The sequence below is a fragment of the Oncorhynchus gorbuscha genome, linkage group LG03 (genome assembly GCF_021184085.1).
Source record: "Oncorhynchus gorbuscha isolate QuinsamMale2020 ecotype Even-year linkage group LG03, OgorEven_v1.0, whole genome shotgun sequence".
NCBI classification, from domain to species: Eukaryota; Metazoa; Chordata; class Actinopteri; order Salmoniformes; family Salmonidae; genus Oncorhynchus; species Oncorhynchus gorbuscha.
Window position 1 is genome coordinate 13,724,484 of NC_060175.1, and position 71,443 is coordinate 13,795,926.

General features: G+C 43.0%; 4 protein-coding genes and 1 long non-coding RNA gene across 6 annotated transcripts in view; 4 read left to right on the forward strand and 1 right to left on the reverse strand.

Moving 5' to 3' along the window:
- Positions 1-1,880, reverse strand: part of LOC124018575 (E3 ubiquitin-protein ligase RNF182) — a 15,707-nt gene extending 13,827 nt beyond the window's left edge. For both annotated transcript variants that reach the window (XM_046333919.1, XM_046333912.1), the window contains exon 1: positions 1,340-1,880. The gene's annotated coding sequence lies outside the window, so the exon portion shown is untranslated. The remainder of the gene's footprint in view (positions 1-1,339) is intronic.
- Positions 1,881-10,284: 8,404 nt separating this feature from the next.
- On the forward strand, positions 10,285-13,912 carry snrpb (small nuclear ribonucleoprotein polypeptides B and B1). Its single transcript, XM_046333931.1, has 7 exons — positions 10,285-10,443; positions 11,224-11,375; positions 11,600-11,711; positions 12,015-12,167; positions 12,747-12,876; positions 13,122-13,247; positions 13,619-13,912. Exons 1-7 carry the CDS (start codon positions 10,441-10,443, stop codon positions 13,654-13,656), a joined length of 714 nt encoding a protein of 237 aa, XP_046189887.1. The 5' UTR covers positions 10,285-10,440; the 3' UTR covers positions 13,657-13,912.
- Positions 13,913-18,409: 4,497 nt separating this feature from the next.
- Positions 18,410-34,719, forward strand: ddx27 (DEAD (Asp-Glu-Ala-Asp) box polypeptide 27). Its single transcript, XM_046339338.1, has 21 exons — positions 18,410-18,629; positions 18,902-19,051; positions 19,289-19,348; positions 19,479-19,668; positions 19,746-19,789; positions 20,119-20,205; positions 20,452-20,557; positions 20,924-21,097; positions 21,466-21,616; positions 22,764-22,863; positions 23,141-23,282; positions 24,312-24,465; positions 24,911-24,992; positions 25,430-25,607; positions 27,870-27,976; positions 29,131-29,227; positions 29,925-30,016; positions 30,684-30,804; positions 33,145-33,241; positions 33,331-33,408; positions 34,341-34,719. The coding sequence occupies exons 1-21, from the start codon at positions 18,543-18,545 to the stop codon at positions 34,354-34,356; spliced, it is 2,313 nt and encodes a 770-aa protein (XP_046195294.1). The 5' UTR covers positions 18,410-18,542; the 3' UTR covers positions 34,357-34,719.
- A 6,699-nt stretch (positions 34,720-41,418) lies between these two features.
- Positions 41,419-42,889, forward strand: LOC124018596. The gene is made up of 3 exons (XR_006835644.1): positions 41,419-41,639; positions 42,608-42,686; positions 42,781-42,889. It is a non-coding gene; the product is annotated as an uncharacterized LOC124018596 (long non-coding RNA).
- Positions 42,890-43,102: 213 nt separating this feature from the next.
- znfx1 (zinc finger, NFX1-type containing 1) lies at positions 43,103-56,770 on the forward strand. Its single transcript, XM_046331950.1, has 14 exons — positions 43,103-44,128; positions 44,244-44,530; positions 44,883-45,115; positions 47,593-47,761; positions 48,565-48,584; positions 48,662-48,741; positions 48,948-49,091; positions 49,359-49,476; positions 50,629-50,858; positions 51,098-51,237; positions 51,814-52,114; positions 53,387-53,497; positions 53,609-53,704; positions 53,905-56,770. The coding sequence occupies exons 1-14, from the start codon at positions 43,223-43,225 to the stop codon at positions 56,356-56,358; spliced, it is 5,289 nt and encodes a 1,762-aa protein (XP_046187906.1). The 5' UTR covers positions 43,103-43,222; the 3' UTR covers positions 56,359-56,770.
- Positions 56,771-71,443: the final 14,673 nt, after the last annotated feature.

Sequence of the window (71,443 nt, forward strand, 5' to 3'; positions counted from 1 at the left end):
TAAGAACACTTGGCAGAGAAACAATCCATACTTTATGAGACAGACACTATTGTCTTGTCTTCTTCTTTCTGGTTTGAGACACAGCAAATAGTCAACTCTGTTCTGATTTGATGTGATCAGACAGGTTGATAGGAAATGCAACTGGGAATAGTGGTGGTCAACCACACGTTTCCACTCATTGCATTCCCGGTCTGACTGACTGATGTCACAAATTATTTTTAAAAGCTGTACAATTAGGTTTCTTTTCTTGTCTTACAGCAAATGCATGGTTGCTTTTAAAGTATGAGACATGCAGTAAAACAACATTGTTTTAGATGCATGTTGTTGCCAGGCATTTTGAGACCTGTACTGAAGGACCTGTATTCATTTTGGAACATTAATCAAATCCCATTTTTAAATAGTTATATATAGAGTATCTACAATAAAAAAAATCTATAATTCAGTAAATTCTTCTTCTCCGACTATCATTTCATTTTTTTTCTTTTCATTTTTGGGGTAAAAATGGCCAAGTCAAATAATGACACTTACATTTTTTAAAAGATTATACTAGTTCTTGGGGATTCATTTTTTCAACCCTGTTTTAAGTCATTTTTTAAAGTATAAATATATTTTGATGTTTCTCAAAGTCAAGACATTGAGCTGTTTATATTTACCATGTTAACACTATTTTGGCACTAATGAAATTACTACTTTGTGAGTAAAAACACATATGTCCAATTGAAGGTTTATGAGTATTTAAAACAATAGCTTATTCTAATAAAGTGGGGGTTTCTCTGTCAAACACCCATGCCGTTTTGATCAGCAGCAAGCCTCTGGAACTACTGTTGCAAATGTTTTATCACTACAGGCGATTTCAAAAACGCCTTTTAAAATGGACTCCATATTTAGTTTAGGCAATTAAACTGCACAATATCATTCTAGCCTATAACCTATTGTGATAGGCTAGATATTTATTTCAGCAAAAACATGTTTACAGCTGTTGTTGTTTCTATTAGCCTGTTGTGCTGCATTAATGTGTGCATTATAATTCCCAACAAGAACAAATGTCAGCCCTGTTGCTTTGGAGTAGTATTTAGAACCAACTCATTAGAATTCAACATCCCGAAGATGTAATACATTATGCAACCTCTTCTCCTGTATACTATCTTATAGACTAATAATATTGTACGAATATATTTATATAATTGTATGTATTTGCCAAAACCATATAGGTGTGAGTCGTGTGACAATTGTATAATTCATAGCCTCATTGCGATTGAATATAGCCCAGTCGCAACAAGCCCAATTTAGATTCAGACTAATCCAGCAATCACATTTCGCCGCAGTTAGGTGCACTCACCCTTGATCCGCAAGTGTAGGACAACCTGGCACACCGTGTGACAATGTCTTCCCGTCAAGGTCCAAGGTACCCGAGGCTTATCGCCATCACATTTCTCCCTCCCTCGTTATCTAGTGTCGCGCGTTGTCGGTGAGTCACTGTCGATATTGAGGTCCCATCTGCCCGTGTCCGACTGCTACATCCCCCTCAATGCGGTAGCGCGAGCTCCGTAGCATCAGGACCTGCACGGATTTCTCTTCAGTGGTTGCTGTGGCAACAACACCAAGCTCATGCTGCATGCGACTGAGCTGCGCGAGTCTCGGCGGTCAAGCTTTGCTGTGGCCTGTGATGGCTGGAGACAGCAGAACCTGTGGCAGAACTGTGTGGAACCATTACATTTCAATGCCAATCACTGGAAGGTTGTATAAATGGAATGATTAATTTTCAAGAAATTCTACATAACCATTCCATGTTAAACAAATTACAAGTAAACACACAGACAAAATCAAACAAAAGCATGGGACATGAGCTGAGAAACGGAAAGAATATACTACAGACAGGAGTAAAAATACAAATTGTGTCTTTGTCGCAAGCCTTTGCTGCAGCCCGAGCCGTTTCCAAGGAAACTACCACTTTATCCCTCAATGGAAAGGCGAGTCCGGAACAAAACACGCCTTTTTCGTGGCAAATTAGAATTTACACAGCAGGTTAGGAGAATAAATGTAGCATGTTAGGATAATTAGGTTAAGGTTAGGAAATTGGTTATCGTTACCGAAAATCAGAGGTGGGACACGTCACTATTATTATACTATTAACAAGTCTCAAATCACAAGTTCGAAGTCAGTCATAAGTAGAACCGGTCGAGTTTAGAGTAAAGTCTTGTAGACCTATGCTCTCAATTGTTGCAAAATTTGTTCATATTCTTGAGCAATACTCTCTCCCTACAATTTATTTGCCGTTGGGCTGCACCCGATCCTCTAGCTGTACAGCAAATCCCCAATCTGTTCGGTAGTTTTCAAACCTTTTGACCCACAAGCCCCAAAAAGGAGTGGTTCAAAGCTTGCAACCACCGCACATGCACTCGCGCACAATGGCTGCGCAAATGTAGCCTGTAATTACAGCCATAAACGGTGATGCATTTTCAAAACGCAAGATACAGAAACAAACGGCGTTTTACACCTGCATTTTGAGCTGAAAGTCATTCATGATAGCAGTCAATATCGTCTCGGGATATGTCACATTCCCACGTCTCTGGAATCCAGAGCAAGAAGGATCATATGGCCTACCTGTGTGCAGCGGATGATGCAGAATCGGATGGAAAGCATCAGTGGCAATTTTAACATGTACATTTTGGTGGGGCAAACTCAGATTATTTTAGATGCATGCCAGCAAAGCCACTACAGAACACTAAAGAATACATTAATTGCACTATAACGGTGACAAACGGTGCCAACAAACTGTTAGGACCTACATAAAGCTGCCCCAACAGCAGAGCTTTCTTTTCAGCACCATGGAGTGAATCCTTACCACAGCTACACCTGGCTATCAGCGGAGCCTTGTCTGGCAGCGAAACAGTTCATTCAGCCTCATTTACTGCCTTAAAAAAACAGCTGATATGGCTAACTTGCTTAAACAACTGTGGTTTCTACAGACAATTGAGCTGTACAAACTATGGCATGAGGGAATGATGAGCGGATAAGAGGTCATCTGTAATTTAAATTAAGACAATGAGTGAGTTAAGACTGATGTAGTCAATATAACTATTTGTTCAGCACTTTTGAAATGTACAGCGACATAATTCAGAACATGGGCCATTCCTACAGTATTCTCCCTGTACACCAAGTCAGAACCATAGGATAACTAAAGGAGGCATTTAATCAGACAAAACTCTTACGACATTCGATGATGACATTTCTCTAAAACAGGCTATAGGCTACATGTGCAACACCAAGTCAGAACAGTAGGCTAAGTTATGAGGGGGAAAGGGACCAAATGATTAGGGTGAGGCACATGGGCTACTAACAGCTTACTACACTACATACACTTAGTATTACTTTCTTAACTACAGTATACATATCTCCCTGTCATATTTCATAATTTATGCAGCAGCATACAATACATTGTAGGACTCACCTCGTTGTGCTGTGCTCACTTGAACAGGAAGGTGGCACGGCGGTCCTTGCACTTTGTCATCAAAGTGGCATTCTCTAGATTGATGGTGCTTTCAAGACAACTGGGAACTTGGAAAGAAACAAGGTTGAATCATGACGTCAGTGATCTTCAGGTCGGAGCTCTAGAAAGAGGCCCGAGTTCCCAACTTGGAATTTTGAGTTGGATGACTGTTCAAAAGGTATTTTCCCAGTTGTAGCAATTTTTTTCAGAGTTCCCAGTTGTCTTGAACTCACTGAAATTGGAGAATTCCCAGTTCTGAGTTTCCAGTTGTTTTGAACATGGCAGAAGTTATGCTGGATTGACAGCATGGCCCTATGTATTCAACCTTTTCTGGCACATGGTGTTGCATGTGAATGTTTATCCATTCAAGCTTGGTAAAGAGACCCTTAACCCCAGAATTGGACCACACACCCTTGCCACTGAATAGCAGGCTAGTGATTGCTTTGCAACTCTTGCAGTTAGCCACTGATTCCTACCAAACTACTCATTGTTGAATTTGCGATTTCTAATTTGGTGTGTAAATTTTATGTCCAATGGCCGATGAGCACTAAGGGGCTTGAATTTTAAAGCTCTCCCGTAGATTTTGCTGTGACGTAGTGTCCACGTGAGTGACAGAACTCTAAGCCAATCACAGCATAACTAGAGAAAATGACCAACCCCTACGCTCTGTATTTTCCGATGGCTGCCCCACCACAACAGAAAGCACTGAGCTAGGCTGAAACATCTGTATTTTGGAGCTGCCTTACTCAAGAAAGCAAAAAAGAGACCATGTTTGTATGCTGCTTTATTACCTTATATATATATATATATATATACATTTTGACATTGTTTGCAAAGTGATATTAATCATAAAATAACATGCAAAACAGGCAACACATATTTTGTATTATTTGGCCCAACCTGCCCTGAATGACAGGTCACCACTGGAAAACATGATCTGTCTGTTACAGTCTGTAGCCTTTTTCTTCCTCAAAAATATTGTAATTCATTCACCAGAATATGTTACATCTTCATCCCATAAGTATTGAAGGTAGTGCGATGTTACAGCTATCTTTAGATATAGCTAGTACCATCATTGAGGTGTATATTTACAAAATATATATAAACACAGCATGTAAAGTGTTGGTCCCATGTTTCATGAGCTGAAATAAAAGATCCCAGAAATGTTCCATACGCACAAAAAGCTTATTTCTCTACAATTATGTCAACACATTTATTTACATGCCCGTTAGTAAACATTTCTCCTTTGCCAATATAATACATCCACCTGACAGGAGTGGCATATCAAGAAGGGAAGTGTGCTCTTCACGGATGAGTCCCGGTTTCAACTGTACCGGGCAGATGGCATATGGTGTCGTGTGACATATGGTGTCATGTGAGTGAGCGGTTTGCTGAAGTCAAAGTTATGAACAGTGCCCCATGGTGGCGGTGGGGTTATGGTATGGGGAAGCATAAGCTACGGACAGTGAACACAATTGCATTTTATCAATGGCAATTTGAATGCACAGAGATATTGTGACGAGATCCTGAGGCCCATTTTCGTGTCATTTACCCACCGCCATCACCTCATGTTTCAGCATGGTAATGCAAGGCCCATGTCGCAATTATCTGTACACAATTCCTGGAAACTGAACATTTCCCAGCAGGCCCGGCAGCAGGATTAACTCAGCAAGAGGGCATTAGAAATGACTAAGGGGGCACAACTATTTTCGCTTGTGTTAACACAGGATGGAAAATAATCGATAGTACAATTACACACAATGTATTTGCAGCCACACACGGCTGTCTTGCCACAAGAATACAGGCTACTGCACCACTTTACAAACATGGACAATTCATAACCAACTGGAGCAATTGCAAGTTATGACAACGCTACATGCATAATACTCATCAATGCAATGCAAAACAGTTGCTAATTACTGTAATAACCAATGCCAATACAATGCATTTCCAATAGCGGAAAGCAAACAATAATGTACAATACACTACCAGCATTTATCAGTACAATTCAGCTTGGACGCAGCTACCAAGCTGTCTTCCCACGAGAGTGCAGTACTACGCTGCATATGATAGCAACTCCAATAAAGAAAATCACTTCTACGCCTATTTCTGACATTTGCCACGCATTTCCAAAAGCTAGCAAATAACTAAATAATACAAGCCCAGCCAGGCTGCCTGTTCGTACCCAGATTCAAAAGAGTTGCAGCCGCCTTGCTGCTGTGTTGAACCTCCTCAGCAGTCTCTCGTTCCCACTCCCCACAGAATTTGCTTATAAAATCCCTCTCAAATGCCAGTTGAATCAGTTGCGCTTTCCTCCTGTACAACATGCTTCGTCTGTGCTCACTGAATACGTTTTTCAATGTTGAAAGAGTTCTCACAAATTGCCGTGGATGCTTCAAATATTCATCCCAGTTTCAATGCCAGTCATCACAGTAAGCATTGCTGTTAGATGCCCCAGATCTTCTCCAGATCAGGTGATTTCAGTCTGTAGAAACTGGCGTGTGACAGTAAACTCAGTTTCCACAAAGTCTAATGAGATTAAGTCCATTTGTGGTTTCACCTTTTTCACATCCATAAAGGTTTCATTTTCTGGGTGCAAGGCACACAGGGCCTCGACAAGTTGACTGTTTTGTTCGTTTAATGTTGCTGACATTTCTCCCAGTACAGCATCCAGAGTGCTGAAAAACAATCTTTTGGACTCCCTCTCATTTATTTCTTCTTGCTGGACCATTATTGTTTTCGACCACATATTCTTCCAGATTACTACTCACTACTCTTCGCCGTTTGCTTGGAGCGGAGGTGTCCATGTTTTTCTTCCATAACTCATCAAACTCACTGTCACGTCGCAGTTTTTCCACGCACTGCGGACGACACGGATGCCAGTGTACAGATCAGTCAATCAGCCTGAAGTAGCTTGTTGGGGGAAGGGGGGGGGGTCGAGCAGGCTGAGTACCTTGTGATCCATGAAGGCAATGAATCTGAAGCACGGTTCGTAAACAGCGTCCAATAGGCCCACAGCCTCAAGTCGCACCTCTGTACCGTAGGTGCGGGTACTCTTGATTTCTCTGAGCAGGTGGATGATGCTGTCCAGAGATTTTATAATGACACTCACTGTGGCCAGTTTCTCTCCTGAATATTGCGCAGACACAGTTGGTTTCCTGAGAAACTTGTAAAGGGAAATACACACGTTCAAAAAGTCATCCAATGCAACCTCAAGAGGACATAGCGTGCACTTTGACTAAATGCTGCTGGTGATTAAAGCAATGCACATACGGCACTTCCCGATTCAGTTTGCCCTGCACCACCTTTCATAACATTGACTAAGAATCTTTTCGGTGCTAAGGTCAACATTTGTTAGTCCTGACAGGAACCAAGTTAGTCAGCGATAAAGCATCACATTCTTTATTCGTTGCCATTGACACTAGCCGCTCATAAACACGGTTGTTTTCGCCCACATAACGAGTACAATTGAAATGTTCTCGCACCCGGTTGGGTCTTCAGTCCCATCCACTTTAACTGTGTACCATGAATCACCTACTTCCTTTTCCTCTGTGACTACATCACCCATGAGCCCAATTATTTTGTTCTGGATGTCATGAGATGTGTATGTGGCATTGCAGGGAATTGTGCTTCAGGCAAGTTCCTCGTCTTTCCTGAGCGTATAATCTAACATCACCAGGAATAGTCCACCACCCCCTTCCCCTCTTGCGTCCATCGTATCCGAAGTTAACCTGAGAGGAAGCTCGTTGACAGCAGGAAATTCCACAATCGATGATAAATACATACAATATCTTGCAAGCTGTGCAGAATTCACAAGTTTTGAAATCTCTGCTTCCCGTGCATTCCTTGCTTTTTCTGTCCAAAGAACCATGCATTTCAAATGTTATTTGCTTGATGCGTGCCTCGATGACCTTCGCCTTGGTGATTAGCATCGGCTCAGTGGCCTTGGGGTTCTCCCCCTCCCCGCCACTTTGATCCGATGCTGCAGTTGTGCCCTGGCGAAGCCACTTTCTAATATCCATCATGCTATCAGCTACCTACCTAACTGTTAAACTTAGCGAGATTACATCCAGCTGCACTGTGAAACTTTTTTTTCTTCGTAGTATATAACTTTGAAAGTAAACCTAAACGGTCAAATTCACCCCGCCCTTCTACTGTGAAGGCCAATCAAACTGGTAAAATGTGTATGACGTACGTACGTATTTTTATTTTTTTACCTTTATTTAACCAGGCAAGTCAGTTAAGAACAAATTCTTATTTTCAATGACGGCCTGGGAACAGTGGGTTGACTGCCTGTTCAGGGGCAGAACGACAGATTGTCAGCTTGGGGGTTTGAACTTGCAACCTTCCGGTTCCTAGTCCAACGCTCTAAACACTAGGCTACCCTGCCGCCCCGTATGATGCATGCAAGGGAGTTGCATGAATGAAGCATACACAACAAATCAGTTGGACATGACGGAGGGGGCAGATTGTGGTACAGAATAAGATTACAAAACTGAGGGGGCACAATATTCCAACTAAGGGGACATTGCACCCTTATGCCCCCTCATGGTGCCGGGCCTGCTCACCAGACATGTCACCCATTGAGCATGTTTGGGATTTTCTGGATCGAAGTGTACGACAGCCTTTTCTTTGTGCACCAAATGATGTTGACAGATCATTGATCAACATTCAAGACACGCAACTTGTTGCGTTTAGATGTTGCGTTTAGTTTAGATGTTTTTGAAACAAGAATTTGGAGCAATGGTATAGGCCTATGTTAGTGACTAGATCAAATAAGCAATGGTATAAATATAAAATGCAAATGTTATGTAGCCAAATAGAATATGTATGAAAAAAATACTTTTCCCATTCAGTGGGAACCCACCCACCAAACCTTCTTCTTTTATAAGGTTTAACAGCGGTTGGCACCCAATTTGTTGCATTACAGCCACCTACTAGACACCCTTATACTCTACTTGAAAAATAAAAATGTACTAAATAAATACCCTACCATCTAACACTATACTCACTCATTTCAAAATTATATAAAATTAACACCCCCCTACTCCACTAATTAAATGTATTTATTCCTACCTCATGCCATCACTCTGAAAGGATGGGAAATCACCACTTAACACATCCTGTAACTCTTCTGCTGTCAAGTCTCGCACACCCAAATTACCTCTCTGCAGCTGCCACCCCAACCTCAATTTTCTTAGACTTCCATTCCATCCCAGTAGCATAATTGATAACCATTGCTATAAATGCTAAAAATCCAATCTTACTCTAACTTATTTAATATATTTTTTTGCCTATCCCTCTGTACTGGTATATCTCTACTACTCTCACCACTTACTACTCTCACTTACTTTCTTCACTGCCTCAGCATATGACAACTTCTGCTCTAACCCTGGAAACCTCCACCTGCCTCTCTCACATGGGACATTTCTAATCCCCAGTTCCATGGGCACCTCTACAATTAACACATTCCTTTGTCTCATGCCCTTCTGCATTTCTCATACCTTGTACCCTCCCTTCCTACACACTGCTGCCACATGCCCATTAACTTGACACCTGGAATTTCTTAATGTATTCGGCACATACGCTACTACATGATAACTTATATATCCCAACTTTACTTTGTCAGGCAAAGACTCAACTTCAAAACTCAAAAGAACAGAGAGACAATGACTCTTCTGTTTCCCCACCATGTCTGCGTCGCATCAAACGACGAGCATCACATACACTGGTCAACGTTTATATTTACTACTACCCCAGTTATCACTCCTTTCATTGGTTCCCTTTTCTTGAGAACGAAACAATTCACTTTTCTTGGCCCCATTCGTTTTACTTCGAGCGCATTCTTCCTCTGCCCAACAGAAACACAAACAATTATCATTAGACCACTTCTAGTTACCCTCACCGATTCCACATGACCCAACTAACACGCCAAACTTTTCTCACTGAGCTAGCTCACTCCGGCCTGTGGAGATTGACAGTTTGCTGGTCTAATCAGAGGGCTGAGTGTGCGTCTCCCTAGCCAATCATTTTTTAATTTTCCTTTTCGCAAGGGCACTACTGTCCCTGGCTGTGTGGAATATAATCCGCTGAGACTATGTGCCACAAAATGAGTGACAAAACCTGGGCAGGCAATTACAAGTAATCAGTATCAAGTCGCGTCCTGAGTGTTGTGGCTCCAAGTCAAATCAAGTTATTTTACTTTCTATCAAATGAAGTCTCAAGTCATAAAATGTGTCAAAGCCATGTGACTCGCGACTCTTGCGCAAAATAATAATAATTGTGTTTCACTTTCTATGTTCCCGTAAGAACCCATTCAGAGCGTACATTATATTATTATCATACATGTGTACCAGTATCTGTTTTAAATGTGTATAATTGAGTTATGAAACCAAAATATAAATTAGATGTTATTTTGAGTTTTGTGCTATCCGGGATCCTTGGGATGCTACTCTTACCCTCGTACCCTAGCCCATAATCTTAACTAAAGGTTTACCTAACCTGTACACTATCCTTCACCCTTGCCTTAACCATTTTAAATCCACGATAGCAAGGTCCGTTTGAGTGACTGAATGAATGACACACGGTGGTTTTAACGGGGACACACTTTTCGATAGCAACTACGAACGGAAGTGAATTTCGTAGCAGGTTAGGAGAGCATTTTCGCAAACCGTAAACCTTTTCCTGAATGTAACTTAATTATCATAACCTGTTATGGAAATTCTCCTAACATATGCTATTAAGAAGTTACTTCCGGACATAGTTTATCTCGAAGTGGCGTGGAAAGAGCGCTTCTCGCTTTTAACGGGTTCACACGAGTGCGTCGTCACTTCCTGTAACTCGCGGATAAAGACGGACCTGGCAGCACCTAGTTTGGGAGCTTCGCGGGTCAATTTTTTGAGTTTGTTTGGCGTGATCCGATTTACATCGGAGCCATCAGAACTGCAATCATGGTAAGGCTTTATTCTGGACTCAATTGAAGTGTGATCTACGTGTTTTATGATATATTTTAGTTTTTTTATTCGGTGGAAACTTTCTGTTCTCTGGCCCGGTGATGATCGTCAGTGCAACGTAGGCGTGTAGGCCTTTGTTTCACTCTTAGCTTATAAGACTACAATGGCTAACTAGCTACATTCGCCACTTGAAATAAATTGCATACGGTATGTTCCTGTTGTACTGTGCTTTTGCATACAGTACAGTTCTGACCAGCACGTCCATGCAAAACTAAACCCTGGTCGTAGTTGACCATGACCAGAACTTGTTTAGGTAACATAGCTAGCTAACGCTAGTTGGTTGGCTGCATGCTCATACATGGCTTCATTCATGTTAGGCTCCAAGCCCGCCAATGTTAGCAACATACAATCATGATATCGAAATTTCCACCTGACAATTTACTTCTTATCGTGGCGAAAGTGCCGCTTGTCTGTCTGCTAGTCCCTTTTTGGGGGGGGGTAGCTAGCGGCATTTGGCTAATATATTCAATCAGAACCTACCTAGTTTTGTAGTTGCTACAATCAAGGCTCATTTTTGTTCTTCAGGTCAGAACATGATCTAAGTTAAGAATTTAGCAATGATTGCTAATCAGTGGTTAACCTGGATCAATTTGTTTCTGTCAGTGATGCTCATTTGAGCTGGATCTGATGCTGGAACTAATTGAAGCAGGATTACTCTGTTTGTCAATTCTTATAGTATTGCAAATATCGCATGAATTGATGTATGCCTAATTTTTTCAGACTGTTGGAAAGAGTAGTAAGATGCTGCAACACATCGACTTCAGGATGCGGTGCATCCTGCAGGACGGTCGTATCTTCATCGGGACTTTCAAAGCCTTTGACAAACACATGAACCTCATCTTGTGTGACTGTGATGAGTTCAGAAAGATCAAGTAAGGAATGTTTTTTGTTAAGAACAATCAGTAATTGCTTTTGGATCTCTATCATTACATCTGCCGCTTTCAAACAGGACAGGCTTAGAACGGCAGAAGTACTTTTGTGTGTACTATTGGATGAACAGTGACTTAAAATGAGTTTTGTTAAATCTGTGTATTCCTTTCCAGACTTAAAGGTAAAAAAATATATTTTGATTGAATCCATACTTTCCCCTTGACAGGCCCAAGAATTCTAAACAGCCTGAGCGTGAAGAGAAGAGGGTACTGGGCCTGGTGCTGCTCAGAGGAGAGAATCTGGTCTCCATGACAGTGGAAGGACCCCCTCCCAAAGATGTAAGCCATTCCGCACCACCTGTAGGTTTTCTGTAGTGTAAATGCTCCGTGTCTGTCATAACGAAGGCATTTTTATCAGCCATTGGGATTTCCTACTCGATGGGTGGCTTACTTGGATTATTGTGAGTTTTACAAGTTACTTTGTTCTGTGGCAGTGATGATCATTTTAGCTGAACCTGATGCTGAAACCAATTGAAGCAGGATTACTCTGAGCCCAGAGCCGTTTAATCATCTGCGATTTAACTGTACTTAGAAATTCATAGGTGTGTTATCTGACTTAGTGTTGCCCCCACTCCCTTTCAGACTGGCATTGCCCGTGTGCCCCTGGCTGGTGTGGCAGGAGGCCCAGGAGTTGGCAGGGCAGCTGGCAGAGGCGTCCCTGCCGGAGCACCCATGCCCCAGGCACCTGCAGGCCTCGCTGGGCCGGTCAGAGGAGTGGGAGGCCCCTCGCAACAGGTAAGGCCATGTTCTCGGGTCACAAGTTTCCTCTTATTCCATCTGCATCTCAGTGAAAACTAAAGATGGATAATGGCTATATGGTGGATGATTACTGGGGATTAGCTTGTAGCTTTTCAGTTTTTGAAGTTCTAAAAGGTTGAGACTTTGGTTATTTTTCAGGGGAGGCATTTCATTTGATTTGAAGATCATTGAAACAGGATTTCTGAATATTTTTCTGTAATTAAAAATCTTGGAATGGGTACTATGTTTTTGCTTATGTCCAAACTTATAAAAATGTTGTTCTCGGGATAGAACACTGCTTGGCAAACTGAAAATTCCAAAACTAATATATTTAGCAGTATCGGTTTTGTTTGCTGAAAGTCATGGTAAAGTGCATAGAAATTATCACGTGCTTTAAAACAGCATAATCTTCTCTCTGCTGCATCTGAGTGGAGATCATAATGTAGAGTTCTGTATAATTGCATGAGTTTGATTACACAAGTTCAGTATTAATCGGTCTCCAGAGTTTATCTGAGTTGGGGCCTTGGAACTATGCAATTTGGTTTGTTAAATATGGTGCCTTGACCCCCTCCCAAGGTAATGACCCCACAGGGCAGGGGAACGGTCGCTGCAGCAGCAGCTGGTGCCACCCTCGCTGGTGCCCCCACACAGTACCCACCAGGCAGAGGAGGACCCCCTCCCATGGGCCGCGGTGCACCCCCTCCAGGTAAGGACTCTATCACAACGGCTGCCTAGCTTCATTTGCAGTGGAAAGTAGACTTTTGTTCTGTTGCAGTGATGATTGATCATTTGAGCTGAACTTGATGCTGAAACATTACATCAGCAGGATTACTCTGAGCCCAGAACATTCACTTAACTTCGCATGATCAACATTTGTATTCAGGAAGTGGGTATTTATGCTTACATTAATTTAATGACTAAGATTAACATAATCTATGCTTTGCCCACTAGGTATGATGGGCCCTCCCCCAGGCATGAGGCCTCCCATGGGTCCTCCAATGGGAATGCTCCCTGGCCGTGGAGGTCCAATGGGCATGCCCCCTCCCGGCATGAGGCCACCACACCCAGGCATGAGAGGTGAGGGTGACTTTCGTTCAGGAGTCTGAGTAAAGTTGATGTTGGTCTGCATTTAGTCAGCTGATTTTTATTTATTTAAAATATTATTGGCAAAATGTCTGTTTGGTTAAAAGACCAATTAGTGGCAAAAGATCGGAATTAAGCTGTCTGTGTAAACGCAGCCTTTGAGACATTGGTTCTGTTGCTGTGATGATTTTCATTAGAGCTGAACCTGATGCTGATGAAGCTCATTGAAGCAGGATTACTCTGAGCCCAGAACCATGAACTCAGACTGAGTTTTCTCTCTTTGGAGACTTGATGTTAAAATGAGTTAATCCTTCATTATTCATGCCATGGCACTGTTTAACTAATCCTGAATATTCTCTTTCCAGGCCCACTACCCCCAGGAATGCGTCCTTCCAGACCTTGAGTCTCCCCACTGGACTGTTGTCTTAAGTGTAATCCCTACAAAATCCTTCTCTTTAGGCTCCTGTATAGTTTGAATTTTGTAACTTTGTTTTGATTTTTTAAATAAAGTGTCATGGACGATTTGTTTTAAAATGTTGGCCTCTGATTTGCTATGCAGATTAAAGTGAATATTGATGCCGTGTTTGGCTGAAGCGCATACGCGTTGCTGGTGATTTGTTGAACAGACAATATGGTCTTATTAAATTATCTTAAGAAAGCTTGTCCTTGCATTTATCAATCCACCATGCTCTCAATGATTGAGATGGCCAGGTCTCTAATTTCTTTGTGTTGATGGATCAGACTATTGGGCCAGTTTCCTGAATCTGATCCACCAAGTGGCATGATGGACTGCTGTTCACAGCTAAGGAGGGGTAATGGCAGTATTGTGTCATTTTAATTGAAGATTGTCTGACAGATCTTTCCACAATTACTTGGGTGGAAAATGGCAGTTGACTATTGTTCTTAAAGTAGCATGTTTTTGAAAACTGAACCATAAATGCTTCACCTGTTGTGACGGCCCTGAATTTTTCTGAACCGTCTCAGTGCAGCTCCTTCCAATAGGGCGCTTTCCCTTTAATTCCCAATTAAATAGCCAGCATCAGCTGCACGAAAGTGGGGTTGTGATGGAGACGTGCATGAGGATGTGTTCAACCCTCAGTTCCGAAGCTTCTCTATTCCGTTTGTTTTGTTGCCGTTAAACGTGTGTTTTGTAGCCTAAGAGTTTACCCAGGATCGGATCCACTCTTTGCGTCCCTGGACTACACCTCTCCGTTCTTCGTGGCCTTTCTCCGCTGGAGATCTATTGGCGGATTGGATTGTCTGACTGACCGACTGACTACCACCTTTTTGTATACGGTATTTCATTTGTTTGGATGTGATGTATACTGTGATTTGTGTAGTTAGTGGTAGTTGAGGACTTAATTAAGAGTTGATCCGCTTTAAGGTTCTGTGGTAAAGTAATTGTTATATTTATTGTATGTTTAATACTGGGTTTACGCTACACGGAACGAACGGACAAACATCGCGTGACAAAAGTCACTTGAGTTCACGCAACTCCTTTACCGGGCAGGACTCTTTTTAGGCCCGAGGTACAGGACATTTCTGGAGGAACCAGAACTCATTGTGATATTATATATGTGTGTAATCATTGTTGTTGCTAATACAACCCACGCAACAGAATATAATTGTTTTTGAAGTTCTTTTCAATGTTTTAAGGGTTTATGAAAAGTTTATTTCCATCCTGACTTTTACATACGTCCTTTGTATTGGTGTAGACTTGACGGACCAGATGGGACTCATTCCCACCCAAACTAAAAGGAGAAACTAATGTTTTCTCTGGTAGGCACAACCTACCTGGCACCCCTATAAATAATAACCTCAAGTCAAAACCGTTACACTGTGGTGGGGAACCATGAAGTGGTTCCCTACCACCAACTGGAAGGTTCATCTGCCCCGTCTTAAGTACCCACCTGTGGATAGGCCTAGTACCCCCTGGTTGGGAATCATTGGAATTTAGAGAATTGTCTCCATTTATTTTAGATGCAATGCATACTTATGTTGAGCTAAGTATACAAATACTTTAAACTGCCCTTAAAGTGTATAGTTATGACGTGCTAATGTCCCCAAAAAATACTGCATGTCATTTTATCCATAACAGTTTAATTGAATTACTGTAGATTTCTTAGAGGACTGGCCCTACTGGGGTGTGCCAATATTACTGACCAGTGGCTTTGAAGCCTCAATGACCAGTAGATGGCATAAACAAAAGGTCTCAAGTATTCAGACCCCTTGACTTTCTCCACATTCTTTATAAAATGTATCAATTTGCACACCCCATTATGACAACAGGTTTAGACATTTCTGCAACCATATTAAAAAGAAATACTGTATCTGTCAAGTTTGGTTAACTACTCAAGGGTTTTCAAATATTGTTACTATTTTCTGCATTCTAATAGTGAAGACAAACTACGGAATCATGTAGGAACCAAAAAGTGTTACATCAAAATATATTTATATTGTAGATTCTTCAATGTAGACACCCTTTGCATTGATGACCGCTTCACACATTCTTGGCATTCTCTTAACCATCTTCACCTGGAATGCTTTTCCAACAGCCTTGAAGGAGTTACCACATGCTGAGCTCTTGTTAGCTGCTTTTCACTCTGCGGTCAAACTCCTCTCAATTGGGTTGAGATCGGGGGCTTGTGGAGGCCAGGTCATTTAATGCAGCACTCAATCACTCTCCTTGGTCAAATAGCCCTTACTCAGCCTGGAGGTGTGTTGGGTCATTGTCCTGTTGAAAAACATATTCTAAGTAAGTCAGACACCAGCAAAGCAACATCACACCTCTGCCAGGCTTGTACGTGGGAACCACACATGTAGAGATCTGTTCAGTTACTGTGCATCTCACTAAGACAGCAGCTGGAACCAAAAATCTCAAATTTGGACTCATCAGACCAATGGGCAGATTTCCACTGGTCTAATGTCCATTGCTCATGTTTCTTTGCCCAAGCGAGTCGCATCTTCTTATTGATGTCCTTTAGTAGTGGTTTCTTTGCAGAAATTCGACCATGAAGACCTGATTCACAGAGTCTCCTTTGAGCAGTTTTGATGTTGAGATGTGTTTGTTACTTGAACTCTGTGAAGCATTTATTTGGGTTGCAATTTCTGAGGCTGGTAATTCTAATTAATTTGTCCTCTGCAGCAGAGGTAACTCTGAGGTAACTCTGGGTCTTCCTTTCTTGTGGTGGTCCTCATGACAGCCAGTTTCATCATTGGCGCTTGATGGTTTTTGCAACTGCACTTAAAGTTTCAAAGTTCTTGACATTTTCCAGATTGACTGACCTTCCTGGACTATCAGTTCTCTTTGCTTATTTGAGCTGTTCTTGCCATAATATGGACTTGGTCTTTTGTATACCAACCCGACCTCGTCGCAACAAACGCATTAAGAAGGAAAGAAAGTGAACTTTTAACAAGGCACAACTGTTAATTGAAATGGAAAGCTGTCATCAAGGTAAAGGGTGGCTACTTTGAAAAATATAAAATATTTTTAACACTAACACTTTTTTTTGGTTACTACAGGATTCCATATGTGGTATTTTATGGTTTTGATGTCTTCCCCATTATTCTACAATGTAGAAAATTTCAAAAAATTCTGAAAAACATGGAATGAGTATGTATCCAAACATTTACTCAGTACTTTGTTGAAGCAACTTGTTAGCGATTACAGCCTTGAGTCTTCTTGGGTATGACACTACAAGCTTGGCACACATGTCTTTGGGTAGTTTCTCCCATTCTTTTCTCCAGATCCTCTCAAGCTCCGTCAGGTTGGATGGGGAGCTTTGCTGCACAGCTATTTTCAGGTCTCTCCAGAGATATTCAATCGGGTTCAAGTCCAGGCTCTGGCTGCGCCACTCAAGGACATTGAGACTTGTCCTGAAGCCACTCCTGCGATGTCTTGACTGTGTATTTTTGGTTGTTGTCCTGTTAGAAGGTACATCTTTGCCCTAGTCCCAGTCCCTGCCGCTGAAAAACACCCCCACAGCATGCCACTGCCACCACTATGCTTCACCGTGAGGATGGTGCCAGGTTTGCTCCAGATGTGACAATTGACTTTCAAGCCAAAGAGTTCAATCTTGGTACCATCAAACCAGAGAATCTTGTTCCTCATGGTCTGAGAGTCCTTTAAGTACCTTTTGGCAAACTCCAAGCAGGCTGTCATGTACCTTTTACTGAGGTGTGGCTTCTGTCTGGCCACTACCATAAAGGCCTGATTGGTGGAGTGCTGCTGAAATGGTTGTCTTTCTGGAAGGTTCTCCCATCTCCACAGAGGAACTCTAGAGCTCTGTTAGAGTGACCATCGGGCTCTTGGTCACCACACTAGCCAAGGCCCTTGTACCCCAATTGCTCAGTTTGGCCGGGTGGCCACCTCTAGGAAGAGTCTTGGTGGTTACCTGTTACCCTTCCCCAGAACTGTGCCTCGACACAATCCTGTCTCTGAGCTCTACGGACAATTCCTTCCACCTCATTGCTTGTTTTTTTTGCTTTGACATTCACTGCCAACTGTGTGAACTTATAAAGACAGGTGTGTGCCTTTCCAAATCATGTCAAGTCAATTGAGTTTACTACAGATGGACTCCAATCAAGTAGTGGTCCTTCTGTAGCTCAGTTGGTAGAGCATGGCGCTTGTAACGCCAGGGTAGTGGGTTCGATTCCCGGGACCACCCATACGTAGAATGTATGCACACATGACTGTAAGTCGCTTTGGATAAAAGCGTCTGCTAAATGGCATATATATATATATAATACATCTCAAGGATGATCAATGGAAACACAGGATGCGCTTGAGCTCAATTTTGAGTTTCATAGCAAAGGGTCTGAATACTCACGTAAATAAGGTATTTCTGTTTTTTATGTTAACACATTTGCAAAAATGTCTAAAAAACAGTTTTCGCTTTGTCATAATGGGGTATTGTGTGTAGATTTATTAGGAAAATAATTAATTTAATCCAGTTTAGAATAATGCTGTAACGTAACAACATGTGGGAAAAGTAACAGGGTCTGAATACTTTACTAATGCCCGGAATATCATTGGTTTATATATTTCTTTGCATAACACCCGTAACTATCATTACCGCAGATGCAGTGTTCGCCCCGATACCGTAGAGGGCGCTAAACATGTCACGCCCGATAAGGTAACCGGATGTAGATAACTGTACACTTCCTATTTTGGGTCGTACACGTGTTGGAACGGGCATTGATTCAACTGGTTCAACACCGGCTATCTAGCATTGGGTAGCCGAATCACTGTTTTCTTTGGAAATAAAGCTAGTTAACACGAACGGAACCATGCTATCAGATTTGGACCTGGTCGGGACAATTCAGGACCATGACGATGTGCCCGAGGAGCCTGATTCAGAGTCTGACGACGAAGATGTAAGTTTGGAAACAAGCGTGCCAGACAGTCAGTTATACTGATCAAAGTGGCTAGCTAGCTGGGTATCTCACGTTAGTAAACACCTGAGTGGTAGTTTTGCTATTGCATTTAGGCAATCATTCACTAGCTAGTTAATTTCTTCCAGGACAGAAGTGTCACTGTATAAGAAAAATAAATTAGACCCTGATTAACTTTCTGGTGTGTTTCTCTTGAAAGTTAGTGTGTTACAATACCAGACATTGTGTTTCATCCCTCCACTCTGTGCTAAAAGGAACAGCCAATAGTACTCAACAAGAAGAAGAAAGCGTTGAAGGGCCATGGCGCTGGGGACTTCAGCGCTGACTTTGAGTTTGGAGAGAGGGATGGACTCTACAGCGAGGACTGGGCTATGGCAGATGTGATGGCACAGCTGAAGAAGAGGGTAGGTTGCAAGTCTAAGAGTATGCAATTTGGCAAAGCCTGGTTATCAGTCTTGTGCTTCAGCCAGCTCCTTTGTTACTTTTTTTTGTAGCAAACAGAACTGTCAAATTAGTTGGCCTAAGCGGAGACAGGCTGACATCCAGGCGACTTGCTGATTCAACTCAAAAAGACTGAACTACTGTTACTGAGTCTGCGCCAAATCATACAACACTGAACTAAATGTGTTCTTGTGCTGCAGAAAGCCCCCACCACCTTGGATGAAAAGATTGAGAAAGTACGCAAGAAGCGCAAAACAGAGGTAAGATGTCCTGTAGTTTGAAAAGTTGTTGTACTATGGAACCTGCAGACAAGACACATTACATTTCCTATGATGACTGCTTCAGTGTTTGTCAATAAGGGCACGTTCCCTTTCCTTCAATGTCTATATAGAGAAGGCAAAGACGACAGAAAAACCAGAGATTCCCTCAGAGGAAGATGACGATGATGAGGAGGAGGAAGAAGAAGATGAGAAACCTGATATAGCTGAAGATGGGGCTGAGGTATCCAATGACGAAGACCAGAGTGGTGATGATGGGGAGGAGTTTACATCAGGGGATGAAGAGGTTCTCACCAAAGCAGGTGGGTAGAGCTTGAAGCATTGTTTTACTTTCGGTATTGACACTCAGTAACTTTTAAACTTGGTTTTACTCTTACAGATACGGTGAGGGACAAAGGCAGAAAGAAGACAAAGGCAGAAGAGGTGAGCGTTGAACAGATAGCTTGTAAGAAATACTTTTGAGTTTCCCACATTTATACTGTAGAGGGATTAACCGTGGGACTATTTCTGATGCTTGGACCCTGATTAACCGTGGGACTATTTCTATTGCTTGGACCCTGATTAACCGTGGGACTATTTCTATTGCTTGGACCCTGATTAACCGTGGGACTATTTCTATTGCTTGGACCCTGATTAACCGTGGGACTATTTCTATTGCTTGGACCCTGATTAACCATGGGACTATTTCTATTGCTAGAACCCTGCTATATTTGCTATAATAGCCGTATGTTTTACTCATTCTCTACCGACAGCCTCAAGAGGCCTTCTTTGAAGACGCCTCAAACTATGACGACAAACTCATGTTTCCCGACATGAACCTCTCCAGGCCTATTCTCAAGGTGGGTCACGTTCACTTGGAAATCTGTTAGAAAATTAAATTATACCAAGGTTTGCTTTGGGTGTATTCACCCAAAGCAGAGCAGAAGTCCTGCATGTGTTTGACTCAGACTATAGTTGAATAAAAAACCAAATATACCACTCTGTAATGAAAGTTTCAGCTAAATGTCAGTTGAATGTGTAATTTATGACTGTGTTGGCCAGAAATTGAGAAGTCAGACAAGTTATTTCACAATGTGTGTCCTCAGGCTATCACTGCTATGGGCTTCAAGCAGCCCACTCCCATCCAGAAGGCCTGTGTACCTGTGGGGCTTCTGGGCAAAGACATCTGTGCCTGCGCTGCTACCGGCACTGGTAAAGGAGATGTGACAAGGCACACACTCACTCACACACAGATAGGCACACAGGCAGCGCAAGTGTCCATAACATAATCAGATCTTTACTGCATTAACGACAGCAGTTACAACATGTGTGTTATTTTATGTTAGTAGATTGCCATGTTTTGGCACAGAGTTGCAGCTCTCCAGTTTGCTCCCTGCAGGCGCACACGCTCACACACCATATTTACAATGGTATTGTGAAAAAGTCCATCGGTTAAACCTTCCTCTCCCTCTTGCACACACACCTCTTTGTCCTTCCTTTTCTCTCTTTCTCTCTCCTCCCTTTCCTCTCTTTCTTCGGCCCTCCTGTCCTTCCTCCTCTTCCTCCCTCTTCTTCTAGGTAAGACGGCAGCGTTCATGCTCCCTGTGCTGGAGCGTCTCATCTACAAGCCCAAACAGACCGCAGTGACCCGTGTGCTAGTCCTGGTGCCCACGCGTGAGCTGGGCATCCAGGTGCATGCCGTGGCCCGCCAGCTGGCCCAGTTCACAAGCATCACCACCTGCCTGGCCGTGGGTGAGTGAGAGAACCGGACCACTTGATCCAAAATGGCCCACGGGTTTAGAGCCATATGGCCGACATCCGTGATCTCGTCTCTGGTAGTATGAAGCTGCTTGGCAACAGTTGTGCAGCTGCCATTCTATTCTGCTCCCCCCAGACCATAATAGTTGGCTGTTCGGTGCTAATTAATCGTGGATTCGTTTAATATACTTTTCGGTTTACTCCAGGGCGTTATTCAACTGGAGATTTTGTCATACATAAGTTGTGAATGCAAATATTTAGTTGCATTGGAATATAACCAATGAATGTGTGACGTATTGATGTAAAGACAAAGAGTCAGGAATCATGGTGTCTTTTTCTGTGTGTGTGTGGATGCCTTGTAGGGGGCCTGGACCTCAAATCCCAGGAGGTGGCATTGCGGATGGGCCCTGATGTCCTGATCGCAACGCCAGGTCGACTGATTGACCACCTGCACAACACGCCCTCTTTTGAGCTCAGCCAGATTGAGATCCTCATCCTGGACGAGGCTGACCGGTAAGAAGGTTATAGGCTGATTCATCCATAGGAATGAATGAGACGCAGTTTTCATTTGTTGGTCTAGTTAATGCATTCGGAAAGTATTCAAACCCCTTGACTTCTTCCACATTTTTTTTTTACATTACATCCTTATTCTAAAATGGATGAAATTGTTTTTCCCCTCATCAATCTACACACAATACCCATAATGACAAAGCAAACAGTTTAAAAACATTTAAAAAAAATGAAATATCACATTTACGTTAGTATTTTGCCTCTTTACTCAGCAACTTTGGCAGCGATTACAGCCTTGAGTCTTCTTGGGTATGTCCCTAGAAGCTTGGAACACCTGTATTTGGCGAGTTTCTCCCATTCTTTTCTGCAGATCCTCTCCAGCTCTGTCAGTTTGGATGGGTAGCTCAATTTTGTGTCTCATACCAAAGGGTCTGAATATTTATGTAAATAAGACGTATTTTTAAAATTTATAATTTGAAAACATTTCTAAATCTGTTTTCGCCTTGTCATTATGGTATTGTGTATAGATTTAAGCTTTAAAAAAAAAAAAAACTTTTTAAGAACAAGGCTGCTATGTAATAAAATGCGTAACAAGGGGTCTGAATACTTTCCGAATGCACTATGACCAAACCCCATACGTCTGGACCATCTCACCACAGATACAGTATTGAGAAGGCCTATCATTTACAGGCTGTATACATTTTCAACATAGGATAGTTATAATATTTTTTACACAGCAATTCAGAGTCGTATTCATCAGTAGGCACCAAATGGACGAAAACAAACTAAAACGGGGAGTGACCTGGACTTGTCTGATAAACAGTCATTCAGGGGCGGCAGGGTAGCCTAGTGGTTAGAGCGTTGGACTAGTAACCGAAAGGTTGCAAGTTCGAATCCCCGAGCTGACAAGGTACAAATCTGTCGTTCTGCCCCTGAACAGGCAGTTAACCCACTGTACCTAGGCCGTCATTGAAAATAAGAATTTGTTCTGAACTGACTTGCCTAGTAAAACAAAAAAAAATTGTTTTTGGTTGCAAAACTGTTAAAAATGTTTTCCGTTGTGTGCCTTAATGAATACGGCCCAGATTTCACAGATTTTCCCTTGTATATTGTCATTTCCGTGCATCATAAATGTTTCCTTAAATTGCAGAATGCTGGACGAGTACTTTGAGGAGCAGATGAAGGAGATCATCAGGATGTGTGCCTACCAGAGACAGACCATGCTCTTCTCTGCCACAATGAGCGAAGAGGTTCCTTTATTATCCCATTGGTCACCAAACATAGGTCTAGGATAGATACAGGCTGTGTTCCCAGCTCCGCTCTTACCCACCCGATTCCACTTGTCATCATCTTGATGATTGGCTGATAAATTCAGTCATGTGTTAGTGTCTGGTCATGGTTTGTGTTGACACATACTGCTTATTATTCCATTCTCATCACTATGGCTTCGTTTTCCATTCCTTTCCTTTTATTGCCTTTTATTGAAATAGTGTTCACTCACTCACACTCTCTTTTTCTCCTCTCTAGGTGAAAGACTTGGCGTCGGTCTCTCTGAAGCAGCCGGTTCGTATCTTTGTGAACAGTAACACAGACGTGGCGCCCTACCTCAGACAGGAGTTTGTCAGGATCCGACCAGCCAGGGAAGGAGACAGGGAGGCTATTGTGGCCGGTGAGTGGTCTGGACAACTATCACAGTCCATTTGTTCTGTATATTGTGAAGTATAGTACGACATGTAGTGGAACAGTCACTGAAGTATAGTATGACATGTAGTGGAACAGTCACTGTGAAGTATAGTATGACATGTAGCGGAACGGTCACTGTGAAGTATAGTATGACATGTAGTGGTCCTTCTGTAGCTCAGTATGACATGTAGAGCATGTGAAGTATAGTATGACATGCCAGGGTCACTGTGGGTATGACATGATCCAGTCACTGGTATAGTATGACATGTAGCCCACTGTGAAGTATAGTATAACATGTATGCAACAGTCACTGACTGTATGACATGTCGCGGTCACTGTGGTATAGTATAACATGCGTCAGTCACTGAAGTATAGTATATATTATTTATATATTGACATGTACATGAAGTATAGTATGACATGGAACGGTCACTGTGAAGTATAGTATGACATGTAGCGGAACGGTCACTGTGAAGTATAGTATGACATGTAGCGGAACGGTCACTGTGAAGTATAGTATGACATGTAGCGGAACGGTCACTGTGAAGTATAGTATGACATGTAGCGGAACGGTCACTGTGAAGTATAGTATGACATGTAGCGGAACGGTCACTGTGAAATATAGTATGACATGTAGTCACTGTGAAGTATAGTATGACATGTAGCGGAACGGTCACTGTGAAGTATAGTATGACATGTAGCGGAACGGTCACTGTGAAGTATAGTATGACATGTAGTGGAACGTCACTGTGAAGTATAGTGTTTTTCGATTTCTCTTCCAATCTGGTGAATAACTGTGTGTGTGTTTGTGTTGTCTCCTGTGTTTGTGTGTTGTCTCCTGTGTTTGTGTGTTGTCTCCTGTGTTTGTGTGTTGTCTCCTGTGTTTGTGTGTTGTCTCCTGTGTTTGTGTGTTGTCTCCTGTGTTTGTGTGTTGTCTCCTGTGTTTGTGTGTTGTCTCCTGTGTTTGTGTGTTGTCTCCTGTGTTTGTGTGTTGTCTCCTGGGTCTGTGTCTCAGCTCTGCTGACACGGACCTTCCAGGACCACGTGATGCTGTTCACCCAGACCAAGAAGCAAGCCCACCGGATGCACATCCTCCTGGGCTTGATGGGGCTGAAGGTGGGAGAGCTGCATGGGAACCTGTCCCAGACCCAGAGACTGGAGAGCCTCAGGTACCTAGACTCTTAAAAAAAGAAAAGATAGTCTAACAGAGCCCAGCTGTACGGTACTGACCCGGTTACATTTCCACACCATAGTTGTTGGAACGGTGCTGTACAGGACAATGTGAAAGGGAACTATCTGAGCCAGCACAGTAGGATTTGGGCCGGCCCTACATTGTGAATCAGACTTATTTAAAGTAGTAACGGGTATAGTGTATACCCAGCCATCACCATGCCTTGACACATCTTCAGACAAAGTTGAGTATGCAAGTACCCTGTGACTCACAATACAGTAGCTGGATTGATCTGTTCATAAGAACAGAGATGAGCAGAATGAAGATGCATTAAAATCCAAACCAGGTTTATGTAACATGGATTAAATATTGTATTGCGTATCCATCATAGTAAATTGTTTCTTGCGTATCCATCATAGTAAATAGTTTGTATCTCATAATAGGCGGTTCAAAGATGAACAGATTGACATCCTTGTGGCCACAGACGTTGCTGCTAGAGGTCTGGATATCGATGGAGTCAAGACGGTAAGGGCTCTCTGTAAAATGTTTGTGTTAGGAAAATATGTTTCTATGAAAAATGCCTTACAAGAACACTTGACATTGCTTTCATCACTGATTAGTTTGTTTTTGTCACAGATTAGTTGGAAATATCATGATTTTACAAGTGTGCTTCTTACTAAGTTCAGAAGAGCGGACATTTAGCCTAAAGACTTGCAGAAACTTGCAGAAAGGAGGGTGGAGCTACCGGCCCTGCAGAGAGAGAGGGGGGGGGAGCTACCACCGTGCTTTTCTCCTCCCTGAACTCAATCGATTAGCCGGCAGAAGGCTAGTAGTTAGAGTTAATATCAAAACTGGCCTTCACTGTAGAAACGAACCCATTCTCCTCAGCTGGTCACAATGTCCAAGAAGCCATTTTCTTATTATTGAGATGCACCCGCTAACGTCCTCGTTCTCCTCCCCAGGTGATTAACTTCACCATGCCCAACACAGTGAAGCACTACGTTCACAGGGTGGGTCGCACGGCCCGTGCTGGCAAGGTCGGTCGCTCTGTGTCCCTGGTGGGCGAGACTGAGAGGAAGATGCTAAAGGACATCGTCAGGAAGGCCAAGACCCCCGTGAAGGCCCGAGTCCTGCCACAAGGTAAAAGCTCAATACCACGACCCTGTTGAAATACTGCAGAAATACATCCTTTCTTCCTCCTGTTTGGATCGGTGTTAGCACGGATATCACCCCCTTACTTTTACCAATCCAACCAATTCATATCGCCAATTACTTCAAGGAAGGATTCATTTCTAAAATATTTAAAAGTCGATTTCTATCTCAATTGGTATCATCTGGGTAAATGAAGAAATAAAACGTCATATCTTTGGTGTGCTTACCACTCATTGAACATACTGTGTTGTTCATTTCAAGGAAGAGTCTAGTCCACCAAAATTATACATTTTGTAAAATTATTTTATAAAATTTCATGGCCACTAGGTAAATGGTGTTAAGTTCTGAACAAACTGAGTAAAAACTCAAACGGACAACTAGAAAAAAGCTCAAACCAAGTTTATTCACCCACTGGGTCGTACAGCTGCAAAGTCCAGGCATGATTACACAAGCACATATATTTATAACCTTCTGATAGGCGTCGTCAACTCCTTACACATCTAGACAACCAATACATCTCTGTTTCTAGGCATGAATGTAATTGGTTCCTCTCACTGGTGTACTCATAGCCCTGCCTGTTACATTCCACGCCCATGATGGTTTTAGTATGTGTGAGAGAGTACTGCAGCAGGAGAGGCATTTTTAGTATGTGTGGGCCTCAGTAGGAGAGGCAGGCCCTCAGGCCCCTCTCTGAAAAGGTTTTAGTATGTGTGAGAGAGTACTGCAGTAGGAGAGGCATTGTGGTGGGCCTCTCAGGCCCCTCTCTGAAAAGGTTTTAGTATGTGTGAGAGAGTACTGCAGCAGGAGAGGCATTGTGGTGGGCCTCTCAGGCCCCTCTCTGAAAATGTTTTAGTATGTGTGAGAGAGTACTGCAGTAGGAGAGGCATTGTGGTGGGCCTCTCAGGCCCTTCTCTGAAAATGTTTTAGTATGTGTGAGAGAGTACTGCAGTAGGAGAGGCATTGTGGTGGGCCTCTCAGGCCCCTCTCTGAAAATGTTTTAGTATGTGTGAGAGAGTACTGCAGTAGGAGAGGCATTGTGGTGGGCCTCTCAGGCCCCTCTCTGAAAAGGCTTCTTCTCACTTCATCTATTGATTTGACTTCGAGAATCATTCCTCACTCCTACTTCAGAGGTGATGTTATTTGTCACATGCGCCGAATACAAGAGGTGTAGACCTGACCGTAAAATGCTTATTTAAAAGCTCTTAATTAACCAACAATGCAGTTTAAGAAAGAGTTAAGAAAATATTTACTAAATATACTAAAGTTTTAAAAAATGAACACAAGAAAATTAAATAACAATAATGAGGCTATATACAGTGGTTACTGATACTGAGTCAATGTGTGGAGGTACAAGTCAGTCAAGGAAATTTGTAGGTAGGGGTAAAGTGACTGCATAGATAATAAGCAGCAAGTAGCAGCAGTGCAATGGGGGGCCATTTGATGAATTGTAAGCCTGGGGTAGATGCTGTTGAGGGGCCTTTTAGACCTAGACTTGGCACTCCGGTACCGCTTGCTGTGCGGTAGCAGAGCGAACAGCCTATGACTTGGGTGACTGGAGTCATTGACAATTTTTTTGGGGCCTTTCTCTGACACAGCCTAGTATATAGGTCCTGGATGGCAGGAAGCTTGGTCCCAGTGATGTACTGGGCTGTTCGCACTACCCTCTGTAGCACCTTGTGGTCAGATGCCGAGTAGTTGCCGACCCAGGCGGTGATGAACCCTCCCTGGAAGCGTCTACCCCCAGGCTTACAATTCATAAAATGGCCCCGCATTGCACTGCTGCTACTTGCTACTTATTATCTATGCATTCACTTTACCCCTACCTATAAATTTCCTTGACTGACCTGTACCTTCACACATGCTTCTTGATGGTGCAGCTGTAGAACCTTTTGAGGATCTGAGGACCCATGCCAAATCTTTTCCGCCTCCTGAGGGGGAAAGGTGTTGTTGTTCACGACTGTCTTGGTGTGTTTGGACCATAATAATTTGTTGTTGATGTGGACACCAATGAACTTGAAACTCTCCCGCTCCACTGCAGCCCTGTCGATGAGAATGGGGGCCTGTTTGAACCACCTTTTCCTGTAGTCCACAATCATCTATTTTGTCTTGCACACATTGAGGGAGAGGTTGTTGTCCTGACACCACACTGCCAGTTCTCTGATCTCCTCCCTATAGGCTGTCTCATTGTCGTCGGTGAACAGGCCCACAACTTTTCTCTCCTGATTGATTCTGATGTTTTCTCTCTTCCAGAGGTGATTCTGAAGTTCAGAGACCTGATTGAGAAGCTGGAGAAGGACGTGTACGCCGTGATGCGTCTGGAGAGAGAGGAGAGGGCCATGTCTCACTCCGAGGCTCAGGTAAAAAGCTGCATATTGTGTGTGTGCTAGTGTATTCCTATGCTCGTGTGTATGTGTGGGTGCTAGTGTATTCCTATGCTCATATGTGTGTGTGCTAGTGTATTCCTATGCTCGTGTGTATGTGTGGGTACTAGTGTATTCCTATGCTCATATGTGTGTGTGCTAGTGTATTCCTATGCTCATATGTGTGTGTGCTAGTGTATTCCTATGCTCATATGTGTGTGTGCTAGTGTATTCCTATGCTCATATGTGTGTGTGCTAGTGTATTCCTATGCTCGTGTGTATGTGTGGGTGCTAGTGTATTCCTATGCTCGTGTGTATGTGTGGGTGCTAGTGTATTCCTATGCTCGTGTGTATGTGTGGGTGCTAGTGTATTCCTATGCTCATATGTGTGTGTGCTAGTGTATTCCTATGCTCGTGTGGGTGCTAGTGTATTCCTATGCTCATGTCTGTATGTGTGTGTGCTAGTGTATTCCTATGCTCGTGTCTGTATGTGTGGGTGCTAGTGTATTCCTATGCTCATGTCTGTATGTGTGGGTGCTAGTGTATTCCTATGCTCATGTCTGTATGTGTGGGTGCTAGTGTATTCCTATGCTCATGTGTGGGTACTAGTGTATTCCTATGCTCATGTCTGTATGTGTGAGTGCTAGTGTATTCCTATGCTCATGTCTGTATGTGTGGGTGCTAGTGTATTCCTATGCTCATGTGTGGGTACTAGTGTATTCCTATGCTCATGTCTGTATGTGTGAGTGCTAGTGTATTCCTATGCTCATGTCTGTATGTGTGGGTGCTAGTGTATTCCTATGCTCATGTCTGTATGTGTGAGTGCTAGTGTATTCCTATGCTCGTGTCTGTATGTGTGGGTGCTAGTGTATTCCTATGCTCATGTCTGTATGTGTGGGTGCTAGTGTATTCCTATGCTCATGTCTGTATGTGTGGGTGCTAGTGTATTCCTATGCTCATGTCTGTATGTGTGGGTGCTAGTGTATTCCTATGCTCATGTGTGGGTACTAGTGTATTCCTATGCTCATGTGTGTATGTGTGGGTACTAGTGTATTCCTATGCTCATGTGTGTATGTGTGGGTGCTAGTGTATTCCTATGCTCATGTGTGGGTACTAGTGTATTCCTATGCTCATGTGCACGTGTCATTCAGATCAGTGTGGCACAGAAGCGGCTGGCACAGAACGCAGACGAGACGGATCCCCAGAGGATGTGGTTCCAAACGCACAACGAGCGCAAAAAAGACCGCAGTGAGTATCACAGACCAACACGCATTACAGGCCTGCCGACTTCCGTACTACGTTCCTCACTACTGCTAGGTGGCGACTTCCTATCCCAGCATGCCCTTAGATGTGAAACTACAGAAAGTGCATTATCATGGACATATCTTCTCACTGCAACCAATGCACATGAACTCAACTACAGCTCAACTAAAACAGGCCCTTGCCTAAGACCCAGCTAGGGTCAGAACTTTGTATGTAACTGAAAATGAGCCTTTTGGGGCCCAACTGTCTGTTAGCTGATGTAATTGTTTTCATTGATCTGCTTGTGAGCACATTGTAAAGGTGGGCATATGACCCCTAAAAGCACAGGGACAATTCAGACCCATCTGCATCATTCATGATTTAACCCCTTCACCCTTGTCTGCCAGTGACCAAAGCTCTGGAGCATCACTTTAACCTTTCACCCTTGTCTCAGCCAGTGATCAAAGCTCTGGAGCATCACTTTAACCTTTCACCCTTGTCTCAGCCAGTGACCAAAGCTCTGGAGCATCACTTTAACCTTTCAAGCCAGTGACCAAAGCTCTGGAGCATCACTTTAACCTTTCACCCTTGTCTCAGCCAGTGACCTAAGCTCTGGAGCATCACTTTAACCTTTCACCCTTGTCTCTGCCAGTGACCAAAGCTCTGGAGCATCACTTTAACCTTTCACCCTTGTCTCTGCCAGTGACCAAAGCGCTGGCTGACTTTGACTTGGCCCTGAGAGGAAAAAAGAAGAGAGAGAAGTTCATCAAGGAGGGGAAAAAGAAAGAGTTATCGGTATGTGTGCTGCTTACGACTGATTTGTTTTCCTTGATCTTCTGTCTTTTCTCTGTGCACTGAAAAATAATGTTAATAGAATTCACCATATAGGGTGTTTCCACTCAGGAATCTTGATTTGATCATTTTCATATTTTATAGCATCAAAACCATTACATTTGACAAATCTGCTATGTATGACCTCTTTTCACTAAATATTATATTGAACTAGTTATAAACACATGAGGCATGCTGTAAGTCCAACTCAGGCTAGCTTCTTCTTCTGCAATCATTCTTTGTAGTTCTCCGGGTCTACATCTGTCCATATAATCTGAGCTTTATAACTTTGACCATACATTTAAAACTAGTGAGATATTTTCTTCCCCTAGTTTTCACCACTGAAATTAAATGAACTATGGTGACATTTGTTTTGTGACTGACCACATATCCCTATCATGTCTATGTAACTTGAAATACATGGTCATATACATGTTAAATATACAGGATATCATGTATCAGGGTTGAGGTACATTTTTTGGAATAGGAAATTCAGTTAACTTACTGAATTTCTATGATTTGACCCCAACCCTGTTGCGTACACACATTATTCATCATATTTTTTGTCAAGTGCTATTCTGGTTAGCTATGTATCTTTCCAGTCACTGTTTTCTCTCTGTGTTCTTCTCAGTCTGAGGATAGAGCAGAGTTTGAGGTCCTCAAGTCCCAGATGTACGCTGAGCGATCAGCTAAGAGGGACCGGAAACCCAAACGAGCCAGAGCCATGCCAGAGGACGAGCCTGTCCAGAAAGGTGGGACTCATATTCTATAAAGAACTGGGCACATATTCACAAAAAGTGCTGATCAGATTAGATCAGAATTAATTGGATCATAATGAAGAATGTTACATGGACAGGGGGTGGGGGGCCTGATCCTAGATCAGCGCTCCGACTCTGAGACACTTCATGAATGCAGGCCCTGGTCTTTCATTTTCTATGCTCCCGAGTGGCTTGTAAGACTTCCACGGCCACCTCTATCATCCTGATGTGGACATGAACCAGAAGAAGCACTTTGGTGTTTCATATCTGATTTTTATTTTTTAAATATTTTATTTGACCTTTATTTTACTAGGCAAGTCAGTTAACAACAAATTCTTATTTTCAATGATGGTCTAGGAACAGTGGGTTAACTGCCTGTGCCGTGTGCAGGCTCACCTCTTCCTGTTTTATCCAGCAGTGAACAAAATGCAATTGTTCATATTTTTTGTGTGTGAAGCAGTTTATTTAATTGTTTTGCTGCATGCCTTGGAACCCTTGTTTCAGGTTCTGTGTGCTTTCTTAAGATGTATAAAACAGTTTACAAGGTGCCCCTCCTTACAACTGTTAGGTCAATTCACCTCTGTTCTCCAGCCCCATACTACCCTGCTGGCTGCATAAATACTGGGTCCTACAACATAACGAAATGCAGGGTCCTACAACATAACGAAATGCAGGGTCCTACAACATAACGAAATGCAGGGTCCTACAACATAACGAAATGCAGGGTCCTACAACATAACGAAATGCAGGGTCCTACAACATAACGAAATGCAGGGTCCTACAACATAACGAAATGCAGGGTCCTACAACATAACGAAATGCAGGGTCCTACAACATAACGAAATGCAGGGTCCTACAACATAACGAAATGCAGGGTCCTACAACATAACGAAATACTGGATCCTACAACATAACGAAATACTGGATCCTACAACATAACTAAATATGGGCCTCCCGAGTGGCGCAGCCGTCTTAGGCACTCCATCGCAGTGCTTGAGGCGTCACTACAGACCCTAGTTCGATCCCAGGATGTGTCTCAACCTGCTGTGACCGTGAGACCCATGAGGCGCCGCACAATTGGCCCAGCGTCGTCCGGGTTAGGGGAGGGTTTGACTGGCTGTGATGTCCTTGTCCCATCAAGCTCTAGCAATTACTTTTGGCGGGCCAGGGGCATGCATGCTGACACCGTCGCCAGATGTACGGTGTTTCCTCCGTCATATTCGTGCGGTTGGCTTCTGGGTTAAGCGAGCAGTGTGTCAAGAAGCAGTGTAGCTTGGCATTGTCATGTTTTGGAGGATGCATGGTTCTCGACCCTTGCCTCTCCCGAGTCCGTACAGGAGTTGCAGCAATGAGACAAGACTAACTACCAATTGGATATCACAAAGTTGGGGGAAATGGGGGGGGATACATAACTAAACACCGGGTCCTGCTTAACACTGGGTCCTACAGCACAACTAAATAAATCAAATCAAAGTCTATTGATCACATGCACATATTTAGCAGATGTTATTGAGGGTGTAGAGAGATGCGGGGTCCTACTACATAATTAAATGCGGGGTCCTACTACATAATTAAATGCGGGGTCCTACTACATAACTAAATGCGGGGTCCTACTACATAACTAAATGCGGGGTCCTACAACATAGCTAAATGCGGGGTCCTACAACATAGCTAAATGCGGGGTCCTACCACATAGCTAAATGCGGGGTCCTACCACATAGCTAAATGCGGGGTCCTACCACATAACCTAAATGCGGGGTCCTACCACATAACTAAATGCGGGGTCCTACCACATAAGCTAAATGCGGGGTCCTACCACATAAGCTAAATGCAGGGTCCTACCACATAAGCTAAATGCGGGGTCCTACCACATAAGCTAAATGCGGGGTCCTACCACATAACCTAAATGCGGGGTCCTACCACATAACCTAAATGCGGGGTCCTACCACATAACCTAAATGCGGGGTCCTACCACATAACCTAAATGCGGGGTCCTACCACATAACCTAAATGCGGGGTCCTACCACATAACCTAAATGCGGGGTCCTACCACATAACCTAAATGCGGGGTCCTACCACATAAACTAAATGCGGGGTCCTACCACATAAACTAAATGCGGGGTCCTACCACATAACCTAAATGCCTAAATGCGGGGTCCTACCACATAACCTAAATGCGGGGTCCTACCACATAAACTAAATGCGGGGTCCTACCACATAACCTAAATGCGGGGTCCTACCACATAAACTAAATGCGGGGTCCTACCACATAAACTAAATGCGGGGTCCTCCTACAACACAACTCATGGATTGTCTGTTTTTCTTTGCGTTTAGGTACGAAACAGAAAGCTGGTAAACCAGCCAAGAAGTCTGTATTTGACAAAGAACTTACAAACACCAGTAAGAAAGCACTCAAGCAGTACAGAGCTGGGTAAGTGTCTTTCCTAAATGTAGTTAATACCTGTAACTGCATTGAAACATCTGTATGTCTGTATGTAATGTCTTTTATTTCACCCTCAGACCCTCCTTTGAGGATAAGAAGAGGCTTGGAATTCCAACGAACAAGAAAGGAGGCGGTGGCTTCAAGTCCAAGGCCAAGTAAGTGATGTCATATTTAGTGGATTCCTCTTCAACGTAGTCTGGTGGATATTGCACGATCATCTTAAATCAAATCAAATCAAATTATTTATATAGCCCTTCATACATCAGCTGATATCTCAAAGTGCTGTACAGAAACCCAGCCTAAAACCCCAAACAGCAAGCACTGTAGGTGTAGAAGCACGGTGGCTAGGAAAAACTCCCTAGAAAGGCCAAAACCTAGGAAGAAACCTAGAGAGGAACCAGGCTATGTGAGGTGGCCAGTCCTCTTCTGGCTGTGCAGGGTGGAGATAATAACAGAACATGGCCAAGATGTTCAAATGTTCATAAATGACAAGCATGATCGAATAATAGTAAGGCAGAACAGTTGAAACTGGAGCAGCAGCATGGCCAGGTGGACTGGGAACAGCAAGGAGTCATCATGTCGGGTAGTCCTGGGGCATGGTCCTAGGGCTCAGGTCCTCCGAGAGAGAGAAAGAAAGAGATAAGGAGAGAATTAGAGAACGCACACTTAGATTCACACAGGACACCGAATAGGACAGGAGAAGTACTCCAGATATAACAAACCGACCCTAGCCCCCCGACATATAAACTACTGCAGCATAAATACTGGAGGCTGAGACAGGAGGGGTCAGGAGACCTTACAATGGCTCATGTTTATCCATGCTTTTTTGTCGTTTTTTTGCAATGACACTTACTTTTGAAATATTACCAGTGGTATGATAAGTACAACCGTGACCCGTCATTATGACCAATGAATGTTTCCAGCTTTTGGTGTTTCCGGGGAGGGGCAGGTGTTTGAGCCACTGTTCAAATGGACCATAACAGCTGCTCCAATGCCATCTCCATGTGTACTGTGCCATAGAAATGTAATTCATTAATTATTTTTCTATGCACTTTAATAATGTTTTGATACGCTGGTTCTGTTTCAGGTTTAGGAGAAAGTAAGAGCTGCCTTGATGGGGAAAATGACAAGATATGCAATTTGGATGGATGGATTCACCTCCAGTGGGTCTTTTGTTTTGAGTGTCTGTCTTCCTAAATCAGTGCTTTCCCACTTTTCAGTGGGGGCATAATGGAAATAGACTGGAAAGGTTCTGGCTGAAATAATTTAATTAGCCTCAGATTGCACTCTGCGTCCTCTTAGTTTTTATATGTCAGGCCGACACACACGCAAACAAACATACAGGTTGCAGTGTGTAACCATACCGTGGTTTTATGTAACCTGTTGTGGCTTCACTTAAAAATATGTAAAGCTGAGAAACATATGTTCTTTTGAAGATAATAAAAGTTGAATATGTTTTATTCTGAGCGATGGGTTTTTCATGAGTCTCGAATGGCCATCGTCCTTGCAGTAGTGAAATCCATGTAGGGATTATGTTGGTTTTTGTTGAAATAGTGTGTCAATAAAGATACAAAATGGCGATGCATGGCCTGTTTTCACAAGACCACTAGTTAGCCCACTATAAATCCTCATCCCCAGGCTCAATTGCTACAACCGAGAAGTCTGAAGTTTAGATACACCTTAGCCAAATACAATTCAGCTCAGTTTTTCACAATTACTGACATTTAATTCTAGTGTAAATTCCCTGTCTTAGGTCAGTTGGATCACCACTTTATTTTAAGAATGTGAAATGTCAGAATAATAGTAGAGAGAATGATTTATTTCAGCTTTTATTTCTTTCATCACATTCCCAGTGGGTCAGAAGTTTACATACACTCAATTAGTATTTGGTAGCATTGCCTTTAAATTGTTTAACTTGGGTTAAACATTTTGGGTAGCCTACCACAAGCTTCCCACAATAAGTTGGATGAATTTTGGCCCAATTCTCCTGACAGAGCTGGTGTAACTGAGTCAGGTTTGTAGGCCTCCTTGCTCGCACATGCTTTTTCAGGTCTGCCCACAAATTTTCTATAGAATTGAGGTCAGGGCTTTGTGATGGCCACTCCAATACCTTGACTTTGTTGTCCTTAAGCGATTTTGCCACAACTTTGGGTAATTGTACACTTTTGAACACTTTGAGTAGAGACTGGTGTTTCTCCAATTTCTAGTGAAGTTGATCAGTCTTCACGGGAAATTCTTAGGGCTCAGGGCATTTGACAACATTAAAATGTTTCCACTCCCTTTTCTTAAGAAACATATTTTAAAACATTTTCAAAAACATTTCCATCCTTCTGCATACCCAATTTGAAACTGAATTGAAAAGGACCCCTTTCAAATTAAATCCACTAACACATATTCTTCACGGTATAAGGTGTGCACCTACTAGTGAACCATAGGTTAAGAACACACAGGAACTAGCCTCACATATCCGGAACTCCAGTTATAGCCTTATTCAGATACGTTTACTTTTAAAGTGGCCAACTATTACTAACTGCTTTCCTCAGTATCGCAGTCTCCAAGGACATTTTGACCAGAGAAAATGAAACCCCTTTTTCTGGAACAGAAAGTGTACATTTCGTTAGCATTCACAATGTTACCTTTTAATCAGCAAGCCAACAGTATTACTTATACATTGATTTCATTCTATAAGCGTATTAGCAGTTTCAGAGAATGACGGTATAGAATGTCTAAAAAAACTGAAAACCCCTTGTGTTTTTCTGAATGCGAGATGAGTTTAGCCATGCACAGAATGCATAGTTTCTTCCTGATCCCAGGTTTTTACCCGTAGAAATTGAAAACACCAAATATGTTACATTTTTCTTTTCCTCCAACTAATTTTTACCAAGGTGGTGATTTTTCATATACGTTTATTTTCCCGTCTTTTGACGCTAATAACAAATCATCCACGTATTTCATCACCACAAACTATTGTTTTAATGCAAAATGATTCCAAGTGAGACCATTAGTAAATCCCATCGGTATATTACTAAAAGTCAGGTAAAACGTGATCTAGTATGTATTTCATCACATTTAAACTGTAATTTCCATGAACCACTTATTGATCGATCAGAGACTATACACCGCTTGATGAAAATGTAATTCTTACTAACCTCAAAACGATTACTTGTTGCTTTTAAAAAAAGATGCAAACTCCTGTATAGCGGCATTCTCTGCTACCGCACTAAGTTCCAGGGTCACCTCACACTCATTCTTCCCATACCCATTAGCTCCTCATCTAAAACAGGGAGCTATTTTCTTACGCTGAGATATTCTCTATAGCTCTGCTAACCACTCGCACGTCTGCGAGGACAAGCAGATTCCTATCTGTCCACCATCGTAATGTATTTTCTGATGGTAGAATGTTAACATCAAAACGCTGGTAAATTGAACTTCTTATTATGGTTTTATGTGATCGTTCCAATTCATAATTGCCTCCCTTAATCGTTTATTTTATTTATCCTGTTTACCGGGTAATGCATTCCTTTCCCTGATCAGTTGGCGCACACACGCAAACACACACACACACAAACACACACACACACACTATTTCACACACCTCCTTACTCCACAATTCTAGCTTGCTCTGATACACTTTCTTAACACAGAGAACCATCCATTCAGGCGTTTATTCACATTTGTTCATTCACACACTACGTTTTTACCTAAAACGACCTATGGCCTCTTAAACCGGTTTATATCCTATAGGTTTTTTCACGGTATGACAATACTACTGCCTAATCGGGTCAGCTTGTCTTCATACCCTTTTCACCCATCCAATGCAGACCTCTGTTGTTTTTAGTTATTGATTTTATTTTATTGTATATAAAATATATATATATATTTAAAAAAATATTGTATTTATTATTTATTTAAAAAATTTTTTTCCCAGAGCTGTATTATGGCGTGACCTGCTCATTTAGAGACCCCCGTTCAGACAGACGGAGCTTTCTATCCGCAGGATTTGTTTTGCAGTTTAACCTCGCCAAATCGGGCCGACGTTTTTCTGCACTCTATCTATTCATCCGAGCAGACCCCTTTTTTATTGGGGCGGTAACCATGAATGCCACCCAAACCCCTTTGTAATCTTAAAGGGCGGTATTCGTGGACTTTTCTACCTACTTATTGATCTATTTTGACCTTATGGGCAGACAGCAGCAGCCCCTCACCAGGCCAGGCAGTTCAGTCAGAGAGAGCAAACAGCCGCACCAGTCAGGCCACACAAGGTCCCCACATGAATGGCCCAGCGAGAGGGGCAGTCCCGAATCACACACCCAACCTAAGTCACCCGCCCAGATCAGCACATCCCAAATCAGGTCCTGAGACAGTCGAACCCGGCCAAGTAGTATCAGACGGAACAACCCACCCCACCAATCCAGACACGCAGGTCCGTCTAAACGGTCCGACCAGAGCAGGTGCAAGCCCCTCCGCTAAACACCCGACACCTGCAAGGCTCACAGCCCCTACTCACTTAGTTCCTACACATGCACACATATATTCACATTTAACAACCCCCCCAAATCACACATGCATCAAATCAAATCAAATCAAATTTATTTATATAGCCCTTCGTACATCAGCTGATATCTCAAAGTGCTGTACAGAAACCCAGCCTAAAACCCCAAACAGCAAACAATGCAGGTGTAAAAGCACGGTGGCTAGGAAAAACTCCCTAGAAAGGCCAAAACCTAGGAAGAAACCTAGAGAGGAACCGGGCTATGTGGGGTGGCCAGTCCTCTTCTGGCTGTGCCGGTAGAGATTATAACAGAAAATGACCAAGATGTTCAAATGTTCATAAATGACCAGCATGGTCAAATAATAATAAGGCAGAACAGTTGAAACTGGAGCAGCAGCACAGTCAGGTGGACTGGGGACAGCAAGGAGCCATCATGTCAGGTAGTCCTGGGGCACGGTCCTAGGGCTCAGGTCCTCCGAGAGAGAGAAAGAAAGAGAGAATTAGAGAGAGCATATGTGGGGTGGCCAGTCCTCTTCTGGCTGTGCCGGGTGGAGATTATAACAGAACGTGGCCAAGATGTTCAAATGTTCATAAATGACCAGCATGGTTGAATAATAGTAAGGCAGAACAGTTGAAACTGGAGCAGGAGCATGGCCAGGTGGACTGGGGACAGCAAGGAGTCCTCATGTCAGGTAGTCCTGGGACATGGTCCTAGGGCCCAGGCCAGTTGAAACTGGAGCAGCAGCATGGCCCCAGGTGGACTGGGGACAGCAAGGAGTCATCATGTCAGGTAGTCCTGGGGCATGGTTCTAGGGCTCAGGTCCTCCGAGAGAGAGAAAGAAGGAGAGAAGGAGAGAATTAGAGAACGCACACTTAGATTTACACAGGACACCGAATAGGACAGGAGAAGTACTCCAGATAAACAAACTGACCCTAGCCCCCCGACACATAAACTACTGCAGCATAAATACTGGAGGCTGAGACAGCATGCAGTTCATTGAATTCAACAAGCTCTTAGCATTTACTGGGAATTTTAGGAAATTTAAATAGAGACCTACGTGACGCCCCTCTTGCTGGGACAGTATCTCTGAAGCAATTTATACAAACGTTCAACTATGTAAGAACAAGCGTACCTTTTTATAGTTGGGTGGCCATCCGTTTGCAAGATTGTCCAACGAAACGGTCACCAGCCTGGAATGTCACTCTGCTCGACCCCTCTGATCTCTTGGCAAAGCTCGCCAAAATATGTTGTGGAGAATTGTTTCAGAAATATAATACTCTCAGAAGAACTTTGTGAATTCAATGTAGACTTTAATACAAGTTATTAAGAGCCGTGCTGGTCTGCGGAATAGCCGCCCCTTCTTAGCACTGGCTCTGCTTTTATACATACATAGTATTTGTGTAAATCACATATGTAAATAAAGTTACTCCCCCTTAGTATCTGCTTTTGGTTACAACGATGGCAGAACACTTTCCATGTTCTAAAAATAATGTATGTATTGCATGCTTATGTTTTACATGTTAGTCATCAGTTATCTTGCCTACATCTTTCTTCCTGTATCCTGCTGACCACAGCACGTTCAGCTGTCATGAATGCATGTATGGTCTTGGTTAATGTATTCTTTCAAAAATAGAGTATAGCCTGGGTGCCATGAGGCCTGGGTGTCATCTTCTCTTAACGTGCATGTCCTTGCTATTTCAGCCTTGCAACCAGACCTATGTAATGCTCAGCTCTCTCCTCAAATGGTTCGCTCCAACACAAGCTTCCCCCTTTTTCCTCCAAACATAACGATGGTCATTATGGCCAAACAGTTTTATTGTTGTTTCATCAAACCAGAGGACATTTCTCCAAAAAGTACAATCTTTGTCCCCATGTGCAGTTGCAAACCGTAGTCTGGCTTTTTTTATGGCGGTTTTGGAGCAGTGGCTTCTTCCTTGCTGAGCGTCCTTTCAGGTTATATCATTATAGGACTCGTTTTACTGTGGATATAGATAATTTTGTACCTGTTTCCTCCAGCATCTTCAAGGTCCTTTGCTGTTCTGGGATTTATTTGCACTTTTCGCACCAAAGTACGTTCATCTCTAGGAGACGGAACGCGTTTCCTTCCAGAGCGGTATGACTGCTGTGTGGTCCCATGGTGTTTATACTTGCGTACTATTGTTTGTACAGATGAACGTGGTACCTTCAGGCGTTTGGAAATTGCTCCCAAGGATGAACCAGACTTGTGTAGGTCCACATTTTTCTGACGTCTTAGCTGATTTCTTTTGATTTGCCCATGATGTCAAGCAGAGTCACTGAGTTTGAAGGTAGGCCTTGAAATACATCCACAGATACACCTCCAATTGACTCAGGCTAATTAACATAATTTTCTGGAATTTTCCAAGCTGTTTAAAGGTATAGTCAACTTAGTGTATGTAAACTTCTGACCCACTGGAATTGTATATGTGAAATAATCTGTCTATAAATAATTTTTAGATAAATGACTTGTGTCATGCACAAAGTAGATGTCCTAACTGAATTGCCAAAACTAGTTTTTTAACAAGATACTTGTGGGGTGGTTGAAAAATTAGTTTTAATTTGTAAGTCGCTCTGGATAAGAGCGTCTGCTAAATGACTTAAATGTAAAATGTAAATGTAATGACTGCAGCCTAAGTGTATGTAAACTTCCAACTTCAACTGTACATAGGCAGTGCAGCGGTATCTTAAGTTCCAAAGTGTTTGTGATTAGCCATACTGACAAAAAAGAGCACCTTTGTGTTGCTCAATATACACTACCAGTCAAAAGTTGTAGAACACCTACTCATTCAGTTGCTAGCCCTTACTCCATTGCAGTGGTGGAAAAAGTACCCAATTGTTGTACTTGGGAGGAAAAGTAAAGGTATCTTAATAGAAAATGACTCAAGTAAAAGTGAGTCACCCAGTAAAATTCTACTTGAGTAGAAGTATTTGGTTTTAAATATACTTAAGTATCAAAAGTAAATGTAATTTGCTAAAATATACTTAAGTAATTTCAATCCTTTTATAATGCAAACCAGATAATAGTTCATGGTTTTTTGTGTGGAAAGCCAGGGGCTCCAACACTTAGACATAATTAACAAACAAAGCATGTGTTTAGTTTGATCTGGCAGACTGAGGTAGTAGGGATGACCAGGGAGGTTCTCTTGATAAGTGTGAATTTGGCAATTTTCCTGGCCTGCTAAGTAAGCATTCAGTATTTTTGGGTGTCAGGTAAAAAGTACATTATTTTCTTTAGGAATGTAGTGAAGTAAAAGTTGCCAATAATATAAATTGTACAGATACACAAACTACTTAAGTCAAAATACTTGATAGTGCTTCTTAAACTTTGCACAACTGCTCAATTGCTACAACAGAGAGAGCGAGCCAGTGCAGCGTTATGTATATATTTTAACTTCCGAAGTGTTTATGATTAGCCATACTGACAAAAAAAGAGCACCTTATTATTGCTCAATATGTATTTTCGTAAACATGAAAATGATCACTCTAAAATATTGTACCAACAAGTAGGGCGTGTAGTTTAATTTCTGACTCACTTGCACTATGTAACATCTTGGAAAGTGTAACGGGCAGCAGATCACTCTAAAGTATTGTCAACATATTTTTTACAAACAACAGGGCGTGTAGTTTCATTTCTGACTCACTTGCACTATGTAACATCTTGGAAAGCGAAACTGACAGCGAACAGGCCTGGGCCCGTTTAAAGAGCAGCTCGCGGAACTCCCCAACACCGATCCGCAGAGACGAGGACAGTAACAGAGCGAATCATTACTGTCAACCAGACAACAAGGACTACAGAAATACGCTTATTTAAAAGTTTTATGCAATCTGCAATTGGACCCTAAATCCCATCAAAAATATTCACACGTTCAGCAAAGGTAAGAAATTCTGTTTTACTATGTAGAATAAAAATGTATCACATGTAACACCCTATTTCGACAAGTACATTTCGACAAGTAAATACAATTCTGGATAAGATGTCACGTCAGTTCAAATCGTTTTAATTGTTTCAAAATGTCTCTTTGTGAGAGGTACTGACATGTTTAAATCATTGACCTATCTGTTTTAAGCGACTAGCGCACAGCTCAGACGTCCGTACATACCCACACCAATACATGCCACCAGACGTCTCTTCACAGTCCCCAAATCCGGAACAGACAACGGGAAACGCACAGTACTACATAGCGCTATGGCTATTTGGAACTGTCAAGCAGCAGAATCAGATTTTAAAAAACGGATAAAACTACACGTTATGGATCAGCGCGGATTGTGAAGAGAAAAACACAGGCACACAGGGCATTCGCTAACACACGCACTCTACACACATTTTATTGAGTGTGTTATTGAGTTTGTATTGTATATATGTTATAGTTGTTTTATTGTATGTAATTGTGATTGGACCCTTAGGAAGAGTAGCTGCAGATCCGGAATAAAATACAAATGATTCATTTACATCATTCCATGACTGTCCTAAAACACTGACATTTTGGGATGAAATATTCACCCTTGGTTTCGAAGGATCCAGATTGATTTCGATACATTGATTGTATCAGCTATATATATATAATATATATAATATAATATAATGTATTCACTGTATCCAAGTGACACAATTTCAGTAGAAATGAAACCAACACTATTTCCGCATAATAAAACATTTATAAAAAATGTCCACGTAATAATTGTCTGTGTCCAATAGATGTCGCACGGCATCCATCACAATGTACATTAGTCATGCATCAAGATTAAGTTTGCCTCTGTTTTGGAATAACTTTAAACAAATGGATTAATGCCATTGTTATAATCATTCAATATGTGTTTTACTGGGTTTCATTTCTTGTTCTAGTGGACCAATAGTAATTCAGTCAGAATGGAAAACCCAAACAGGGGCAGGAGAGGTAGAGGAGCCAACCATCACAGAATAGGTAAGGAGATTCATGTTGAATTATTTTGTATAAGTAAAACATGATTGGCATTTCCTTCATTATATTGATATAGATTTCCCTGTTTGCATCTCAGGTGCTGAGGCTGGTCAGAGAGAAGAGGAAGGAATAGCCAACCGAGGGGGAAGAGGTAGGGGGGGGCAGGGGAGAGAGGAGAGGTGTTAATGGGGGGGAATCCAAGGGAGGATAGGAGAGCGCGAGATGCCAGGGGAGGAAGAGGAAGGGAAGGTGCGAGGGGTTGGGCAGGAAGAGGAGGAGAAAGAGTGGAAGGCAGAGGAGGAGGGGAGGGTGCGAGGGGTTGGGGAGAAAGAGGAGGAGGGGAGGGTGCAAGGGGTTGGGGAGGAAGAGGAATAGGAGGGGATGGTGCGAGGGGTTGGGGAGAAAGAGGAGAAAGAATGGGAGGCAGAGGAGGAGGGAGAGGAAGAGATGGAGAGAGAGGAGGAGGGGGAGGAAGAGATGGAGAGAGAGGGGGAGGGAGAGGAAGAGCTGCAGATGGTGGCGCTCCTCATGTTCGTCCAATGGGGTACAAAACGTTGGAGGAGCTCTCAGGGAAAGAACCTTCAGAAATAGCCATTACTCTTGCCTCCAGTTATGGACTGCAAGCTCTACTCGACGAACGAGAGATGCGAAAGGACCTCGTTCAGCTCCTCTGCCAAGTCCTCTGCAAGGCCTTCTTGTCCAAAACTGACCGTCAAACTATACAGCACTTGGCTGGCTTAATCAAGCATTCTGGATTCCTCCGAACCATCCTGCCCCATTATGTGATGGGAATGGGGTCAGAGTTCGACCTCACTCGCCGGGAACAGTACCCCCAGCACTTGGACAACATCATTACCCTTCTCGCTGAGGTGCTCAGGATATTCCCGGCTAGCTCGACCCAGGCCGTGTCCATGATAGTGGCCCTCTTCAGACCAGTCATCAACAGCCTGCGAGCTGTGGGGGTGGATGTCCTGGAGCAGATGGAGGAGAATTTGGAGAAGATCCAGGTCCTGGTGGAGCACCTCCAGGAGAGAGCCAGGGAGGGCACCCTAAAATCGGACAACTACTCCTTCATCACCCCCCAGGAGGACGCCCCACCTGGGGAGGCCGACTTCAGGACCTTGTCCATCTACCCCACCCCCAAGGAGTTCCACCAGGAACAGAGGCCCTTCCTCAGGCCCAACCTCATCTTGAAACGCTATGCCAGCGGACTGCTGTACCTGGACACGCACTTCCGGCTCATGCGAGAGGACTTTGTGAGACCTCTTCGAGAGGGCATCCAGAAGCTGCTTCAGAGCCAGCAGGACCTGGGTAATAAAGACGTCCCTTTGAGGAAGAGGCGCTTCGATGACATCACAGTGTACTTTGACACGCGACTGGTGGTTCCAATGTGCACCCGGTCTGGTTTGGCCTATAAGGTCCAGTTTGACTCCAAACCTCTTAAGGTCAGTCAGTTCTATTGAGTATTTGAACAGAAGAAATATAACTTACCAAGACTTGCCAACATCGTGTAGTAGAGTGCATTCAATATATGTTCATGTTATTCTCTGTCCCACACAGTTTGTCCGCTGGCAGAACTCCAAGCGGCTGATATATGGGTCCCTAGTCTGCATGTCCAGTGACAACTTTGAGACTTTCCTGTTTGCCACTGTGTCGGACCGGGACCCCAAGGAGCTAGAGAAGGGCTTTGTCCAGATCATTTTCTCAACGGAGAGCAGGCGAGCCCTGGCCGGAGTGGAGGCCCACCAGTCCTTCCTCATGGTGGAGACAACCGCCTACTTTGAGGCCTACCGCTACGTCCTCGAGGGGCTGCAGGAGCTGGAAGTAGAGGATCTGCCCTTCCAGAGGTTGGTGTACTGTCTGTTGTTGTTGAATTCAATCATTAGTCAGCCCTACGTATGTACTGGCTGTCGCACCGGTGGTGTTGATGCTATGAGAGAGAGTCTGCAAAATATTTTTTTCCACCATGTTTTTCTGATATTGAGAGTCGCAGATTGCGTTCATACAGTTCCATACTTCTGATCTTAAAGTGCTTAACATGGTTTGTGGTGACTTACCTCTTCCACCAGCTGCTAGATGATTTTTAGCAGATATTTTGTGTCAGAACATTTACTGCATATCAATTATTGTAATGAAGAATGAGAACTTTCTGACTAACAAAAATTGTATTTTTGATTCATGACAACATGTAAATTGCAGGTATATAGTGGAATGTAGCTCAGAGGTCCACCCTCCTGCCTACCTGCCAATGGGGGATACATATGACCTGTCTGCTATTGCGGTGCCTGAGTTTAAGAGCAGCCGCATCCACACCCTGGATCCTGATGCCTGGCCCCCCATGGAGCAGCTGGGATTGGACGAGTCCCAGATGAGAGCACTTCAGCTCGCCCTCACCAAGGAGCTGGCAATCATCCAGGGACCCCCAGGCACAGGTGGAATACATGTAGAACAAATTATACATATTGAATTAGATCATGTTTATGTACACTACCGTTCAAAAGTTTGGGGTCACTTGGAAACGTCCTTGTTTTTGAAAGAAAAGCACATTTTTTGTCCATTAAAATAACTTCAAATTGATCAGAAATACAGTGTAGACATTGTTAATGTTGTAAATGACTATTGTAGCTGGAAATGGCAGATTTTTTTATGGAATACAGTTGAAGTGAGAAGTTTACATACACTTAGGTTGGAGTCATTAAAACTCGTTTTTCAACCACTCCACAAATTTCTTGTTAACAAACTAAAGTTTTGGCAAGTCGGTTAGGACAACTACTTTGTGCATAATTTTTCCAACAATTGTTTACAGACAGATTATTTCACTGTATCACAATTCCAGTGGGCCAGAAGTTTACATACACTAAGTTGACTGTGCCTTCAAACAGCTTGGAAAATTCCAGAAAATGATGTCATGGCTTTTGGAGATTGTGATAGACTAATTGACATAATTTGAGTCAATTGGAGGTGTACCTGTGGATGTATTTCATGTCCTACCTTCAAAGTCAGTGCCTTTTTGCTTGACATCATGGGAAAATCAAAAGAAATCAGCCAAGACTTCCGAAAAACAATTGTAGACCTTCACATGTCTGGTTCGTCCTTGGGAGCAATTTCCAAATGCCTGAAGGTACCGCGTTCATCTGTACAAACAATAGTACGTACGTTTAAACCCCATGGGACCACACAGCCGTCATACCGCTCATGAAGGAGACGTGTTCTGTCTCCTAGAGATGAACGTACTTTGGTGCGAAAAGTGCAAATCAATTCCAGAACAACAGCAAAGGACCTTGTGACGATGCTGGAGGAAACAGGTACAAAAGTATCTATATCCACAGTAAAAACGAGTCCTATATCGACATTACCTGAAAGGCCGCTCAGCAAGGAAGAAGTCACTGCTCCCAAATCGCCATAAAAAAGCCAGAATCTTCTAAATCCATGACATAATTTTCTGGAATTTTCCAAGCTGTTTGAAGGCACAGTCAACTTAGTGTATGTAAACTTCTGGCCACTGGAGTTGTGATGCAGTGAATTGTAAGTGAAATAATCTGTCTGTAAACAATTGTTGGAAAAATGACTTGTGCCATGCACAAGGTAGATGTCCTAACCGACTTACCAAAACTATAGTTTGTTATCGAGAAATTTGTGGAGTGGTTGAAAAACTAATTTTAATGACTCCATCCTAAGTGTATGTAAACTTCCGACTTCAACTGTACATCGGTGTACAAAGTTCCATTATCAGCATCCACTCCTGTGTTCCAATGGCACGTTGTGTTAATTAATCCAAGTTTATAATTTTAAGTCTAATTGATCATTAGAAAACCCTTTTGCAATTATGTTAGCACAGCTGAAAACTTTTGTACTGATTAAAGAAGCAATAGAAGTGGTCTTCTTTCGACTAGTTGAGTATCTGGAGCATCAGCATTTGTGAGATCGATTACAGGCTCAAAAGGGCCAGAAACAAATAACTTTTTCTCAAACTTATCAGTCTATTCTTGTTCTGAGAATTGAAGACTATTCTATGCGAGAAATTGCCAAGAAACTGAAGATCTCGTACAATGCTATGTACTACTCCCTTCACAGAACAGGGCAAACTGGCTCTAACCAGAATAGAAAGAAGAGTCGGAGGCCCCGGTGCACAGCTGAGCAAGAGGACAAGTACATTAGAGTGTCTAGTTTGAGAAACAGACGCCTCACAAGTCCTTAACTGGCCAGCATCCCGGAGTCGCTTCTTCACTGTTGACGTTGAGACTGGTGTTTTGCTGGTACTATTTAATGAAGCTGCCAGTTAAGGACTTGTGAGGCATCTGTGTCTCAAACTAGACACTCTAATGTACTTATCCTCTTGCTCAGTTGTGCACAGGGTCTCCCACTCCTCTTTCTATTCTGGTTAGAGGCAGTTTGCGGTGTTCTGTGAAGGGAGTAGTACACAGCTTTGTACGAGATCATCCATTTTATTGCTTCTTTAACCTGAACAACAGTTTTCAGCTGTGCTAACATAATTGCAAAAGGGATTTCTAATGATCAATTAGCCTTTTAAAATGATAAACTTGGATTAGTTAACACAATGTGCCATTGGAACATAGGAGTGATGGTTGCTGATAATGAGCCTCTGTACTCCTATGTAGATATTCCATAAAAAATCAGCTGTTTCCAGTTGCAATAGTCATTTACAACATTAACAATGTCTACATTGTATTTCTAATCAATTTGATGTTATTTTAATGGACAAAATGTGCTTTTCTTTCAAAAACAAGGACTTTTCTAAGTAACCGTAAATGTTTGAATGGTAGTGTACATGTACAATTTCTAGGCTGAAAGTTTGACATTGGTATGCCATGCTGCTTCATGTGTTGGTGGACTTGCAGGAGTATAATGCTTTTGGACGTTCGTTTTCTCTCCTTACTCATAATCTCAGGGAAGACCTACACAGGACTAAAGATCGCCCAAGCTCTTTTGACCAATCAGGAGGTGTGGAAAGGTGTCTTTGACTCCTCCCCAATGCTGGTGGTTTGTTATACCAACCACGCTCTAGACCAGTTCCTGGAAGGTAGGGCTCCTTTTCCCCGACATACTGAACTATGGATGTATGGTATATGAACGCATGATTGTCCCACACTACTTTTGCTTCTTGAATTCAGTTATTTTCAACCTCAAGCCATTCTTGAAAAATGTCATAATTTGTGTTTTACCAGATATAATTCTGAAGGGCACTTTAGTCATCACATGTATCAGCAGCTTTTTCATTTGTTTAACATGCACCATAGGCATCCACAAGTTCATTTGTTTAACATGCACCATAGGCATCCACAAGTTCATTTGTTTAACATGCACCATAGGCATCCACAAGTTCATTTGTTTAACATTGTGCACCAAAGGCATCCACAAGTTCATTTGTTTAACATGCACCATAGGCATCCACAAGTTCATTTGTTTAACATGCACCATAGGCATCCACAAGTTCATTTGTTTAACATGCACCATAGGCATCCACAAGTTCATTTGTTTAACATGCACCATAGGCATCCATAAGTTCATTTGTTTAACATGCACCATAGGCATCCACAAGTTCATTTGTTTAACATTGTGCACCAAAGGCATTGTTTAACATGCACCATAGGCATCCACAAGTTCATTTGTTTAACATGCACCATAGGCATCCATAAGTTCATTTGTTTAACATGCACCATAGGCATCCACAAGTTCATTTGTTTAACATGCACCATAGGCATCCATAAGTTCATTTGTTTAACATGCACCATAGGCATCCACAAGTTCATTTGTTTAACATTGTGCACCAAAGGCATCCACAAGTTTTTGTTTAACATTGTGCAGATCCACAAGGTTTATTGTAAGAGTTCATTTGGGTCCACAAGGTTTAACATTGAAGCAACAGTGAGGCCCTGAAGCTATTTGTTTAACATGCACCATAGGCATCCACAAGTTCATTTGTTTAACATGCACCATAGGCATCCACAAGTTCATTTGTTTCACTCTGGGGGAGCTGAAAAGGTCCCATGACTTCCGCCGCAGACTACCGCAACATCTTCGCCGTGCCAACAGTGAGGTGAGAGTTATTGTGGGAAACCTGAAAGTTACGCTAAAATTGGTGAAATAGTCTTAAAATGTAAATGAGCACTCCTATTGAAGTCAATGTAGCTCAGCTTCCGTATGTGTCAGGAATGTAACAACCAGGTTAGATATCTTTTGGGGAAATAGTCATTTAGGGAAACGATACCACATACTGATGCTCAGAATATTGTATCCTCTCAGATCTATGATGCACTGCGGACCGAAGAGACTAAGATCCAGACTCAGTCTGTGCAGCTGGAGTGCAGTCTACGAGGCGTTCTGAGGGAAATGTTCCTTCAGAGGTTCATCTCAGAGGAGCACTGGGATAGTCTGTCCCTCCAGCCTGTGAGTCGTTGATACCACTGTCAAATATAAAGTGGTGACTACTGCTATGACTATAACTCATAGTTCCACCACCTCTGCTACTTCTAGAACTATGATGATGTCTTATCGGATAACTACAATGAGGACGATAACCCCTACTGCTTATTCAAGGCTTAAGATTGTAAACAAAATAGACATTCCCAGAAAAGCTTTATGATACGATCTGTGATAATCTGTTATTGGCCAGAGTGGAGACAATACTTACTCTTGATATGTACTTTTCCTCAGGCACTGGATGGTTTTGAGAGCTATGGTGGGAAGAAGCCGTCTATGATAATGGAGTGGCTGGGGTTAGGTTCCACTGCCTTCCAGCAGAGGACACCACATCCTCAAAATGACAATGCAGGTGAGAAGCCACTGCAGTACCACTGAACGAAGACATAGGGCTGGAACAGTTATTGTATAATCTCGTAACTGACAATTATGGACAATAACCCTGAACTTTAAAACAATTATTGTCATAATCTTCTTACTACATTATCTTCAGTAGAAGGGGGATTCACCTTTATATTTAAGTAGATATGGTTTACCCAATAGCAGTTAATATATATATATTTTTTTTACATGAAGTGGGTAAAGTTGGTAATCATTATATGAACAGAACGGCACGGTCGGGAGGAGAAGCTAGTTTCCAAAAGTTCCAAACGACAGGGTTGTCCCCAAAGCTGTGTTGTATTCATTAGGTACAGTATATTGTAACTTGTTTTCAAAGATGGGTTATAATGCATTATAAGCAGTTTGTTTAAAAAAATAATATAATAATAACCATGCTTGACAATTCATTGTTACCCAAAATTGCATAATCGTTACAGTAGACGAGACACAACATGATCAGACAGACACAACAACTGGAACAGATGCAGAGCAAATCTAAATCAAATTGTATTTGTCACATGCTCTGAATACAACAGGTCGAGACTTTACCGTGAAATGTTTACTTTATGAGCCCTTTCCCAACAATGCAGAGTTAAAAAAGTGCTTCTCCTCGTGGCCTTGTATTTGTCAACATTGCTTGTGAATATATTATGGCTGTAGTTCACATAGCTAGCTAGTAGTCTGCTGTATCTATTGAACTCTTTTATGTTTTCTTTAAAACTCCCTTTGATCCTGAAACTATATTGGGTGAAGCAGAGTTCAGAGTTCATCGAATCAAATGTTATTTGTCACATACACGTGTTCAGCAGATGTTATTGTGGGTGTAGTGAAATGCTTCTAGCTCCGACAGTGCAGTAATATCTAACAATTTCACAACAGTACACACAAAACACACAAATATAACGTAAAGGAATATAATTAAGAATCTATAAATATTTGGGTTAGAAATGTCAGAGCGGCATGGCATTGACTAAGAAACAGTAGAATAGGATAGAATACAGTATATACATATGAGATGAGTAATATAAAATATGTAAACATTATTAAAGTGACTGTTGAGAGAACTACTAGGAATAGAAGTTAGAAACTCCTCACCCATTTTACCCTCTCTGTTTTGTGATAGATGGGGAAATGGACGAAGATGAGGAGGAGGAGGAGGACCTGATCGAGATAGCGGAGGAGGCAGACCTGATCCAGATGGAACGCTTTGTAGAAGTCTCAGACATGCATCATAGTCACGATGATGACCGAAGAAAGATGGAGGAGACAGTCAGGGATATGGCGGAAATGATGCTGGCCATGAACCTGGAGAACACTCTGATACATGCAGAGCAGAGTGAAGAAGGCTGGGAGGTGAGAACCTACAACGTGCCTTGATCCAAACTTATTGTATAACAATATAGCCAAAATACATTGAATCATACAATATGTGAATCACAAACTAATTTAGCTGCTTATTGATTTAAAATGACAATCTCCTGCTTCATTTTCACAGTATTTAGCTCAGTAGTATGGTAGAAAGACAGGTGCTGGGTTAAAGGTATAGTTTATGTTATTTGAAAAGTCTGACGTGTCTCTCTCTGTGTGCGCAGATACAGCGGGTGCAGAAGAGGAAGATGAAACATCGTATTAGGAGAGAGCTGGGCAGCAGCTCAGCCATGAGTGAAGATGAGGAAGACACCATTCTGGATGTGTGGACTCTTAGTCTGCCAGACAGATGGAGACTGTACCGGTAATAGTCTCTCTCATCCCCTAGGCAACGCCAGACTGCGAGAGCGTATATTCCCATTGTGCATAATTATGTCAACTAATTACTGAGAAAATGTATCTCAGTAGATGCATGCACTGAACCCCTCACCTCTACAAGTTTCTGTCACCCTGGCAATGTAACTGTGCTTAGTTTGTGCAAAGTGCACAGTCGTCATGACCACACAAACCACACAGGTGTGCGATTAACTGTGCCACCTTAAGTGACGCATGTTTTGATCTGACTGGGGAAAAGACCAGTGCAAGGCTCAGTTGTGTGCCAAGCCAAAAAGCCATTTTGGATGATGCAATAAAGAAATTGTCACAGCTCCAGCGTGTTGGATTGACTCAGTAAATCATACAAGGAATAAAGGATTCTGCTCTACACATTATCTACGAATCTCAGATATTCAGAATTTGATTGTGACAGGGTTATGTCAGGTAAAAACAACTTTTCTATAGGAACTTTGTTAGTTTTATCACCTGCGTATGTAGACTCCATTAGTGGCCTTACCGTCAAATGCTACCAATGACCTCATCTGACGCTGCTCTGTGTTCGCAGGTTATGGGTGGGGCGTTATCGGACGGAGCTGCGTATGCGAGCCCAGCAGGCAGAGCAGGACTATCAGGATGCTGCCGAGCGTCTGGCTGAGATTCGTCTCCGTGAGGACTTATGTGTCCTGAAGGAAGCCAAGGTCATCGGCATGACGACCACAGGGGCTGCTAGATGGCGCAAAGCTTTGCAGGAAGTGCGCCCCCGCCTAGTGATCGTGGAAGAGGCTGCAGAGGTACTGGAGGCCCACACCATCACCACTCTGAGCCAGGCCTGCCAGCACCTCATTCTCATTGGAGACCACCAACAGGTACTGGACACTCATTGGCCAGGCATGGTCAACTTCCCTACTGTTATGCCACTAAATCCAGTGATTGAATTGGACATGAAAATTGCTCCTAATGTTCAATTGACTTGAAAATTGCTCCTAATGTAAAATTGACTTGAACATTGCTCCTAATGTTAAATTGACTTGAACATTGCTCCTAATGTTAAATTGACTTGAACATTGCTCCTAATGTTAAATTGACTTGAACATAGCTCCTAATGTTAAATTGACTTGAACATTGCTCCTAATGTAAAATTGACTTGAACATTGCTCCTAATGTTAAATTGACTTGAACATTGCTCCTAATGTTAAATTGACTTGAACATTGCTCCTAATGTAAAATTGACTTGAACATTGCTCCTAATGTTAAATTGACTTGAACATTGCTCCTAATGTAAACTGGGCATTTGTCGATTGAAAGTCCATGGTCATTTTAATTTCTTATTGAATTGCAATCAACTTCCAACTCTGCTTGGGGCTAAACGGAGAGTTCACCCAGCTATAAGGTCTTACGTAACTTGACTTGTTCCTTTTAGCTCTGAGTGAAAAAGCTAAAGCACTCTGGAATATCACGTATTTTACACAGTTCAATATAATCCACTTTTATTCAAAGCTGGTATTCTTGAGATGTGCACTTTACTTTCGTGTAGGTGGATCACACTTTCGATGAGAAAAAAAGCTTTGGCTTTGAAGTGCTATTAATCAAAAGTTAGTGGTTGAAATCTAACACAGTCAGGCAGAAACAAACTGAGTACAATAACTCACATTATTTGAGAATGTTTTGTATCTTTCCCACACCCCCTCCCACATATATTCTTACCTTGTCCCTTAAATAAAGCAGACACACATTAACAACTGAAAAGAAGCAGGAAAACAAGATAGGATAGCAAAACTGTGAGTTTTTATTTTCAAATACTGTATACTTTTCGTACTCTTTTTATTTTACTTTATTACATTGATTTGAGAGGGCCAATGCACATTTATCAAGATTTCTGTAAATGTGATTTAGTCGAACGGCAAATGTTTATCTTTGGGCAGGTTCTGGAAAAACAATGTTCAACAACAAGTAATAGAGTTGAGGAGATGTTGTCTAAAAGTGTTGAAATGAGGAGGTCCATTCCATCCTCTCTTGGGCTTCAGCGGTACTTATAGGGGTACTTATAGGGGTACTTATAGGGGTACTTATAGGGGTACTTATAGGAGTACTTATAGGGGTACTTATAGGGGTACTTATGTAGCTCATTGTGTCCCTAGCTCCGGCCCAGTGCAACAGTGTTCGAACTGGCCAAGAACTTCAATCTTGAAGTGTCCATGTTTGAGAGGCTGATCAGGATGGACTTTCCATACGTCAGACTTAACTACCAGGTACGTGTGGGGAATCTAAAGGGAAAGTGTATATGGAGAAACCAATCCATAGAACCTTGTTCTTCATTGTCCATTGACCAATCCTCTAACTCTGGGTCTATCCCCGCACAGCATCGCATGAGGCCAGACATTGCCCGTCTCCTGGTCCCGCACATCTACTCTGAGCTAGAGAACCACCCCTCAGTGATGGACTATGACAACATTAAGGTTCGTCAATGCTTTCAGAGACTTTTTACATGGTAGTTACCCTCCTAGCAGGAGTGCATTTAAAGATTACTGAATATCCATTTCAGCATGTCATCAATTCAATGAACCATCAATAAAGTACAATACACAGTCCATTTGTAGGCCTTAGAAGTTAGTTGCGGTCCAATAACCGTTGTATTCACCTCCCTGTTGTCTTGTAGGGTCTTCTCTCCAACATGTTCTTTGTGGAGCATAACTACCCGGAGGAGGAGATCAGGGATGGAAAGAGTCGCCAGAACCTCCACGAGGCCTTCTTTGTGGTAGCGTTGTGTCGCTACCTCCTGTTACAGGAATACCAGCCATCCCAGATCACCATCCTCACCACTTACACTGGCCAACTCCATTGTCTGCGCAAACTCATGCCAGCCAAAGAGTTCAATGGGGTAAAAGTTCATGTTGTTGACAAATACCAAGGAGAGGAGAATGATATTGTCCTGCTGTCGCTGGTTCGAAGTAACAAAGAGGGGAAGGTGGGCTTCTTGAACATCCCCAACCGCGTCTGTGTGGCCCTGTCACGGGCTAAGAAGGGTCTCTACTGCATTGGAAACATGGCCATGTTGGGAAAAGTCAAGCTTTGGAGCAACATCCTGCACACACTGCGAGAGAAAGACCAAGTGGGCCCTGCCCTGACCCTGTGCTGCCAGAACCACCCTGAGCGACACATTAAAGCATTCTGCGGCGACGACTTCAAACATGCTCCTGAGGGAGGCTGCAACCTGCCCTGCGAGTTCCGCTTGAACTGTGGTCACGTGTGCTCCAGTGCTTGCCACCCGTACGACCAAGAGCACAAGAAGTACACATGTAACAAGAAGTGCCAGAAGGTCCTCTGTGAGCTGGGGCATCGATGCAAACTTCTGTGCTACAAGAAGTGCCCTAAAGACTGCCTTACGCAGGTAGAGAAAATTGTACCGCGATGCCAGCACAAGCAGATGGTGCCCTGTCACCAGGCTCCAGAGCAGTTTGTGTGCCAGGAGCCGTGTCAGAAGATGCTGGTGTGTGGCCATCTATGTGCCACTGTGTGTGGGGAGTCCTGCACCATCACCTGCATGGCAACAGTCACCTTGGAGCTCAAGTGTGGACACAAGCAAGAAGGTCCCTGTCATTATAGGAGATCTACAGTACAGCCGGACTGCAGGGAACCTTGCAAACAGATACTGAAGTGTGGCCACCCCTGTCCTGGTTCCTGCCAGAGATGCCACCAGGGCCGCTTCCACTTGGGCTGTTTCCACCGATGTGATAAGCTCCTAGTCTGCTCCCACAAGTGTCGGGAGCCCTGTACACGTGACTGCCCTTCCTGTCCAATTCTCTGTGAGAATCGCTGCATCCACAGTGCCTGTAAGAAGCCCTGCGGCCAGCCCTGTGCCCCCTGCATAGAGCCCTGTGCCTGGCAATGTCCTCACCAGGGCTGCAGCAAACTCTGCCATGAGCCTTGTGACCGTCCACCCTGCACCCAGCCCTGCACCAAAACCTTGCAGTGTGGGCACCCCTGCATCGGCCTGTGTGGAGACCCCTGCCCCAACAAGTGCCGTGTTTGCCACCGCGAGGATGTTATGGAGATCTTCTTTGGTACGGAGGACGATGCTGAGGCCTGCTTTATTCAGCTGGACGGCTGCGGACACATCTTTGAGTCCACGTCCATGGATATATACATGGGGATGGATGACAACCAGCAGGCTACCGAGGAGCAGCTCGCAGTAAAGTTGAAGGAGTGCCCCAGGTGTCGCACTCCCATCCGCAGGAATCTCCGGTACGGGGCTTACGTCAACCGGAGTCTGGCGGTAATTGAGAAAGTTAAGGAGAAGATTAATGGAGCACAGTCAGATATTGCGGCACAAAAGGCGGTCCTTAAGCAGCAATGGATTGACAAGGAGGACTTGCAAAGGTATCTACCAATGGAGTACATACAGATCGAGAAAAAACTAAGGGCCTCTCACCTCACAGCTAAGGAACTGTGGATCACGGAAAACAAGATGGCCTTCCTTGAGAGAGTTGGCAAGTTGCTGAAGATTAGTAGGGAGCACATGTCAAGTGCGGAAGTTTTCCACTTTAATGAGAAAGTCGAAGAGTTCCTGAAGTGGCTGATGGATTGTTACCAGAAGTTCTCGGATCAGCAGGCTTCTGATCTGCAGAGAGAGCTACAGAGGCTCTCCTTTTTGGCCGAGCTCAACGCCCGCTGCAAGATGGCTAAGGACGCAGGTCGTGGGGTCAAGGTTCAGGCTGAGGTCACAGCCATAAGGGAGGTTCTGGAGAGAATGCAGCCATTCACTCCGCAAGACGAGGACTCTGTAAAGCAGGCACTGAAAGACTTGGCTGAAAAGCTACCAAGCTCTGGCCTGGGGATCAGTGATGATGAACGAAAGATGATACTCTCAGCCATGAGTTTGCCTAAAGGCCACTGGTACTCCTGCCCCAACGGTCACGTCTATGCCATCGGAGAATGTGGAGGCGCCATGATGAGCCGTAACTGCCCAGAGTGCAATGCTACGATCGGTGGAGCAAACCATGCTCTGGCAAGTGGCAACAGAGTGGCTTCAGAGATGGATGGGGCACAACACCCTGCGTGGTCTGAAGCTAACAATATGCTGAACTTTGGTCTGATGAACCTTGCTGATTAAAAACTGATTATTTTCTCTGTTTAATTGTGACTTCATGACCGATGTGACCATTATCATAATTTGCACTCCAGAAAGCGCTGCTATATCAATTGATATATTTAAATGCTGAAATCACTGTAAATGATTCATTGAATGTGATGAAATCAATCTGCTTTGTCAATATAATATTTATTGTTATTCTACTTTTTAAAGTGATATCACTCCAGAGTAAAATACTGTATTTTCAACCCAATGTACAATTATGAATTATGCAAATGTTTAGGCAGGATTTTTGGGCCTCAACATTTAGACACCTGTGTGTATTTCTCCAGTCACACCAATAGATGGCAGCAGTGTATTGTTAATTTAACAAAGAGTTGGCTTGATATATGCAATATGTTTTTTCTAATAAAACATATCTGAGACGATCCCATATATTTGCAAATGGATTTTCTAACACACACATACATACATAATTGTGATTCAGCTAACTGAGAAACTCTAAATAAATTCATATGATAAAGGGGCTGAAAAACAACACAAACTCTGGTATGATAAGAAAACACTGTAAATGTAACTAATATACACAAATATATTGGGGGAGGGGGGTAAAACTGAAACTCCACCTTGTGTCTTTGACATTGTCCATTTATTTAAATTAGTATAGGCCTAATTGATGTATCGGTTAAATACATTTTCTGAACTATAGCGTATTTGGCCCTAAGCTGTAGGTGATTGTCAGGTGGCAGGGCGGAGGTGTTTGACTTGGTGTGGTTAGCCCTATGGCCCTGTCCAGAGACAACCCTTAGTTCCTTCTCCCTAAATCAATAATAAGTCTAGGTGTAAGCAGTATGGCAGTAGCTTTACCTTGCCCTCGGATAGGTTGGGAGGATTTTGTCCCACATTTCTTATACTTATCTAATCCTCTCAGATCTACAAAGGTGCTTGGTTTAGGTACAAAGGGTTGTTTCTGGACAGGGTTCTGTCATCTTATCACAAGCTGCAGGTGTAGGGAACATCAGGACCGTGAGTCGGATAGATGTGAGAGACACACACACACACCGTACACCTAAACATCTGAAGTTATAAAGATGACAAACACCCTTTATGCATCATCTAGATAGGTGCCCAAGGATGCATGGATTTGCAGTATTGTAAGCTGCATGGATTTGCAGTATTATAAACTGCATGGCAGGATCAGCAAGTTTCTTGCACTTAGTCAAAACATGACACACGGCTATCTGGCCAATAATAAAACATCACTGGAATTTCAAACATAACATTCTTGGCCGTGAAGCAGCAAGACCCTAAACAACTTCAAATTCGTGGAAATCGGGGCTGACAACCATTTAGGGCGTTTTGCAGCAGTTTGCATCACTTTATTACATGATGAATGTAGCCTTGTCACAAACCCAACTCTAATGCAAACCGTGCTCTCTGCAGTAAGAAAAGAAAACTGTAGTGTCAGGATAGGGGGACAAAAAAGAGCAAATTTGAAACCATGAATGTCATGCTGTCAGTATTTATGGTGTTTCAGAGACGGACTTGGACTGAAGGAGGCACTGCAGAAAAATGGTAACATCCTAAGGGGCCCGCAGGCTCATCTGTCACGTCAAATTCCCTTTAAAAAATCTGTCTGACTTCCTTAGCTGATTGGACTGTCTTTCAAGGACGATCGAGATTAGAGGAGGATTCAATTGAAGCACATGAGTTAGAGAGGCCAAAATCTGTATTTTTCATGACAATGAATCACTGTCATTGTGCTTAATGGGGAGAAGAGAGCCACTTAAGTGGCACAGATGTAACCGTTACTTCAGTGAGAGACGGATTGTAGTGCGTGTCTTTGAGCGTTAACTAAATTAAGGCATGGTTACGGTTGGGTTGAGGAGACACTGATCATGCAGCGACAGCGGGAGAGGTGGATTAATTCAGTCTTATACATGTTTGGTTAGGCTACCCATTATATGAAAGTGATTTTGTATAGATTTTTCCATAGACCTAATCTGTTGTCTTTGAATGTCGTGTTCAACACCTTACTATCCTGTATAATATTGTGTAGTGAAGATAGAGTTTGAGGCAGTGCTTGACTTGGACAGGAGCTCACCTGAGCTGAGTACCGGCACCTCAAATGTTCTACTGCCTGAGTTCCTTTTATAGAATATTAGCTCAAAAGTATTGTGGAGCTCCTGCACCTAAATATAAACAGTACCGGAACCCAGAATGAGTACAGAGCCTATTTCAGTCCAAGTCAAGTACTGGTTTGATGCATCAAACCAGTACTGAGAATGAGAATCCACCGCAGGCTAGGAACAGACAGTAGCTAGCTGTGTTGCATCCTCATCTCATGTTCTTGGCAGGTGTGATTAACGAAGAAGCTTAACAAGATCCGATCTAAATCACTGAATCTGTGCAAACATGTGACATGCATGCAGACTGAGGAGGAGACATGTATGATAGCCTGTAATTCATTTTCAGCAGGCCTACGGTCATCCAAATGACTCTCTTATCTATTGTACTTGTGCAGCACGGTTCCCATTTGATGATAGACACAGACAGTTTGCTTAAAGTATCATCTAAAATCATCATAAAGTGATGCAAGGTGCTGCAAAGCACCTTAAATGGATGTTTTGAAAGAAAAGCGAGAAAAGCGCCATATAAAATCCATGTATTACAGTGGGCCCTCAGAATAAAGGTTATTGGAGGTCGTTCGAAACACTGAAAGGTCCATAACTTTGAAATTCACTTAAAACAGCATTAAACCTTTATAGGAAATGTTAATTGCATATTTACAATGCGTTTTCTAATCCTTTTAACCAGATACTGTAAATATCTGATGTATTTTTAGCACATGGCTTAGTTTTTGCATTGAGTACATGGTTTGATATTGCCTGTTTGTTATTATAATGTTATTCTAATAGTAATCATCCCTTAACTCGTAACGGGCCGTATCAAATATCACAGAGGAGTGCTGATATGTTCAGGTTTCTCCTGTCCATTCGTTACTTTACAAATCACCAAACTGATCCTAGATCAGCACTCTTACTTTGAGACTTCCATCAATGTCTTACCTGTGGATCATAACACACTGAAATATTTTCACACAAGCACTGTTCAGATTGGCTGTGAACTGAAAGGTTGACATTTATAATCAACTAAAGTGATATAAATAGTCTCTGACAAACCCCATTTGCTGAAATATAAGAATGGGTCGACCATACAGGAGGGCAATTGTAGGTGCATGGACGATTGGTACTGTGTATGCTGTAATCTTTATGAGCCCACATTATGAGTAAATCGTTCATTAAGAATCCCATGGCTGCATTTATCAGCACTACTTCACTTTAAGTGAAAGAGCTTTTGATATTGTAATAAAACCTGGTATAGCTAGCTATTACTGTGTACTGTCCCGATGTATATACTGTAGTTAGCTACTACTGTGTACTGTCCCGATGTATATACTATAGTTAGCTACTACTGTGTACTGTCCCGATGTATATACTATAGTTAGCTACTACTGTGTACTGTCCCGATGTATATACTGTAGCTAGCTACTACTGTGTACTGTCCCAATGTATATACTGTAGCTAGCTACTACTGTGTACTGTCCCGATGTATATACTGTAGTTAGCTACTACTGTGTACTGTCCCGATGTATATACTGTAGCTAGCTACTACTGTGTACTATCCCGATGTATATACTGTAGCTAGCTACTACTGTGTACTGTCCCGATGTATATACTGTAGTTAGCTACTACTGTGTACTGTCCCGATGTATATACTGTAGCTAGCTACTACTGTGTACTGTCCCGATGTATATACTGTAGCTAGCTACTACTGTGTACTGTCCCGATGTATATACTGTAGCTAGCTACTACTGTGTACTGTCCCAATGTATAAACTGTAGCTAGCTACTACTGTGTACTGTCCTGATGTATAAACTGTAGCTAGCTACTACTGTGTACTGTCCCGATGTATATACTGTAGCTAGCTACTACTGTGTACTGTCCCGATGTATATACTGTAGCTAGCTACTACTGTGTACTGTCCTGGAGATAGGTGCATAGGGATGTTAACATGTGCACTTACGAGATTACATACGTTTGGGAGGGAAGGTGTTTAAATGTATGCGTAATAACTTAAGATACTGAATATATCAATAGTTTTCACCCCAGCATTACGTAAGGTGAAAAGCTGTTTTTGCTGAAAGTAACGTTACCCAGGGCCTCTTGGGTCGTATTGTCCCCTGACAAAGTGGTTAGTGATCAGAGGCCCCAATTCTCCCCATCACTCTGGGTCCATGTTCACCATGCAGCTCAGCTCCCAGTGGAGTAAAGAGCTAGAGGTTAGGAGTGGGGAAGGAGTGAGCCCACTGACTTAATCAACTATCATTCTCTCTTCTCCATTGGATAACTGCTGAAATAGGCATCACCGCCCTCCTCTTCAATTTCTCTGATAGGATTTTACCCCTTAATTTTACTGTCTGTATGGTCCTCTTTGTAATTGACCATTCTCTTCCGCTCCAGACTCCAATATCTAATCTTCTTCTCTTGCTTTAGCCCTTACTGATTCAGCTCAGTATCATTTGTTAATAAGCCACATTAGAATTCAATAGACATGCAGCAACATGTTTTTTTGCTGTTCTCTGGGGGAGAAGAGATGTTAGTAAATTACATGACAGCAGCAATTAAAACTTATGATGCTACAAAGTGCAATAACTGTGTCTGTCCAGATGTAGGGTGTTATGTCCATCTAATTGTAACACCCCTTGGTACAGCTCTGAGGGAAAGAATTGGGGGAAAATTCTCATAATTTGTCCTTTCCAAAAAAGGGAATATTAGAAAACACAGCCCAAACTGAAATTTCAATGCCAATCTTGGTAGTCACTCTTCTCAGAATGAAAGTACACTTTCTTCTCTGTTGAAAGTTACGTTTTTTATTTTATTTTAATAACCATAGTTAGATCATTCTTAGATCATTCTTAGACCATTCTTAGATCATTCTTAGTGTCACACCCTGACCTTAGTATTCTTTGTTTTCCTTGTTATTTTGGTTAGTTCAGGGTGTGACATGGGTGATGTATGTGTTTTACCTTGTCTAGGGTTTTTTGTATGTTTATGGGGCTGTTTCTCTTCTAGGTATATTGTATGTCTATGGTTGCCTAGATTGGTTCTCAATTAGAGGCAGCTGTCTATCTTTGTCTCTGATTGGGAACCATATTTAGAGGAAGAGGAGGAAATAAGCTGTGACACTCAGATCATTCTTAGAGCATTCTTAGAGCATTCTTAGAGCATTCTTAGAGCATTCTTAGATCATTCTTAGAGCATTCTTAGATCATTCTTAGATCATTCTTAGACCATTCTTAGACCATTCTTAGACCATTCTTAGACCATTCTTAGAGCATTCTTAGACCATTCGTAGAGCATTCTTAGATCATTCTTAGATCATTCTTAGACCATTCTTAGATCATTCTTAGACCATTCTTAGAGCATTCTTAGATCATTCTTAGATCATTCTTACAGTTGACTCTGGTGGCTTAATTTCTCTTACCAAAATAGTGTAGTAGCCTCAGGGTAACAAAGAATATACCTCGATAATTTATAATCTCAGAGTTCATAAATTCTGATAAAAAATCATGTTTATCTCAAATCTGCTTGCTGGTTTTGAATGAACAGATGTCATAATGTCGTTTCTACATGCTCTGGGTCTTAACCTGTTAAGATATAGCGTATCCTACATCTTCTCTGTGGTTCAGTAACTAGGAGACGGCACATAAAGGTTCGGAGACTGGAAGGGGCACAGATATGATCTGTTAAGTGGGCTGGAGCATTGCATGAACATGAAATCAATGTTTTTTTGCAACCTAATTAAAGGGTGGTAGTATATTAACAACTGATTACCTTCCCTGTCTCTTGAGATCCATTTCAACACCCCGTGGAACATATGTCACTGCATATCAAAACTTTGATTAAGGCTGAGAGAAACACCGACTCAAACCAAGTTTAGCCCTTGATTCAGTTTCCAGGCTATTTTAAATGTAAATTTATTTTTATTTCAACAAGCCCTCTACGGGATGCGTTCTGCCCAGGTAAGCATATTTACTTTGGTGTGATTCTAAACTAATTTGAATAAATCTGTGAAACCCAATTTACCGTAATTGAGCCTTAATTTTGGAACACCTGCAACTGGATTAGTGACTGACATTAAGTTGTTTTGCTGCACTGGGCCTCCAAGTGCTCCATCATTTTGGATGATTATTTGTTAAATTACACAACACCATATGTGCTTGACAGAATATGCAATGAGCTTGGCTGATGCTTAAATTGACTGAAATATGGCCAAGAAACAGGAATATAATACGCATCTAATCCATTTTACTCTCCTTCTCCTGGATACCGTGACAAAGGTTGTTTATTACCATTACGATCGCTGTATGATTATCAATACATATTAGAGTCCACCTCATAGACTAACAGGTCCATCAGGCTGTGACAGCTATGTAAACAAACTACGTCCCCAGCTTTAACCAGAGAAAACATTCAGGAAGAATGAGCCACCTTCGCCCAAGCTGAAATCTGCCAGATAAGTTGAATGGCGGATTGTGTTAGTGGGAAGCCCAGCCCCTTAGCCATCAGCTTTTTGTGTGCCTATGTGGCAGCGTGATTTGTGCAATGCCAAACCCATCGATCCACTCCAAATTTGAACAATTACTGCTGCCTGGCATCCTCTTACACTGCCTTTCATTGAGAATGGCTCTGTCAATAGCGCTGTTTATGACAAGATTAATGTGATCTGCCACTGACAGGATGTCATTAGGTGATTATTTCATTCAGAGATGGATACCAAAAGGAGGAGAGGAGGGTGGTGGGTAAAGGTAGAGAAGGAAGGAGGGAAGAGAGGAAAAGAAGGAGGGAGGGAGGTAAAGTAAACCCAATGTTTGCAACTTGATTCAAAGATGCGCTGGTTACTCTTACACCTGTATAGTAACAATGTAACCACTCAAGTAGTAACACAATTGTATTACCATGTTGTTACATTACCACTCTAGTAATTGCATAGTAACGGAGTATGTTTATTTATTTACCACTGCCTGCTCCAGCTCATGTAGAGAAGATTACTACTGCCTGCTCCAGATCATGTAGAGGAGATTACTACTGCCTGCTCCAGCTCATGTAGAGAAGATTACTACTGCCTGCTCCAGATCATGTAGAGGAGATTACTACTGCCTGCTCCAGATCATGTAGAGTAGATTACTACTGCCTGCTCCAGCTTGTGTAGAGAAGATTACTACTGCCTGCTCCAGCACATGTAGAGGAGATTACTACTGCCTGCTCCAGCTTGTGTAGAGAAGATTACTACTGCCTGCTCCAGCACATGTAGAGGAGATTACTACTGCCTGCTCCAGCTTGTGTAGAGAAGATTACTACTGCCTGCTCCAGCACATGTAGAGGAGATTACTACTGCCTGCTCCAGCTCGTGTAGAGATTACTACTGCCTGCTCCAGTTCGTTTAGAGAAGGTTACTACTGCCTGCTCCAGTTCGTTTAGAGAAGATTACTACTGCCTGCTCCAGCACATGTAGAGAAGATTACTACTGCCTGCTCCAGCTCGTGTAGAGGAGATTACCACTGCCTGCTCCAGCTCATGTAGAGGAGATTACCACTGCCTGCTCCAGCACATGTAGAGGAGATTACTACTGCCTGCTCCAGCTCATGTAGAGAAGATTACTACTGCCTGCTCCAGATCATGTAGAGGAGATTACTACTGCCTGCTCCAGCTCATGTAGAGAAGATTACTACTGCCTGCTCCAGTTCGAGTAGAGAAGATTACTACTGCCTGCTCCAGCTTGTGTAGAGAAGATTACTACTGCCTGCTCCAGCACATGTAGAGGAGATTACTACTGCCTGCTCCAGCACATGTAGAGGAGATTACTACTGCCTGCTCCAGCACATGTAGAGGAGATTACCACTGCCTGCTCCAGCACATGTAGAGGAGATTACCACTGCCTGCTCCAGCACATGTAGAGGAGATTACTACTGCCTGCTCCAGCACATGTAGAGGAGATTACCACTGCCTGCTCCAGCTCATGTAGAGAAGATTACTACTGCCTGCTCCAGTTCGTTTAGAGAAGGTTACTACTGCCTGCTCCAGTTCGTTTACAGGAGATTACCACTGCCTGCTCCAGCTCATGTAGAGGAGATTACTACTGCCTGCTCCAGCTCGTGTAGAGGAGATTACTACTGCCTGCTCCAGCTCGTTTAGAGGAGTTTACTACTGCCTGCTCCAGCTCGTTTAGAGGAGATTACTACTGCCTGCTCCAGCTCATGTAGAGGAGATTACCACTGCCTGCTCCAGCTCGTGTAGAGGAGATTACCACTGCCTGCTCCAGCTCGTTTAGAGGAGATTACTACTGCCTGCTCCAGCTCGTGTAGAGGAGATTACCACTGCCTGTTCCAGCTCGTTTAGAGGAGATTACTACTGCCTCCTCCAGCTCGTGAGTTTCGTGTCAGTTCCCTCCGGTGTTGGGAAATGGCGAGAGTGGTGTAGACGTTGGATACTGACTGCAGAGACTATTAGAAGTGATCTTGGACCATGTGGTGAACAAACCTAAACTGGAAGCAAATGATGTTATAATGATAAAAGGTGTTATGGACTCCATGCTACCCCTATTTCAGTTTGTTGTTAGAAGTAGGCTACAGTGGCGAAGAATGCAAGACAGACACTGACTGGGCAAGATGTGATATTAGCATTGTAGTTAGAGTACTAGTCAAATGTTTGGACACACATACTCATTCAAGAGTTTTTCTTTATTTTTTACTATTTTCTAAACTATATTTTCTGCAAACAATGAAACAACACATATATAATCATGTAGTAACCAAAAAAGTGTTAAACAAATCTAAATACATTTATATTTTGCCTTGATGACAGCTTTGCACACTCTCGGCATTCTCTCAACCAGATCATGAGGTAGTCACCTGGAATGCATTTCAATTAACAGGTGTGCCTTGTTAAAAGTTAATTTGTGGCCTCCCGAGTGGCGCAGTGGTGTAGCTTTACCACTAGAGATCCAGGTTCAAGTTCAGGCTCTGTCGCAGCCTTGTCCCATCGCGCTCTAGCGACTCCTGTGGCAAGTGCAGTTGCAAAAAACAAAAGTGCTATGATGAAACTGGCTCTCATGAGGACCGCCACATCCTCTGCTGCAGAGGATAAGTTCATTAGATTAGAGTTAACTGCACCTCAGATTGCGGCCCAAATAAATGCTTCACACAGTTCAAGTAACAGACACATCTCAACATCAACTGTTCAGAGGAGAATGTGTGAATCAGTTCTTCATGGTCGAATTGCTGCAAAGAAACCACTTCTAAAGGACACCAATAATAAGAAGAGACTTGCTTGGGCCAAGAAACACGAGCAATGAACATTAGACCGGTGGAAATCTGTCCTTTGGTCTGCAGAGTCCAAATTTGAGATTTTTGTTTCAACCGCCATGTCTTTGTGAGACGCAGAGTAGGTGGATGGATGATCTCCACGTCTGGTTCCCACCATGAAGCATGGAGGAGGAGGTGTGATGGTGTGGGGGTGCTTTGCTGGTGACACTGTCAGTGATTTATTTAGAATTCAAAGCACACTTGATCAGCTTGGCAACCACAGCATTCTGCAGCAATAAGCCATCCCATCTGGTTTGCACTTTGTGGGACTATCATTTGTTTTTCAATAGGACAATGACCCAACAAACCTCCAGGCTCAGTAAGGACTATTTGAACAAGAAGGAGAGTGATTGAGTGCTGCATCATATGACATGGCCTCCACAATCACCCGACCTCAACCCAATTGAGATGGTTTGGATGAGTTGGACCACAGAGTGAAGGAAAAGCAGCCAAAAAGTGCTCAGCATATATGGAAACTCCTTCAAGACTGTTGGAAAAGCATTCCAGGTGAAGCTGGTTGAGAGAATGCCAAGAGTGAGCAAAGCTGTCATCAAGGCAAAGGGTTGCTACTTTGAAGAATCTCAAATCTCAAATATATTTGGATTTGTTTACCACTTTTTTTGGTTACTACTTGATTCCATGTGTTATTTCATAGCTCTGATGTCTTCACTATTATTATACAATGTAGAAAATAGTAAGATAAAGAAAAACCTTTGAATGAGTGGGTGTGTCCAAACTTTGACTGGTACTGTATGTCGAAGTACATTGAAATACAATGACAAGGCAATATGCAGTGAGACTTCAAAGAGGCTAGAGGGCTGGGAGAAACATATAACTCTATGATTGTGTGATGGCATTTCACTCAGGGACCACTACAGGAGACTATATTTTCCCACTGAATTAAACGGAGCAAGAAAAACATTTCTGGACTCTAGTCACTCGGCAACCGTAGAGAATGAATTGCGACAGCTGCACAGTCACAGATAGTGGCATTGTGCCACGACAGCAAAAGAGCCCCTGGGAGTGCAGGATCTGAGGATCCAGGAAGAGGGCACAGCAAGCCCTGTGTCAGACCTTTTACTGCGACAACAATGTCCCTGCACTTTCGTGGGCAGACAAGAGGCCTGTCACGGCCTTGTCAGGTTGATCGCCACGACAACGACGTGCTGCTAGCAACACCGTCTGCTTCCACCCAGGTGACAATTAGCAGCTGCAGACAGGCTGGTCAAACAGCTCTCACCTGCTTACAGGGTAATGAAAGAGAGAGAGAGACAGGAAGAGAGAGAGAACATAGCAAACGAGCAAAGACAGAGGTTTAAGTGTGTTGGCATTGAAGTTTCAGATAGATGCAATAGCAGCTTAGTAGCATTGGATTATGAGTATCAATGGATATACAGGTGTACGGCATTGTGCTGGTCAGGAGTTGTGATTCTGACTCTTGGCGTTTGACCTTAGACCCTGCCCATGGCTGTTCTTTAGGCTTGGTCTGAGACTGAGTAATATTCAATTTAATAGAGTATGCATATAATATATAATGCTGTCTTTTAATGTAGGATTCTAAGGAGAGACATTTGGAGGGCACAGCATTGAAATGGATTATTAAAACCATTTTGAGAATGAGTAGGATATAAATAAATCAAAAATGAAGAAAAAGAGCCAAACCCCGTGGAAAGCATCCAAGTGTCAGTGTGCCGTGAACAGCTTCAAGTTTACAGCTTCAATAAACAACTGAATTCTCCAGTCATTTGCATCATCGCCTTCTCCTTGATAAAGCTTACTTGGAAAAAACACAAGACTCTAGTAATTCATTTTGTCCTTTATTTTGCTTTTGAACTCCTGTTTCTTGCCTTAGGTTATGTATGCATAAATCCACCACTCCTTCAGTGTTCAGTATGATTGAGCCAAAACAAGGGGCAATAGCATTTCAGCATTAAGTGTTCAGCGTTGTCATCATTCCGGAGTTACGAAAATGACTTTTTGACTGTGGCATGTTTTCGGCTTCTGCCTGACCCGTGGCTGCTCGAGGTTAATTGCAATGTGCTTAGACAAAGGGACAGGTTTGTGCTGTGTCAGGGATGGAAATGAAAGTGAAGTGCTTTGTGTACCGCATAACCCACTGCAATTCTCTTTTCAACTAATCTCCCACTCAAAGAGACAGGCCTCTTGTAATATGTGCTTGAGCAAAGGACTGCAATTAATTGCCCCCAATTTCTTTGTTTTTTAAAATATATATCTGTAGTTATTTATTTATTATTATTTTTTTAATGCGTAGACATGTTGATGCATTTATACATGATTTAACTCAAAGCAAACTTGTTTGATATGGAGCAGTATTAGTAGATAGATAACAGCTACATTTCAGCACCAGTGCTACAGCTGCCAAAAGGACATACCAACAGAAATGTAATCGACTGCTCTTATAAGAATTATACTTTGACCCCAAAGGTGTTATAACATACGTGACATGCACAGGAGGTTGCTGGAACCTTAATTGGGTTCAAACGGGCTTGTGGTAATGGCTGGAGCGGAATCTGTGGAATGGTATGAAATACATCAAACATTCTTTCCACGTGTTTGATGCCATTCCACTTGCTCCGTTCCAGACATTATTATGAGCCGTCCTGCCCTCATCCTCCACTGGTGACATGTTATGGCAACTTGATTCTTCAACTGACATCAACAATGTCCATTTCGTGACACTGTCACAAGGGTGATGTGATAGACACATGCACACGTTTATATGACTGTTTTAAAGTTATAAAACATTGCTAGGTTAAACCATTCTGTGTTTTTTTACTTTTCATTTTCATGCTGTTTGTGTAACGGATCTGTCAGTTTCGACTGCATTTTTTCCCATTGGCAATCAAAGATGGCTGACATTGCTGTTCCTGTGGCTCATCCCTTTAAGACAGCATGTCCCTTTAAGAGAGCATGTCCCTTAAGTTTTTGCTTGACTTATTGCACATTTTGCTATTGAAATTGACTTCTTACTCTTCAGCTGAACTTGGAAGGGGCAATAGCGTTTCTGTCATGTTTGTCATTTATTATCATGTCTTGTCCCTGTGCTCCCCATTCTATTCGTTTCCCTCTGCTGGTCTTATTAGGTTCTTTCCCTCTTTCTATCCCTCTCTCTCCCCCTCCCTCTCTCACTCTCTCGCTCTCTCTTCTCTCTATCGTTCCGTTCCTGCTCCCAGCTGTTCCTATTCCCCTAATCATCATTTAGTCTTCCCACACCTGTTCCCGATCCTTTCCCCTGATTGGAGTCCCTATTTATTCCTTTGTGTTCCGTTCCTGTCCTGTCGGTTCCTTGTTTAGAATTCACCGTGCTGTGATTGTGTATCGCCCTGTCCTGTCGTGTTTTTGCCTTCATCAGATACTGCGTGTGAGCAGGTGTCTCTGTCAGCTACGGCCTGCGCCTACCCGAAGCGACCTGCAGTCTGGCCGCTTCTCCTGTTATTCCCCTCTACAGACTAGAGGATTTCTGTTATTCCCTGTTTGGACTTGAATAAACTCTGTTTCTGTTAAGTCGCTTTTGGGTCCTCTTTCACCTGCATGACAGAAGGAACCGACCAAGGAATGGACCCAGCGACTTCAGACGCTCGTTACACTGCCGTCGAGATCCAAGGAGCCATGCTCGGCAGACACGAGCAGGAATTGTCTGCTGCTCGCCATGCCGTGGAGAACCTGGCCGCTCAGGTTTCCGACCTCTCTGGACAGTTCCAGAGTCTATGTCTCGTGCCACCTGTTACTTCCTGGCCTGCCGAGCCTCCAGAACCTAGGGTTAATAACCCACCTTGCTACTCCGGGCAGCCCACTGAGTGCCGCTCCTTTCTCACGCAGTGTGAGATTGTGTTCTCTCTCCAACCCAACACATACTCTAGAGAGAGAGCTCGGGTTGCTTACGTCATTTCACTCCTTACTGGCCGGGCTCGAGAATGGGGCACTGCTATCTGGGAGGCAAGGGCTGATTGCTCTAACAAGTTCCAGAACTTTAAAGAGGAGATGATTCGGGTTTTTGACCGTTCAGTTTTGGTAGGGAGGCTTCTAGGGCCCTGGCTTCCTTATGCCAAGGTGAACGGTCCATAACGGATTATTCTATTGAGTTTCGCACTCTTGCTGCCTCTAGTGAGTGGAACGAGCCGGCGCTGCTCGCTCGTTTTCTGGAGGGACTCCACGCAGTGGTTAAGGATGAGATTCTCTCCCGGGAGGTTCCTTCAGATGTGGACTCTTTGATTGCTCTCGCCATCCGCATAGAACGACGGGTAGATCTTCGTCACCGGGCTCGTGGAAGAGAGCTCGCATCAACGGTGTTTCCCTGCTCCGCATCGCAACCATCTCCCTCCTCTGGCTTTGAGACTGAGCCCATGCAGCTGGGAGGGATTCGCATCTCGACTAAGGAGAGGGAACGGAGGATCACCAACCGCCTGTGCCTCTATTGCGGAGTTGCTGGACATTTTGTTAATTCATGTCCAGTAAAAGCCAGAGCTCATCTGTAAGCGGAGGGCTACAGGTGAGCGCAACTACTCAAGTCTCTCCATCAAAATCCTGTACTACTTTGTCGGTCCATCTACGCTGGACCGGTTCGGGTGCTACATGTAGTGCCTTGATAGACTCTGGGGCTGAGGGTTGTTTCATGGACGAAGCATGGGTTCGGAAACATGACATTCCTTTCAGAGAGTTAGAGAAGCCTACGCCCATGTTCGCCTTAGATGGTAGTCATCTTCCCAGTATCAGATTTGAGACACTACCTTTAACCCTCACAGTATCTGGTAACCACAGTGAGACTATTTCTTTTTTGATTTTCCGTTCACCGTTTACACCTGTTGTTTTGGGTCATCCCTGGCTAGTATGTCATAATCCTTCTATTAATTGGTCTAGTAATTCTATCCTATCCTGGAACGTTTCTTGTCATGTGAAGTGTTTAATGTCTGCCATCCCTCCCGTTTCTTCTGTCCCTACTTCTCAGGAGGAACCTGGCGATTTGACAGGAGTGCCGGAGGAATATCATGATCTGCGCACGGTCTTCAGTCGGTCCCGAGCCAACTCCCTTCCTCCTCACCGGTCGTATGATTGTAGTATTGATCTCCTTCCGGGGACCACTCCTCCTCGAGGTAGACTATACTCTCTGTCGGCTCCCGAACGTAAGGCTCTCGAGGATTATTTGTCTGTGTCTCTTGACGCCGGTACCATAGTGCCTTCTTCCTCTCCGGCCGGGGCGGGGTTCTTTTTGTTAAGAAGAAGGACGGTACTCTGCGCCCTGCGTGGATTATCGAGGGCTGAATGACATAACGGTTAAGAATCGTTATCCGCTTCCCCTTATGTCATCAGCCTTCGAGATTCTGCAGGGAGCCAGGTGCTTTACTAAGTTGGACCTTCGTAACGCTTACCATCTCGTGCGCATCAGAGAGGGGGACGAGTGGAAAACGGCGTTTAACACTCCGTTAGGGCATTTTGAGTACCGGGTTCTGCCGTTCGGTCTCGCCAATGCGCCAGCTGTTTTTCAGGCATTAGTTAATGATGTTCTGAGAGACATGCTGAACATCTTTGTTTTTGTCTATCTTGACGATATCCTGATTTTTTCTCCGTCACTCGAGATTCATGTTCAGCACGTTCGACGTGTTCTACAGCGCCTTTTAGAGAATTGTCTCTACGTAAAGGCTGAGAAGTGCTCTTTTCATG

What these genes read in the sequence shown, in the direction of transcription:
- snrpb (XM_046333931.1), top strand. An exon ending in GATGAGTTCAGAAAGATCAA is followed by an intron (nt 11,376 to 11,599) that starts GTAAGGAATGTT and finishes TCCCCTTGACAG; the next exon opens with GCCCAAGAATTCTAAACAGC. An exon ending in TGGGAGGCCCCTCGCAACAG is followed by an intron (nt 12,168 to 12,746) that starts GTAAGGCCATGT and finishes CCCCCTCCCAAG; the next exon opens with GTAATGACCCCACAGGGCAG.
- ddx27 (XM_046339338.1), top strand. Translation starts at nt 18,543, where the DNA reads ATGCTATCAGATTTGGACCTGGTCGGGACAATTCAGGACCATGACGAT. An exon ending in GGCCCGAGTCCTGCCACAAG is followed by an intron (nt 25,608 to 27,869) that starts GTAAAAGCTCAA and finishes TCTCTCTTCCAG; the next exon opens with AGGTGATTCTGAAGTTCAGA. An exon ending in TGTCTCACTCCGAGGCTCAG is followed by an intron (nt 27,977 to 29,130) that starts GTAAAAAGCTGC and finishes CGTGTCATTCAG; the next exon opens with ATCAGTGTGGCACAGAAGCG.
- znfx1 (XM_046331950.1), top strand. Translation starts at nt 43,223, where the DNA reads ATGGGGTACAAAACGTTGGAGGAGCTCTCAGGGAAAGAACCTTCAGAA. An exon ending in TTCGCCGTGCCAACAGTGAG is followed by an intron (nt 48,742 to 48,947) that starts GTGAGAGTTATT and finishes GTATCCTCTCAG; the next exon opens with ATCTATGATGCACTGCGGAC. An exon ending in TGGACTATGACAACATTAAG is followed by an intron (nt 53,705 to 53,904) that starts GTTCGTCAATGC and finishes GTTGTCTTGTAG; the next exon opens with GGTCTTCTCTCCAACATGTT.